Source organism: Falco rusticolus, chromosome 2, assembly GCF_015220075.1.
Source record: "Falco rusticolus isolate bFalRus1 chromosome 2, bFalRus1.pri, whole genome shotgun sequence".
Lineage (NCBI taxonomy): Eukaryota > Metazoa > Chordata > Aves > Falconiformes > Falconidae > Falco > Falco rusticolus.
In genome coordinates, this window is record NC_051188.1 from 79,277,819 (window position 1) to 79,340,831 (window position 63,013).

Genomic DNA, 63,013 nt, shown 5'->3' on the forward strand with positions numbered 1-63,013 from the left:
AACTCATTACACCAACTGCAGTAATACAAAGAGCACATGCTACTGCCTGGGATGCAGGGCATCATCTTAAACTTACTGTAGTTAACAAAGTTCAAGAATATGTCTGGAAGATGTAAAAATAGTTGTACAGGACATAGGATGCATGCTTAGTTGCCTGAGTGGTCTCCTCCAGTATCTGCATTGCTAAAAAGTAAGTTGCTGTGCCTAAATGATTGTAACTGAAGAAATAATGCAGATAAGAATCAGAACCTCAAAGAATTTGGAAATTGCAAGGTAAATCCTGAAATGCACAGGACTTCTGTATCCATTTCTTGTTTAGATTAAACACCCACTGACTTTACTTACAGTTTTGTTTGAAAAGGGGGTTCTGCATATTCTGTATTTAGCAACTGTTTTGTTCACTGCTGCAATAAAGTCACAACTCACTGTTCCTTCCTCACTCTGAACATTTAAGGACCTATAAATATGCAGTTTTATCCGATGTTTTTTCATAGTCCTGAGGATGAACTTGTATACTTAAGTCTTTCAGAGTGAGGACACCAGTCCTTTACTGCACTTTGGAGGATCATACTTTGGTCATAGAAGTCCTCAGTGGAGAGCATGACATTTGTTTTATAGCTAACTCTGGAAAGCAGCAGCTGTTTAAGACATGTGACAAACCTATGCAGCAATTTAGGATTGTAAGTGGGAGAATCCAGACGCAATTCACTTCAGATGCCTCTCTGGCATTACTTGTATTTGAATTTGGCCAGCATACACTTCTTACAGAAGGTGCCGAGTAATTTGTAAGGGCTAAAGACCTTTTTTTTGTGAGTGCTAACAGAAAAAAATTAATGAAGATATTTTTTTCAGAAAATTTAGACTGCTGAAAAAAAAATAGATCATGAAGATAAATATTTCTATTTTGAAATTTAATTTCACTGACTCAAGTCCTCTTTTTAAAATTGTATTTATTTGTTAATAGGGTTTTAAAGTCAGATGGCATCCTCTGTACAGCCTACAGCCAGGGTCTCCCTGTTGCCTCCCTGTGCTGACGGTAGATGCAAATGGTGCACCTGAGGGATACAGCCTGACTAGACATCCTGGTGTATGCAGAAGGAGCACTAAAGTACACGTTCTCCTTAGACATAGCAGAAATGTTTCCAAAACAGAATGTATTTTGGTTTTTTTTTTTTGGTTTTGTGTTTTTTTTGTTTTGTTGAAATGTTCTCTACTCATTTTCCCATTTTCTGCAGAAACATTTTTCATTGGAAGTCTGTGCAAGTCTTAATTTCCCTTTTTCTTTTCTTCTTTTCTTCTCTCTCTTTTTTTTTTTTTTTTTTCTGCTGATGCACTTGGTATTTTATTTTCCAAGCCAGAAGAACAGCTCACAAGTGTCTCAACACTACATGGAGCTCTGGCTCTGCCCTCTGCCACAGGATCTGAACCATCCTGTTGACCCCACATGTTCTCCAGGCCCCAGCTCTCCAACCTTGTGAGTGTCAACACGGTGATTGCCTAACAGTGTTTTACAGAAGTGATATTACTGATATTCTGAACATACACATATGAGAGTTTGTGGTTCCAGCTGCCTTACGTCTGGCTCTTTCATCCACATGAAATTGCCTACAACACTGAAATTGCTCTTTCTTGTGGCAATGGGAAGTTTTCTTACTGACTTCTAGCACCTTGCTGAAGAGATGAAGAATAATGTTGATATCGTGCAACTTTCAACTCCATGGTTTTAAAGTGATGTGTTAAACGTATTTAAGTGCAGGTCTGAGCACACTGCTTCAGCTCCAAGAACTGTACCTGTGATTTTCCAAACTTTAGTGTCAGGTCCTCATAAAATATCATATTGTATTTATTTCTTTTCTTTGCAGGAGCCAAGTGATATTGCACTGAAGTTATTGTCCTGTGATGTAAAGCTGCAAGCACATCTATCTTTTGTGATTTACACAATGAAAAGAAAGGGATTTTGATTTCTCAATTTTCCTGATTCATGCCCTGCCTAGTAAGGTTCTTGTTTGCCTAGCATTGCTCTGGTTTATGTGATGCTGAAATTGCGATGAAATGAGGAGCACAATGAGAACAGCTAGTGAAACAGCTTAAATTCAGGAAAAAACATCAACATCAACATTTACTTTTTCTCCTAGTTTGTTTTCAAGATACAGAATGAAAGACCTACAAAATGGTATCACCTGATGTGTGGACAGAGTTTAAATTCAAGATACATGTACCTGACATTCGAGGTATGTAAATCCGGCTCCTATCTGTCAGATGTTCAAGGTGCGAGAGGGAATCAGTGCTCAGAAGGATAAACATGGATTAAACCAGCAATTTTGAAATGCATTTTTCTCAAAGTCAGGCGGGGGGGGGGGGGGGGCAAGCTGAGCAGGCAGGCTCCCCCAGGAGAGTGCAAAGTAGGAAGAAACTGCGAAAGCCCCAAAGGAGCCTCTTTGTTTCTGTTGCCAGTAGTTATCATCCACCTGCAAAAGGTAAAAAACCAGAGCACCTTTTCCCCTAATCCAAAAGCCTACATGCAAGGACAATCAAGTTCTACCACCTTGGAAACGAAGCGATAAGGAGGGCTTATCCACTGGTGCTACAATGGCCAGGATCACTATTATTTCTGTTCTCATCCTCTGGGCAGCCACACAGCAGGGTAGCGGGAATGAAATTACAGGTAAGCGATGCAAACCTGGTCAGAGGACCATGGCTGTTATGTAGGACAGCTTAGCTTGGGTGTGGGATATCTCTTTATTTGAAATATACTGACCAAGGTGGCCACTCTCTGGAGAACTGGCAATGTCTAAGCGACCATTTAAGAATCCTCTGTTTGTTTCTTAAACAAAGAAAATCTAACCAAGCCAAAATACAACCTTTGTCCCCAACTCGTCATCCCCAGGAAAAAGCCTTGTTATTTCCTTTGTGCTGGAAATGAATGAGTAGAATTACTGCTTTGTATTCAGTAATGTGTAAAATTGTATGAAAATAGTCTTTAAAATAAACTTTTGGAGGAAATTGTGTAGTAATGTACCTGGCAAATTCCTAGAGGTGCATAAAATGAAGCTGTGGAAGGCATGTTTACCTTTCATCTATAGTATGGGCTGTAATTTGGAAAAACCTAACCCAATTGCTAGGCTGTAACTGCTAAATTAAATCCTAATTTGCTCTTAATTTCTGGTTTGATTTATTCAGATGAGAAAAGACTGTGAATTTTGGCTGCTTTTTGTTTAATTTTTTTTTACTTAAATGGTTTTCCAAGTCTGAGTTAAAATACAAAGCATATTTCCTAAAGCCTTGCAGACTTTTCTGTTATTATCAGTCAAATTCAGAACTGAGAAGCAGGTTCTACAGTTTGAGATTCAGCAGAATACCCTTTCTACTGCCACTTAAAATGGTGTTGATTTAGAAAGAATTTGGAATACCCAGAAAAATCAAGCCCTTGATCCATTTTTCTTCATGTTTTGGAGCCTTCATCTTTGAAAGCTGAGTTTGAATTTGCCCTCCAGGAACCTGTTTGAACAGATTACTTTTAAGGTTATGTCAAGGCAAGAAGAAAGGGGTTTGTCTTTGGCTCTTGCTGTTCTCCAGCAAGAAAAGATTTTGCAGATCACAGCTCACAGTGGCTTTTTCTGGCACTTGAGCAGTGAAGTTTCCAGCATTGCGGCTAAGTCTCTGGCATAAATGCTATCAAGCATTTTTTATTGCTGATTACTTGATCATGCTCTCAATTCTGATTTGGGTTTGACCTTGAGTTATAAGCAGCCTGTTCCTGTGCAGACTTTCCTTTCAGCCTTTCCCCTCAGTAGTTGTTTCTATTAATAAATTATTTGCTTTAATTGTTTCTGCTCTTGCTTAAGATGATAAATGTTATACTTTCCCTGACAGTGCTGAAAGCTGGTGGTTGCTAAGATAAAAACCTGAAGTCCTGAGATGATAGGCATAATGTAGCCCTACTAATGTCAAGTGACTGCCTTCTACTTTGCAATTGACTTCAGCTTTGTGTTGCTGGAAACAACAGCCAGCGCAATTTAATTCCATTTGATGGTGCCATAATCGCAAAGATGGGAGTAATGAGAACAGAAAGCCAATTTGCTAAAAAGCCCAAATTGATCTAAGCCACATTGCTCAGCAGGAAACTGCTGTCAGCAAATAATTGAATTCTGAGTGTCAAAGCTTGTTTTAAACTGTATGGAAGTGGTGGGTGTTGGTAGGGTAGGTGGTGCTGCACCTTTCCCTGTCACCTTCAGTCTAACCTGTTCCAGTGAGGGTATCTTTTTGTACCACCATAGCCGTATCTGCAGCTTTCTCTCTTGGCTTTGGCAGCCTCATTCTATACCTAGTATCAATGTTTAAGTATGAAATATGATTTCATATCTGCTCTGACAGCTGTAGCTTCTAATTATAAACTGTCTAATTCTACACCATTTTATTCTCAGTTTCATACCTGTATTTATGTGGCACATTGCTGTAGAGCCTGAGCCAGCTCAGCTGACACTGGAATTTTTAGCTTTCCAGTGCTACGTCCTTGCTGCAGCCTCAGCTCTGCGTGGACAACATGGATCTTCAGTGCTCTTATTTACAACCTTACTTGGCTGTTCTCTTCCACTCCCTGCTTTGCTCTATCCATGGTAATTTGTGAGCTCAAGAGAAGTGGAGGGATCACAGTAACAAGGAACGAAGCTGAACTCTTCTTCTTCCTTACCTCCCCTACCCTCTCTAACCTAATTTTATGCTATAACAGTATGATTCTTTAATACAGTAGTTTCTTTTTCTTGTTTTCATAGAACAAAACTTGTCTTTCTCCTCCTACTTACCATGATCACCAACAGATGTTTGTGCACTTTCTCCACATGAAGACTAGATTCAAAATGACTTAGGTATTCTTTCCATTCCACTTTGGGTATTCAGTCATTCAGGTCCCAAAGTAATGAAAAAAAAAAAGCTGAAACAAGATATTTTTTTTCTTCACCCCCCCCCACCACCCCCCACCCCCCCGCCTACGTGCCTAGAAGCATTTGCTGGGGTAGGTATTCTTGGAGGACTCTTAACACATGGCAATGGAATGCTTGACAGCTACCAGTTTCTTGTGAGGCACTTTTGCCTGATGTGAAGTGGTAATTGATCAAATCCACTGGATAAAAAGCAGCCCTTAATCTCAGATTTCTGCTCTGGGACTCACATTTGTTCTCATATCCCCTCTCCCAGAGGCATGTCCTAAAGTTAAACAGGGGAGGGAGGCCACCTTGCTTTCTCTGGCTCACTTCACCTTCCTTTCCCTCCTGCACAGCCACCTATGTGCAACAGCTGGCTATGGGCTTTCATGGTCCTGGTCAGACCTCCATCCTGGCCACTGGGTGCTCTCCTGGGCCAGGCAGGGCATGGGTTTCAGCCCCTCAGCTTGACACAGACTGGGTGTCGTCCTGCCCCTCATGACCATCTCCTTTCATTCTCTTCTTAAGGATGAGCAGCCCTGTGGTTTTTTAGGAAAATTAAGACCTTTCAGCTCCTGTCTAGCTTCAGGTACCAGGCAGAGAGGTGACCTGCTTGAGGCTGAGGAGGAAGCAGCAGCAGGGAGTGGAATTTCCAGATGTTCTCTTACTCTCAATGTTTTCCTGTTGACGCACTCTAAGCAGCAGCACAGGGCTCCCTGGAGCCTGCTGGGAGATCTCCTGCTCTTACACTTGCCCTCTGTAGCATTCCCCTGCATCAAACTTTGCGTTGTGCTGCAGGAGGAAGGCACAGGTGGGTTAGGCATAGCAGGGCTGGACTCTCAGGGTGCCGATGCTCTCCCTGGGTATGGTCAAACACAGGTTATTTATGCTGGGGGTGGTCAATCCCAGCCACCTCTCCTTCTTTCTGCTCTTCCAAAGTGCCCTTGTCTGCAGGGAGGTGTCTGTGCCTCTGGAAACTGCACCAAGCAAATTTTTCTTCATGGCCTTTCAAACATCTAAGTCAGGGGATGTCTTTCGGGCTGTTCTTATTTAAGGAGTGGCTAGGATTAGGGCTGGAGGAAGACATTTCGGGTGATTTGGTTGAGACAGTTTGAGGGATGTATCATGGCTTATGGTATCCCATGCTTTCTTCTGGACTCTCCTTGCACTACAAACGGATTGTCCTGTTCAAAGCTTTTTGTACCAGTCCTGTTCAAATGGTGCATATATCTTTTAAACATGATAAAAGCACATGATTCCCAAGAACCTGACAGTTCTTTTTTTCTTGAATTGTTTTTACATTTTGTATTTTCAGGCAGGAGATAATTTGTACAAATATAAATATTATATAAGTTGTACAAAACAAAGGTAAGCTGTAATTATTTTAATTGTGTGCCTGTTGTGTATACTATGTTAGCTTCAGTCTGTCTGTTGACTGGCCCTGGTCCCCTCAGAGGTCTCAGAAGTAACAATCTTGCCATACTTGCATCTCTGCAGCTAATTCGTATTTATCCTTATAAAAGTTTCTTTTGCCTTGTCTAGAGGATGATACTAGAATTTTAATTCTGTCCCATCTGCTTCCCAAATGGGACACAGGGTGACACAGCCCCTCTGGCTTCTGTAACATCTCCTTAGGAGACAGCTTGCTGTCTGTGACATGATTGTAGGTTGCTTACTGCTAATTCTTGAATTCCATCTGGTTTTGTTGCGGTTGTTTGGTTTTGGGTTTCTTTGTATTGTTTGGGTTTTTTTCCTGCTCCTGCTCAAGTATTTCAGTTTTAAGTAAAGCATGTAACAAGTTTGCTCCTCATCATGGCTGCTTTCAGAACTCCAGAAACTGACTCCCATTCCCAGACCTGCGTGAAATTATGGTTAATGAACTTATCACTGACTTTGTTTAAATTGAAGGCGATGAACCACTGCAGCTCTCAAAAGGCCTGGTCTAATACAGTCTGCTACAAATACAGACAGGCAACATAGGAGCTCCAGGAATACCTTTTGTGTCAGATACCTGAAAGTCCTTCCCAATGATGTACGAGTACCCAGTTTTAGCCTAGGGCGATGTCTGAAGGGTGCCTCATTCCAGACATCTACTGTGACACACCTGCCCATGAGTTCCTCACCCTTTGTTCCGTTTATAGTCAGCAGAGATAGATGAACACTTTGGCAGCATGAGCCTGGAGTGGACATCTGAATTACTTGGATGACTCTGCCCTGGAAGTGCCTATTCTGCTCTACTGTTAATTTCTACTAATGTATATTAATTTCCTTTATACTTACTTGAGTTAAATTACCCTTTTTCTGCTTTGTACCTGAAGGTATGGAGAGCTCTTTGAATTTTCTGCCAATCTGCGTTCTTTTCTGACTGAAGTGTTGCCCATGACAGTCACAACTAATTCTTTTTTCTGTCTGTTTTCTAAAGTGACATTCTTCCTAACATCAGCCTTCCTAGAAACCATTCATCTGTGTTGGTTCTGTCACTGCTTTCTCATAATGGTATTTTTAATGAGATACTGCAGGGAACTTATGCTCTGGGGTGACAACTTAGTGCTGATCCCTTTCTTTCCTGTTTGTTTTTTTTCCCCCCCCTTCCCTAGAAAAAGGCCTCTCTTTGCTAGGGTACCATCTGTGCAACTATAGCCTGACCAAAACTGTGTTTAAAATGGTTGCCTACCAAAAGTCCTATGAGAAAAACACTTCCTGTGGAGGATGGATACCGTGGATGGTGTGTCCCCGGACGTACTACAAGACGCAGTATCATACCGTTGAAGTCCCTGAAACCATCACTCTTACAGATTGCTGTGAAGGATACGAACAAGTTGGACTCTACTGCTCTTTAGGTAAGTTTTAGTCAGATTACCAGTTCAAATAAATGCTTCTGGTAGAAGAGGATTCACTTAAACTGAGGCATGTAAAGGCTTAATTTGGTTCTGGACAATAGGTTCCTGTTCATGGAAATCTGTGAGTCTGCAAAAATCTACAGTGAACTTGGTCCAACATGGTAAGGAGTAGACATGAAAGACTAATGATCCTTGCTCTTTGCCACCCCTAATTGAAAAGTCACTAAAGTTCCAGGTAAGCATGAAGGCAGCACCTGCTCAGTACCCCTGCAAAGGCTAATTACTCGTCACGGTTCAGGCCAATATCCATGGCCAAGTAGCCTTGCCTGATGCTGTACCTGCTCTGAGCGTACTTGCATTTACAGTAGGAGCTTTCTCCTCAAAAGTGATTCAGGATGCACTTAGGATAACAACTCCTTTGATATGGAGCAGGGTCAGTTTCCAGGATACAAACTCAATTTTGATGTTAATTTAAAAAACCTGTTGCCTCAGAGCAAGTTGGTACTAACTGCCTTCCAGGGAGGTCTGGAAACTCATGAACATTTTGGTGGATCTAATCTAACTTCTGAGTTTCAAAGACTCTGCTCCAGAAGACATAAATCATCTTTGACTCAAGAGGAAGATTTTTTCCCTCCCACATCAAGGCTACCACTTGTCAACAAGAAAACCCCTATGTTAGCAGAATTTGAGATGTAGATGGAAGGGGTTCCTTGGGTAAAAGTAACTTCTTTTTGTTTAATGGATAAAGACATGCTTTTAAGATGAATAGGCATCTTGGATTAGCTAGGCCAGCACTGGACTGTTTCAGCATCCAGAAAAGTTCTGCAGGACAAAAATTTGTCTCCTATTTTCAGTATGATACTGCATATTCTCCGTTTTCCCTTTTATAAAATTATGTTCCTGGGAATTTACATAGTGAACAACACTGTAACAGAATATTGAAAAGAAAAGGTTCTACTGCAGCCCTGGCTCTTGCTTTGGGTCATAAGACTTAAGTGACTCAGATTGTGGGAATGTCCCCGAACCTGCTCCTGCCTTGGACGATATAACATGACATGAGAGGATATGAGCCATAAGTCTTGTCATGGGATCTGCTGAGAACTGTGTGTTCATCCTAATTCTAAGTTGCTTCAGAGCATTGGAATATTAACCTCCAGATAATTTTTGCTAGGTTTTTTTCTCAAAAGTTACCAGTAGAATATTGTGTCTAGCAGGAAAATGCTTTTAACAGAAAGATGGAAACACAGAAGTGGTCATTGTGTTGCACTTGTTCTTAAAATTATTTGCTAAAGAAGAGAAATGAAAGCATAATTAGATACACATAATTCTTAATTTATTGTATCCTGCCATTGTTTGACTCTGTGGCTGTTGTGGAGTGTCAGCCAGTGCAAAACTTGACCTGCAGGTTATGGTGTGTCCAGGCAGTCTTCTCAGATGGGCAGAGGACCTGCTGTTGATCATCTGTACTTTCCAAGCATCAGTTCCACATGGGAAAATCTCCAGTAGATCTAATTATAGTTGAAAAGTTACTTCAGTAAGGTATTTTTGATAAATATGCATATGCATACATGTGTGCACATACTTATCAAATTACAAGACTGAGAAGCAATTGGAGAAAATTGCTTTTTTAATTCTGTAGTACAAGGAAATAGCTGTGTGAGCTAAACATTGAAGAGTCACTGGCTAGTTCTAGTTGTCTCTATTTGCACAAGAAACTATGAGTGATCATGATTTTCAAGGTGTTTCAGAACCTCTGAAAATCAAGACCATCTTCTTGGGTGGAAAAGAAAGGCAGCCTGGTAAGACTTTAAATATTTTTTCTCAGTATAATTCTATGCCTTTTAAAAGCATCTCTAGGGATATTTTAGGCTTGAGAGCTCTTGATGAGCTTATTTCATCTAACATTAACAAATCTGTAAATCTCTTGTAAAGCTTAGCTACAGAATTTCTACTCTGCCCTTGCCACATTGTTGATAGGCACTCCTGGCAAGTTTGCCCATGAAATACTGTGGTCACCTTGACTCTTTTTTCCTGTCAAAGTTAAATTGGGAATATTTTAAACCATAAAAGGATTTGTATGGCTTCTAGGTGATTTCTGTGTTTACATTATTCCGGTATCTTTGCTTTTCAGGGCATTAGTCATAAACTCGGTGAATGGTAATGCACTGTCTAGACACAGTCTTAAATAAATGATGAGAAGAGAAACTGGAAATGCTGAAATTACTGCACAGCACACTGTTGAACTACTGTTATTTTCTTCTTTGACGTTATCCATGCTGGCATGCTCTCCATCCTGCTAGGAGTGGAAAGGTCTCCATGACCTTTCACAGCAACCTGCTCCTGGCCACACCCTTTCTTTCTAGAAGGAAACATTTACCCCTGCCAGGGATATGGCAGGTCCTGCTTTTCTTATTTTTTTACTGTTGGGAAAAAATGTTTAGATCATTAGTCAGATTGTTCTGGGAGTTCTCACTAGTTGCCAGTCAATCACTTGAGGATAGTATTACACATGCACACACAAACAACTTTAACATTTTAAAATAAAATAAAAAAAATTAAGTATCTAAAAGTTAGGACGTGCTAGAATTAATTCTAAAGTTTGAATTAAATAAAACAACCTTTGTTTCCTCTCTTTGTGCCTATGCATGCCGAGTAGTAAACTCTTCTGATTACCTGATGCAGTGCTGCCTTGCCCGAGGACCACATTTCCCTGAGGCGCTCAGGGATGATGGAACCCCTCTAAGGAGCTCCTCAGCAGTGTGCCACCCTGGCCTCTGCGTTCCCTGTGTGGTGCAGTGCCCTGCCGCGCCTCTCTCTGAATACAGAATTATTTATCACCTCTTGAGGTGAATCCTGGGGCAATTCACAGACAGCGATTTGTCTTCCTGAAGCCTGTGGGAAGGGAAGGAGGTTCTCTGTTCTTCAGAGCTGGGCAGCCGAACTGCAGAGAAAATGAGATCAAACCATTTTGTGTGCCCACTCTAAGACACCTAGGGCGTGGTTTTAATTTTTTCTTAAATTTATTTTGATTTTGATTTTCAGAGTGCTTAGTGCTGCCTCTAACAGTTTGTGTGGTTGGAGTGTAGAGCCCCATGTCCTTGATGGTGACTGTGAGCAGCCCCCCAGTTGCTAAGCAGGTCCCAGGGCTGCTGGTCATGTTCCTGGACCTGTGAAACCCACGGCTCTGAAAGGTTGTTTTCAGTTTGTTGTGCAAAACTTCCCCAGCATCTTGCAGGGTATTTTTTTTAAGGTAAAGACAGGGTCCAATTCTCCAGGCTTGTTTCCAGCTGCTTGAAGCACTGGTAGGGTTACTTGGGTTACTTCTCCCTGTGACCGGTTAGCTGCCTGCCTTCTACCTTATTGCGTAAGATGAAACCAGAGAGATTCCTTATCTGCCATCTAACCCTGCTTGATCCCCAGCTAGGGAGCAAAAGAGTGCATCAGCATGTAATGAAGGCTGTTTCTTTTAAGCAGACATATACAAAAAATACCTTGAAACAAGAAGCCCCCAAAACTTTAATCCTGGAGTTTCTTAACTTGAGAGTGCTTGATTTGCAATGTTAAGGCCACACTCTAATCAGAGTATGCTTTGTGTGCATAACTCCCTAAGGTTTTCAGAAAACAACTGTAAAATAACACCACCCCCCCACCCCCACCCCCCATATTTATTTTAGGTGCCCAGGTAGCTCCTCCGCAGGGCTGGGACCTTTCAGAGCCTGCATGCAGATGTTTGTTTGCTGAGCCCAACCAGAGCAGTGGTGAGCAGTGGCACAGCTGCCCCTCCTTGCATGGGCTGTCACCAGAAAGCCATGGGACAGCAGCGTCACCGCATGGGGCATGTGGGCAGCATTGCAGCGTCAGCCTGGGTGGGAAGGTGCCAAGATGCCCTACGGGACCTCACCCACAAGCAGATGTCTCTGGCTGCCCTGTAGTTTGGGTCTTTTGTGTGCCCTCAGCAGCTGCAGAAATGGGATTACAGGTGTCGGAGGGTATGTCCCTGCCCATTCCTCATGGTGCCTGCTTATGGACTCCTGTCTGGGAGTTGCCCCTGTGTGAGCCCACCGAAGCTGTCTGCCTTCACACCCCCACACTGACAAATTCCAGAAGTTCACACCCATTTGGGTAAAGTGTGTGCTTCTACCCATTTCATTACTGTGGCTCTGGTGGATATCAGCTCCACTTTCACCTTACCCTCTGCCTCTGGGATTTTGTAAACCTTGATCAGCCTACTTCTCTCCACAGCAAAAAATCCCAACCTTTTTAGTAGTCTTTCCTTGCAAGTTATCTGCTCCATTCAGTTACACACCTCGTGCCTTTCTTGACCACATTAGCCCCAGGGGGAGCAGGGGTATCTACGGCCACGTCCGAGCTGTGGGTTCACCATGGGTCCCTGATGGCCCTCCACTGACTGCCGGTGTGAGCACCGACAGGGCAGAGCGTGGCCACGTCACGGTGCTGCCGGCAGGATGAACCCCTTGGAAGTGGCAGTGCCTATATTTCATTAAGTTTCTCCTGAGCATGCACAGACTGATTTTGTGCTTTGAAGGCCATGTTCCTCCATCATCCAACAGCTCCTTCCTTGCCGAATTTCAGTCCATGGCTCCTGAATATGTTCTAGTGAATGATATGGCTTTTCGTAGGGAGGGGTGTTAAATATTTGTCAGATGCGGAAACAGCACATCCTGACGCTGCTCTCCATCCTGATTAACTCCCGGCCAGGCAGTCAGGATGGACAATACCCATCTGAGCAAGCAGAGTCTAGCAGTGCTCAAAGACCCTGAAAACAGGGTAATATGATGAAAACTGCTGTTCTGCCTTTGTAATAGGTTTTGCCAGGAGCTCTTTCTATAATCTCATAGATTTGTCTCCACCTCCTGATGCCTGGGATGAATGCAGGATTTTGGTCCCTGTGTCTGTCACACCCTCTGGATGAAACCTGTCCCCTCCAGGTGGAAGGAGGGAGAGGAAGGGGGTTATGGCTGAGCTTGTGGTGTCCCTCAGCATCTATGTCCTGGGGGATCCCCCCATCCTGTGGTCACAGCAGACACAGTGGCTCTCATGGGCATGCTGGTAACTGACCTTTTGTTGCTAAGCGCTGGGTGCTGCATTTCTTCTGCTGTATGTTTATGCAAATAACAAAGGAGAAAAGCCTATACTTTATCCAGCTGACAGAGGAGTTAGCTGGCTTGCTCCCCAGTGCTGGCAGTGTTGCTCGGTAGGTGACTGTCCCCAAGGTGATTGAAGTGGAGAGTATAAATCGAATTTTCAAAGTGCATCTGGTACAATTAGGCAGAAATGTGATGTGAATCCATCTCTGTTTCTGCTGATCCGAAAATTATGACCTTTTGATTTTTGGCAAATGGCTAGCATGGCCATTGATTCAGTAGTGTTTTCTGAGATTGCATGTGACTCATTAAACCTTTTACACTGCAGTTAAACATGCCAAAAAAAGAAAGACCTAGGTGCAAAAAAGGCTGCTTTGAACCTCAAACCTGCTTGAACTGTACCTGAATCTCAGAGCTGGGGGCATTTGCATGCTTGGGTCCAGCTTACCAAGATCCACCTGGTTTGAATAGTAAGGATCACTGGTGACCTACTAATGCAGGGAAATCCCTTGGCGCTCATGTTTGTGCAGGCTCCCAGTGTGAGAGGCTGCTTAGCCTCCCTGCACAGGAGGCCAGGATGGAGCAATCATGTGAGACTGGGAATGTGTGGGAGACTCATCTAAGGGCAACTGAGGCTGTTTCACACCTTACTGTGGCTTTAGACTAGAAATCAGGAAGAGGTTTTCTAGCAGTAGGACCCATTTGGGGGAATGACCCGTAGTGCCAGCCCCAGAGACAGTAGCAGAGGTTCCTGCTGGGAAGCAGAACAGGACTACTGGGACTTTCTGGACCCAGAAGTAACTTGAGTAAGATTGCACAAGGCTGGATTTTTTTTTCTTTGCTTGTCTTCCTACTGTAAACCTTGGTCTACAACTCTAAATGAACTTTGGAGGCAGTATTGGTCCTGGGGAAGACTAAGGAGGGCAAGGGTCCTTGGTTCGCAGGCATGCAGGGGCCCACACTAGGTAGGCTGCATTAGGCAGCAGAAAAAATCCGGCTCCCTGTAAGGCAGCCAGCCATCCTTTGGGGCTGGGAGTGGGGGTAGTTTCCTAATTTGCTGCCCAGAGCTCCTGTGGGTCTAACACCAACCTGAAAGATGCTCACAGCACTGTTAAAGCATGTGCTCAGTGACTGTGTGCACACAAAGTATACACACACGTTGTATCAAATACTATAAAAATCAGTGTGGGAAAGTGCTGTCCCATGTATTCTGCATGCAAATCTTTTAAAATACACGTGCAAGTAACCTGTGTGCTGCTGAGAGATCTCAATTCAGTGCCTTCCCTGTTCTCCAGCTTGTGGGATTTGGCAGATTTTTCAGTGGAGGTGTGGACTCCTGTCATTAAATTATGCTTACTTTTCTTAATTACCTTTCAGAGACCCTTGACAAGCACACTGTGGGCCCCCAAAAAGACACAGACCATAGTCTTAAAACCACTGGTCTTAACAGTCTATTTCTTTTTGCAAATATGACTGTATGTCCAGTTGCAGAAGTGGCTGAGAATTATACATGTTGAGTTTTGTATGCCATATTTTGAGCCCAGTCCCTGGATTGTAGATTGAGCTTGGGATCTGGAGTACTAAAAATGAGATTTGTTAAGGAGTGGGCTGAAAAGCTGAGGCTCTCTGCTTGCAATAGCCTCTACTCTTCCACGGACTGGCAGAGAGGGAGACCTGGAATGTGCATGTGGCAGCAAGTTACATAGATTTAGGCTAAATCTTAATTAATCAAGACCATTTGCCTGTTTAAGAAGGTTACTTTGCTGAGGCCAAAAGTCCTCGATTCAATATTCCCTTCTGCTTCTTGGAAACCTCAGATTTACTATTATTCAGAGTCTTGGGATAATGGAAATTGTAAACCCACAGAAATGATGGTTCATGATAGATTTATAGTTTGCTATGGACCTTTCATTTGCTATGGATTTTATCATGCTGAGTGTGGTTTTCCTGCACAACAACCTGTTTCTGTTGCAACAATCATTTTTATTTTTCTCCTGGCTGGCCTTAATTGATCAGTAATGGATCAAGAGTTTGTAGGTGCAAAATGAATGGAAAAGAGAAATCTTTTAGGTTGATTGGGAAGACCAGAGCTGAGCCTTACTTAGAGTTACGTTTGAGAGCATGGATGAAAGTAATGTTCGTAGAGCTTAGAAGTATTTTCTGTTTTCCTCCGGAGAAGGGTACGTGGGGGCATTGAGCCAGGACCACTGTCTGCCCCTGGCTTGGGAAGCAGTAACCTTCTGCCTTAGCTGCGCCCTCAGGGCTGCCTGGCGTGGGCTGCTGGCCTCCCAGGGCGGCTGGCTGATGCGGAGCAAGTGCTGCCAGGCTGCAGACCGCGGGCTCGGGTCTGCTCTGCTGTCCCTCTGTGCAACCCCCTTAACTGTACCTGAGAACAGCATTGTGCCTCCACTCTCATGTGACATCTTCAATCACTATAACTAAAGGTTAACTTTGTCACAACCAAAGGTTAAATAAAACCTCCCGATTTCTAGCCCAGACATTACCTGTTTCTTTTGATCATTATATATTCTTTGGATTAGTCATAGCTGGCATCAGGCACATTTTCTGTTTTGCAGTGCTTCAGTACCTCCACATTTAGAAACTTATCTATCTATCCATCCACCCATAATTATTAATGGAAAATTATAAATTCAAAATTTCTGTAACAAGAATGTCATGAACAAGAGAAAATTCTGAGAATATTTACACTCTTAAAATGAAATAATGGTATTTTAGGCTCCTATTTTCTCCACACGAAAACCTTAGAACAGATGTGCTTCTAAAATGAGGAGGAGGTGTTTGCTAAAATTAAATAGCACAATTTTTTGGAAACTATTTTCTGTATTTTTGTTCTCAGAAATGTTTTTGTTACTTAGCACTCAATAGATCCAGTGTATTTGCCTCAAGACCTGGTATTTGTCCAATGGAGAATATGGAAACATGTGATTATCCTTGCACGTTTGATACTGAATGTCCAGGGCTTAAAAAATGCTGCAACTCATCCAAAGGAGCAGGCTGTGTGGATCCAATGCCAGAGGGTATGTTACTGATAAATTTAAGACTGCTTCTAATAGAAATATGCTTAGTTTTTCCTTCTGAGGGTGGGAATGGGCAGGAAAACTGTTACCATAGCTCTTTAGAAAACAAATATGGGAATCTGCTCTGGATCAATTCCAGGATACTCGGCTTCAGCACTTGCACCCATGAGAACTAAACGGTGCGTGAATACTGCAGGTACTTTCCTTGGCTGCTTCTCCTTCACTGGTGCTGCTGCCTGCGGCATATGGCGAATGAGGCTGTAACTGATGGCTGTACGTGGGCCCTTCATACTTGCCAAGTTAAAGCTTCAGAGTGTTCCTATAGCTCTGTCACTTTCTATAGCATCAGACCTCGGATGACTTGGCTGTTTTATTTTGTACGCTTCAGGAAGGACATTCTGGTACAATGTGACAGTGCTTGTGAAAATGGATTTTAATGAATTAATTAGAGTGGATTCCCACCTTCTGAATCACTCACGCCTTTTACACTCCATGGTATGTACAAACGCAAACGTTCCTGTGTGTTGCTTGTTGCATCCATGTTCCTGTTACTCAGTAACCACCACTTGTTTCATAGCCCTCTGTGCTGGGCATAACCTTGCCAGCCAGTCGCTCCCTCTTTGTTCTGTCAGATCATGCTTTATGGCACTAATTTATTCCTAATTACTGAATGTCAGATGATCTTCAAGCAGCTCAATTAATATTGATTTATCAGCTTCTTTAGTAAATTTTTAAGGTCTTTTCCAAGGGCAATTTAAAGACATATAGTATATATGTTTTTAAAGACAAGAAGTATAGGGCTTTTTCCTGCTTAAATGATGCTTGCTCCAGCTCTGTCTCAGTTCAGCTTTTGGCCTATGACTGGGTCCAGATTTCAAGACCTGCAAAGTGTGATGCTTTATGATAAGGAGTTTTGAATTAAACCTTTCAAGAGACAAACCTGATCTACGGCACTGGGACCTACGTGGCTGGTGGACTCGGCAACACCAGAAGTTTTGCTGTGAAAACCCAGGATTACAGCAGGCGACTGTGTCTTGGATCAAGGGCATTTTGTGGTCATTCTTGCCAGAGGAGCAGGGCTGGGGGAGACAGCAGGGTGTTGCTTTTGCTGTAGGACCAAGGCTCTGACTTGTGTATAGATTAGCAGTGGCCAAAGCAGTAGAATCACAGAATCACAGAATGGTCGGGGTTGGAAGGTACCTCTGGAGATCATTTAGTCCACCCCCTGCTAAAGCAGTTCTCCTAGAGCAGGTTGCACAGGGTTGTGTCCAGGTAGGTTCTGAATGTCTCCAGAGAAGGAGATTTCACAACCTCTCTGGGCAGCCTGTAAACAACACATTCAAGGCTGTGCAACAGCAGCGCAGCGCATCTCTCTATCCATAACACAGCAGGTGGGAAGAGTCCAAGGCAACCAAGAAAAACAGCCCTAGCAGAGGCATGAGGCACAGGAGTGTCTGCAGGAAGAATTAGGCTGCAAACTAAAGCCATGCTTGCACAGAAGGGCTTGCTCTGTCCTCTCAGTGGTCTTTAGAAATGGATTGATGAACTAGGACAGAGACCTTCCAGGCCATAAAACCAAAGCATTTCCCTAGTACATATCACCATGCCATGGAGAAAACCACGCTTGGATGTGGTCTTTGAAAGATACCTAAGAGGGCAGGTCCCTATATACCTCCATTTTTATTTCTAACTTCTCCCCAGTTTCAAGCTGGGGGTGGGCAAGTAGCACAGAAAACCCTTCTCCCATCATCAGCTAGGACTGACACGCAGGGGAACTGAAATAGTAGCAGTAGCATGGGGATGTTGCATGTGTGTAGTTCTTCCTCCTACCTGAACTCCTCATACCCTAAAAAAGCGAGAAACCCTGGTCCTGATGTTGTATAAAGGAGTAGAGGGTAATGATGTACCGAGACTTTTATATCTTGGCCTGAGTCAAGTTCTGGAAAAGTCAGACACACCAGAAATAGGAAATATAAACGGAAGCTTTGCAATAAGCTGCTGTTTAGAGGAATGTCTTCCAGGCCCTGTCTGCTCCACTGACTTGTAATGCTCAGCCCACCACCCTGTCCCTTCCCTCATTCCTGACTCACAGTTGTGATGACTTGATCAGTCCTGGGGCCTTTCTGTGACTCTTAGTCCCTTCTTCCTCAGTCTATTGCTTTTCTTCTTTTTCTTTCTATTTCCTTTGCCAGCAGTCTTTTTAGCTGCTTAAAGTGAGAAATGTTGGACAGCTTTATTACAGAAGAACTGTAATAGCATGTCTAATGTATATTCTTTCTATTGTGATTTTGTAATGTTTGTTTGGTTTGTTTATGTAATGATTAAACACTACAAACCAAAGTGACTTTTCCCATATCTTCCTGGGTTGCATACCCCTGCCTAAGCATTTTGAAACCCGACTTGCAGCTCCACACCTGCCTTAGCTTGGCAGCATTATACCATAACTCTGTGGTGAAATGTGATAGTAAGAAGAGCTCACCTTGCATAAATACAGACCTAAATGATGCCACTTTGCTATGCTTTCTGAATTGGTTCTTTCTACACTCAGATTAGGATGATAATCTTTGCATAAGATATGCCTCATTGGTATACAGCTGTGCTGAGAAAGGAACGAGATACTGAATTGTTTTTCCCCATTTCCAGATTACTGGTGCATTACAGCCCTTGAATGCCTCTGTGCACCATATCCAGAGCAACCGTGCAGAAGTATATGCTGGGACAGTGGCCTCCCAGGTTCTCATCGGACTGTACCAGCCAGCTCCGCTAGCAGAGGTTTCTTCTTCTCTGAAGGACATTGTGAAGCGCACATATGAAGTGATTGACACAGAAGTGCAAGGTTACTTGTTATAATCCTGTCACGGGGGGAAGCTTTTTTAGGGGGTTCATCCCTCTTCACTTGGGATTTCATCTATATGACTATAGAACTAATTTGCTTTCAAAAATACCGTAGCAGACCTTGTAAACTTTCCAAATATGGCCCTAACGTTTCCATTATAGATGGAGAGGGTTGTAGTAAATAATTATTTTGCAGTGAATAGTTTGGAGGGGGATACTCCCAATTCCTCAACTAAATTTTCTTTCTCCTAATATCATAGCCCATCTTCAGATGAAAAAGCAAAGGTGTCCGTATTTGTAGCACAATCATTGGTTGTATTAAACAGGCTCATAAAAAGAGTGTTTTGTTGGGAAGCAGATATACTGTTTGTATAGAAATGTGTTACTTGCATGAAACAAGTCATATTTGTAGCCTATTAGCCTAATAATTACTATATTGTATTACTACTTTATTTTAAAATATTAGTGAAATATTTAAATATATTTGGTTTAAATTATTTTAATCGACTTAGTACTGTGTAGTTATCTGAACATTTTCACTCACGAAATGCATCCATAAACACCACTGTCATTTACTTCTTATTCTGTGTTTACATTTGAAAACTCAGTCCAACTTTCAGTGAAATCACTGGGTAAATCTTGCTCCTGCTGCTGACATCTCTTAGCTTTGGATGACATCCTGCAACCGTAAGCAGGAGCTGCCACCAACTGTCCTCTTATTCCAAAGAGTTGGAGTAAAAAGCGATCGGGTTATAACTGTTTTGGGGAAGGGCAGTGCTCTGATTTCATTGCACCCAGATACATCCAGAGTTACTTCAGCAGAGTTACTGCAGATTTACACTGCATTTATCGTATCCAGAGCCTGGTCTACATACACGTTGCAAATCAAGCTTGATGCTTTTATCAATACCTGTACAAGATGTGTTTCTCTTCTTAGATGTCAATGAATGTTCCTATGCTGAATTCAATGCTTGTCCTGAGAAAAACACCTGTGTGAATCTGGAGGGTTATTACCGCTGTAACCCTCAGCGTGAACAGGCAGATGTCATCCCTCACCAGCTGAGTCGAAGAATGGAAGGTAAGAAATGCAGGTCTCACCTTGGGAAATACTGAGAAAGTTTCTGCAGGCCTTTGTGGTCCATTGCAGACATCACCTGCAAGACAAAGATTTCTGGAGCATGCAGTGCCCCTTCTCCTGCTGTTGGGAGAAGACACCACGTAAGCCAGCTGTTAGCTATTTCTGATCAAAATGCAGTTTATTTGTATCACATTTCCTTGCTGTTTCTCCTGTCTCACCCTCAGCTGTCCTCAGTCACCTGCCAAAACCTCTAGTGTCAGACCCTGACTGCTTCTCAGAGCAAAATCTTTGTCAGTACAGCTCCCCAGCCTTCTGGGAAAATACAATTAATGACACTATTTGTACACAGTGCCTCCTTCCCGTTCTGATTGCGTGACTGCAGCTAGGACTCGGTGGTTGTATAATCCCACCCTGAGCTGCTACACTGTCTCTGAGTCTTCTGCTGGAGGCAGCTGGAGTTTGGCACCAGGGGAAGTAATACTTGGTGGTACCAGTTCAGCAGAACATAGAGGCATGTACTTACAGCCCACAGCCATCAATGGGCCTGCTAATAAGCTTTAAGTTAATGAGATAAATAAGTGCTTGCACATTTAATGCTTTAGTTAGAAAACAATTTCACAATCCTTTAATCTCAAAAATTAAGATAATGTATTACTTTATGCTTTTATGATATGATAATACATTTATTTTAATTTCTATTTATATTACTTCTATTACCGCTTTTCAGCTGCAGAAAGCATGAACGGTATTATTTTGGGTTTTCTTTGTTAGGAATACTTTAACTCTTCAATAATATTATTTCTCTTCTAGGCATGGCAGCATCTACTCCAAGTTCAGCATTAGAACCCATTAACACTAGCAATAGCTCCCTGTCTAAAAGTAATTCAAGCCTCTTGTCCATAACTAACAAATCTGCAGATGCTGGATGCTGTGAGTAACCTTGGATTTGAATGAATCTTGTCTTGCTTTTAATTCAGCCACTCTTTGATCCTTTTTTCCTGGGGCTAGTTGAGTTACAAGAGGGTTTTCACAAAGGCTGGTAGTGAATCTCCACCTATGAAAATGGAAAGACAGACACTTCCCTAGCAGGACTTTCAGATCAGGAGCTGTGGTGCTGAGTGACCACTGCAGAAGCCCCACTGTTATCCCCATGGCTACTGAAGGGAGCTGGCCTTCTGGCAGTACAGGTGGCTGCACTGGGCTTCTTGAGCCACTTGTGCCTGGTGAGCCATTCAAGTGCAAATCCCATCACGGGGCTTGTGCTGGATAATCCTCCAGCATGGGCAGCATGCCGGAGAGGGCTGGTGTGGGGCCAGTACCACTCACTTGCTCTGGACCCAGCTGCATGCCCCAGACTTGTCCTGGAACAAGGTAGGGGAGGTTCTGTTACTGACCACAGGAGCTCCTCCTGGTCACACCACTGGGATGCGGGTCTCTTGCTTTCGAGTCCGTGAAGGTGCTGGGGGGGGAACATGAGTCAAGGAGGCTGGCCACAGCTACCCTACACTGGAGGCAGTCTTTGTGAATACTGTCCCTGCTACGCATTATAGCTGTCTGAGGGACCACAGTGGGAGCAGACCCCGGTAGGTTTGTCTCTGTATGGGTGACTTCAGCCCTTTCAGGCAAGATTTATCACAATCCATCTAACAACATCCTGTTCCTCTTGTGGGAGGAAATATCTTTAGAGTAGTTCTTTGCCTAGTTCAGAGAGACAGGCTGCATTTTCTTGATCCTTCATCTGCAACTTCTGATCCGAGCTGCAGCCGGGGGAATTAAACTGAAGGCCCTGTAGTGCAGGGGTGGTGTGGCTTTGGGGGTGTTTGACAGCCACCTAGCTCAGAGTCCTGGAAACAATTGTTTTCTATTGAAACAATTTAAGAAAGCAAGCTTTTCCTCAGGCTAACCCTTAGCATGAAAGAATTGAAGTTGTGGCAGCAGCATACCATGGTCTCTAGGTTAGCGTGGGGGCTGATGTTCATCCCACCTGACCCCAGCTGTCTACAGGAGAGGTGTCTAGTCTGGGCTCTCTCTCTCTAGTTGGTGGAGGCAGACTGGCTTTGCTGGAGGGCAATTAATCCTATTAATCCCATTTAGACATTTAAGGAGAGGAATCATCTCTGAAGAATCCTGCCTTTTCCCATTGGCATGACAATGATTGCACTGGATTAGAGTGGCATAAATAGGTGAAACACTTCCCACCATTTATCCTCCAGCCTCTGTAAACTGGGGGCTGTGGGTTTTTTCCAGGCATAAATCAAGGCAGCCTTTTCCTGAAGAGGTGCATTTTGATGATTGAAATGACAAGAGGCGAAGCTGCTGTCAGTGTATGCAGAGTACGCACATCCACTACTGCAAACTTGTTCCTGTTGCGTGAACCTGTAGCTCACTGGCTGATTATTAGTGTTACTAGAGATTCAACACAAATACGTACAGTAAAAAGAAATAAAAAGCATAAACACCAAATTAATTACTTTCATGGGATAGTTCATGTGTGAAGGGACCTGGTAGTGTCAAAGGGGCAGATGCTGTCCTGACATAATGTAAAGAGGAGCTTCCCCTGTTGATTGTCAAAGTGCTTATCTATAATGGATTTAGGATAGCACAATACAAGGTGAAATGTTCCTTTTTCTGTGACCATTCTTCCTGGGACTGCAATAGGTCCCTCTGCATTTACAAACCACCGAATCTTCAGCGTTACCAGCAACAGTTTTGAAATGTCCTGGCATGTCACTTCTACTCTGAACCATACTTTCCAAGTCCAAGTGTTCAAGGGTAAAGAGATTGTACAAAACCTGAAGACAGAGGAAATGAAAATGAATGTGTCTCAACTGGAAGCAGGTGTGATGTATTCAGTAGAGATCAGCTATGAAACCTGTGGAAAAACCAGCACCTCTCATCAAAATGTTAAAACAGGTAAATAGTCACTTTAAAATATATATACATTCTCTCTCTCTCCCTGCACTCCCCCATCCCCTTGCAGTTCAACGATGATCCATTCTGTCCTTGCCAAACTCCATTTCCCAACCCCTTTAGCACTTCTCTTCTCTACCCCAGCATTTACGCAACCTGGACTATCAGGCAGCAGAACTCCGGCTTTAGTTCATAAAGTAGTGCTGGACCTGACTCAAACTATTACAGATACCAGGATAAACTTTAATACTTTTTTATTTTTTTGTGCCTACCACTGCATTCTGCTGCCACCCATCTCCCATCAGGTCCCATTTTTCCTGGTTGATGGCCATGGCCAGTGAGAAATCGAGTCAGCTCGTTTGTCAAGGGTTCAGCTGAGCTAACAAGAGTGCACAGAGGAAGGCCAGATTCAGCTAATATTTGAGAGTGACCAAGATTAAAGGGAATAACAAAGGCTGTGTAAGGAAGCCAGCAGAGTACCTGCATAATGTTGTTCAATTAGCTAGTGATGCTAGCTCCCCGAGTCCCTAGTGTGTTAATCAAACATAATTTTGCTTTTCCTTTACCCTTAAATTATTTCCTAAACGCTCATGCAAATAAATAAATAAATATCTCCCCATTTTCTCAGTGAAGCAGGCAGTGAACCATCTAATACTGGCCACGGTGAGAATGCTGCTGTTTATGTTTATCCATAAGAGCCTTCGCTTTGATCAGATGAGGGATGACTCTAGGTTAGGGCAGAAGAAAATTACTCCCTTTGTAGAGGGTAAGTAGGAGGTCTAGTGGTTATGGAAACAGAGGGCTGAACTTCAGAGTATGAAGTTGAAGCCCTTGAGAAAAAGAAAAGTTTTCCAAAGATCAGTCCAAAGAGTAACAGCTTCAGATTGTTTATACAGGTTAAAGTGGTTATAAATTCCTTGGCTCTTGGATTTGGCTTATGTTCTCTGTGTGTTATCTGTCAGGGTTTACCAGGCAGAGAAGTGGCATGCACTGTTTTTTGTTATTGTTTTCAGTTTAAGAATATATTTACTATCCATGCTACCAAGATGAGGAAAAAACCAGTAATTCTAAGTGGTGGGCCAAAGTTGAGTTCACAGGCAATTCAACCCTGGGTGTAACAGAAATGCAGGAGTTACATAGGGTCAGGTCCACAGGGATATGTGTATACCCAGTTCTCGTGCAGTTGCAGTTAGGCACCTAAATATCTTTATGGACCTGATGTAAGTGTATCTCCTCTATGTATAGCAAGCTTGTAGTGGAATATTTGCTTTATTTTCTTGGTTTAATACCAAACTCTCTCGACCTTACCCCCCCTTCTCCTTCCATCATCTCAGATTTTGGTTTGGGTTCATCAATTTTGACTGAATCCTTTCTTCTTCTGCTTTGTCAGTGTGTGTTTTAATATTGTATTTTTAATATAAAAATAATATTTAAATATTGTGTCCTATAGAGGCCAAGTTATTTGGTGTTACTATGAGGATTCTCAACTACAACTTCACTGATGATTTCCATAATGCCAGCAGCTCAGCATATAAGGAATTTTCAAGACTATTGCTTACAGAGGTAATGCTAGAATATCTGTAGGTAATACATTTTTTTCCAGTTTGGAATTTATTTAATGTAATAGAGGATTTTATGCCTGGCTGAAATATCCCTTGAAAATCACACTATTTCCTGTGACCTTTCTTTATAACTAAAACAAAATTCAACTGACTAGACAGATCAAGCCCTTGGCTTTATTAGCAATTGAGCCAATGAGAGTTTTCCCTTACCGAAGAGTAAAGGAACTAAAAATGCAGGCATGCAACAGGGACTCCTTTCCCTGGATCTTTAGTTAGGCAATAAACACACACTAAATTGACTTGAGGCTTTTTAATGGATTGTTGAAATGACGCTGCTGACATTCATTTCAGTGCTGTCTCCTCAATAAATGTCTGACTGCTGTCAAAGCTCATTCTTCTTTAAGGAAGAGTGACCGTGTCAGGCTTTCTTCTGCAGCCCCATTCATTGCATGCACACATATAGCCACTGTCCATGTTCAGGTGTAAACAACCGTAAACGAAACTTGAGTTATGAAGCCTATTACCAGCTCTCAGCTTCCCAGGCAGGGGGGACATTTCAGACACAGCAATCTCTTGCAGTTTTGCTGTAGACAGCAGGGCCCGTAGAGAGCACTTGGGATCTCCATCCAAACCGACACTTTCCCAAAACAAAGGGTGATTCATAAACATATGTGAATATAAATTTGATGCGAAAAACCAGTAATGGAATTATACTTTCAAAGACAGCACGGAAGAGCGATTTGCTCATGAGAAATTGCAAGCTGAAGTTCCTGACATGGTTTTATTTCCCATAGCTTCAAATTGTTCACTGTTGTTGTGCAGGAAGATTTTTGTGAGTGAACCTTCTCTGAGACTATTGCAGACCTAATTGGCATCATGGGGTTAGGAGGGAAAAGAAGCGTTGCCCATCTGTGTGCTTCTGCCTCCTTGGGTATTTGGGAGCGCAACATACCCCTCTCACTTCTCGCTCTTTCGCGCCTCTCCACCCTGATGTGAGCTTAGACCAGTTAAACAGCTTGTTTGTAGGAATTTTTGGAGCAAACTTTGTCTGAATGGGAACAAAGCTGTGTTGATCTGTGGCTCTGCATTGCATGCTCAAAGGTGTGCTTTGAGGTGTATGTAGGAACAAAAGGCAAGGAGATGCCTTCTAGAGATGTAAGATAAAACTTCCAACTCCTGCACAGCTCAAATATTGCCAGCAGTATGACAGTTTTAATGTTGAAAGTAACACCATTTGTTCAACTGATGTGTTTACTTACTGGTTTGGTAATCAACCATGATGTAATTGTGATATTCCCTTGAAGCTGGGGCTGTCTTAAACACATTTTCGTGACGTTATCCACCCCCATTTTTCTTGTCTCTCATCCTGAGATTTCTTTATCATTGGTCTTGGCTGCAGGCTGGACTTGGACTGGTTAGTTTCAAATACTCCCTGGCAGCTAAAGCTATGCCCATACCAGTAAATGAAACATTTCCTGAACCATTCTCTGGCATGAACACCAACTGCCACAAACCAGCCTGCATCCATGCAGTTGCGTCTTCCAAAGCACGATGGTCACATACAGATTGCCTGTTGGGGCTGGCCCCTGGCCAGCGCATGGTGTCCCAACTCTGCCTGGGGACTGTCGGGGGACGGCTAGTTGGTAGTAGTCAAAATCAAGCCAGAGCCGGCTCCAGTGACAGTGGAGATGACCAAGTTCCAGTGTCTGGGAGTGCAGAGGTAAGTATATAGAAAGCTTGTGAAGAAAAGCTTGTGTGACATACAGAGCTAACGTCAAGGGTCTGATGCATGCAGACTTACCATGCCAATTCAGCTCTGATGCAGGAAAACAGGGGCAGAAGGAATTTTACTCCCCTTGAGTTGAAATGGAATTTCGTTTGTAAGACCAGTGATCAGATGGGTACCATTTTCAAGGGTACCTAGGTGCACCAAGGAGATTCACACTCCTCTGTGCCTCAGTAAGCTCTGAAAAGTAAGATTTCTGAAACACCTTGAAACTTTTTTTTTTACATTTTCTATGTTGTGCATACACACATTTTTAAAATGGTACCACCATAGTTCAGTTTTAAAAGGAGATGTTCCTGTTGGGTTCCTAATTGTTGATGTTTCTCTCCCTTCTTTCAGCTTGAAAATTCATTTCCACCCAACATTTCTGCTTTATACAAATCTGGGAAGCTGAAAGTGCAGACTGAATCACTGCAAGCTGGAAGCGTCTTTGCGAGGGTCAGAATCACTGTGCGGGACCCCGAGTTCCCAGCTGATGCCTCTACATTTGCCCCAGTGCTTTCCTACCTGCACAATGGCTCTGTGCTGTTGGTGGATCAGCAAAACACTGTAGTAGAAGGTAATTTTTATTGTTATTATTTTTTCAAACAAGAAAACAGGGTCTGTATTTTGATCACTCATGGTATCACCAGCATTCTTCATGGAAAATACTTTATAGAGAGACAACATATGTGGTTTGTTGGAGGGAAAACTGTGATGTGAGAACTCCTCCATGGGTTTTTATCCATAAGTTCAGAAGGGTCAGATGAAGGAACATTGGCTGTGCCCAGGTACCTGCAGACACTGCTTCCTTCCACTGTGTTTAAGAAGGAGCGAAGCCCGTGGTTTCCCTATTAATTTTCTTCTCTCTCCTCTTTGCGAGCAGTTGGAAGTTTGCCATATCTTTCTCACACTGAGTTGCAGATAGGATTACTGTGGAATATTTGTAGCCTTTAGATACACATGCCCGCTACACAGTTTTGTACTTCAGGGCTGTGGGGCTGTATTTGGGCCAGGGTTTAAGAAAAGAAATCTAACATCTTCACTATAGAAATCCAGCCAGAGAAATTCCCAAATGTCCTCTCAATGAACAGGACTAAAGAAGCACGCATGGAATTTATGTTAAACTAGGCATTTGTTTGATCTTCAGTAATCACCATTTTTATCTTCAAAGGGCCAAGTTCTGGCTTCAGCTTTCCCAGCTGGCAGAGCCAGAGTTCAGAAAGCTGCCAAAGCCAGAGTAGCAGAATGGGTTATTCTTCTCTCCCAGTGTATTGAGCCCTTTAGAAGCTTATTTACTGTGATCAGGGAAAACTCCCTTTGGATTTGTAGAGCATGTGGGGGTTCATCAGAACAGGACAAGAAAAAACAAGAAGAGACAAATTGCACCCGAAGCCTACAAATATCACAGTGGTAGCAGATACTGAATTGCAAGGTGCTGATGTCTGCCAAAATACTTTACAAATGCAATTGATCCTGGGACTGAAGGAGTGGGGAGGAAGAAGGCAATAGCTCTGGACTGTTACTTTAATATCAGAAGACCAGATGGCTTCCAGTAGCACCACTCTTAACAAGGAGCACAGTCAACTCCTCCACTCCTCCTTAGGGTAGAGAAAAGGGGGACATTTCTTAGTTCTGCCCAAACAAGCATTTGGTTGACATGAGTTTCCTAAAGTCAAATGTGGAAAACAAGGCGAAGGAATGAAGTACATAAAGGAAAGTTCTGTATAATGGGCTGTTTTTCTTCCTGACCCCTGAGAGCCCTGGAATGGGCCCTTTGACAGTAAACCTGCACAGATCCTCTTACACCAGTGGAGAAACGCAACCTGGATCCTCTGTGGAGCCTGGCCAACAGAAGGCTGTGTGCCTGGTTTAGTGGCAGTGGCAGAGCAAGGAATTCAACTTCAAAAAAGCAAGGATGAGAAGTCAGAAGGGATAGCACAGCTGAAAGGAGTGAGGCAATTGCATGTCTCTTCGAAGATTCAGAAATTGTTAAGCTTACTGCCATGATGAACAGAGACACTAAAATATCTGTCTGTTGTGTGAGGCATGGTAAGAAAAGACAAAGGGACATGTGCTGAGTCAGGTCCAAGATCCATCTAGCACAATATCAAGTCCTCAGTAGCAGCCAGGAGCCAGTTCCTGGAGAAGTGTAATAATACAGCAAGTGTAGATGATGCCTCTCACTAATACTCTCTTAGCCACCGTCTTCAGTTACAGAACTCCTTGAATCCAAAGTGATTTCTTTGGATTTCTCCTCCAGGGTTCTCTGTGAAGTCATGCAAACCTTTAGTATCTGCAACATCATTAGGTAAGGCATTTCACAGACTTTTACCCATTGCATGTACCTCTTACAGGTATAATGGGTAATCATAGTGAACACAAAGGTGTTTTTTTAATAATTTTTGGAATAGGACTGTTCATTGAGGGTTGTGTGTGTGGAAGGTGCTCGCCAAATGTGAAAGGTGAGAGATGCCAAGAGTGCAGAAAGAGAGCACAGAGCACACCTTGGCTGAGATGGAATGGTTATAGAGGAAAAAAGGGCAGTGTGTATGGGTGTCTATGTGCATGAGTGATGTACTAGTGCCAGTGAGCACTAAGACAACATAAATGTTTTGGCCTGATTCATGACTGAATGTGGCCATCAGAGTTGAAGAAATTTGCTTAAAAAGCCATGCTGAGTGATGAGAAAGGAAACCCTCAGAGACAATGGAGCCAGTGAATGTAAGTTATTTGGCAATTAGCATGGGAGCATCTCTCAGATGGTGTTTGAAGCCATGAAGAGTCACAATTACTTCATAGCATAGTAAGTCATTAATGAGAGCACTTTTCATTGCTGTTGCTTTAGTCAGTCCTGCATACTTCTGTATTCCCTCCAAGTGGCTTAGGCTGTAACATAATAGGCAGATGCTGGCCACAGGCACATGAAATTGTCTAATGGAAACAATCACGGATACAACCACTGTCTAATGATGAGGAAAGGAAAAAGAATTGAAATATTAGGTGGAAGAAAGTAAAAGGGGAAGGCTGTCTGCAAGCAAAAAGATGAACACATGTATGCGCATGCACACACCTGCTCCAAGCTTTCTTTTTCTAGAATGGGACTTTGCTTCGGAGAAATAATCACAGTGATTAATCTCTGCATGTTTGCAGAACAAGCACTTAGAATAATGCATTATTCAAAACAATTTTCTAGCCTCTGATCAGAATTACTTGTCCCAAGACACAGTTTCCAGGCTAGTTTTCTGCTCTCCCTCACTTACAGTCCTGAGGCAGTTAAGACGTGCACAAGGGAGTGCACACAGGGAGGGCTCATGTGGGATTCACTGAGATTATTCATGTCCAAAGCATTAACTCAGCCTTTGCATGTTTGATGGAACAGGGCGTGAATGGTAATGTAAGACTCCAGATCTAAATCCCTCAAGAACGAAGAGACTCAGCAATAAAATAGGTCTATAACTCTGTGAAAGAAGCATCTCTGACTGATTCAGAGCAACAGAAATTAAACATAAGGAACACCCTTAGAGCATATTCATGCCTTGATGAACCAGGATCTTTTTTTCTGAGACTACCAGAAAGAGGGTCACAGTGTTACAGTATTACCTTTGAAAAAAAATATTTTATACAAAAAGCTTTTGCCCTTAGCACTTCCTCTGTTAAGAACTGAAGAGTGCTTCTCGTGGGAGTTACTTGTATTTACCTTTTATTTGAAGCAGAAGATTACTTGATTTAAGTGTCTATTTAATATTCTGTCTACAAGGAGCAAGTGATAAAAGACCTGTTCATTACCTGATGTATCTGGAGGTACTGTACACAAAACTTGGTATAATGTATGCTTCTGATATAGCTATAGTACAAACTTACAGTATTTTTACACTTCAAATAATTGTTTAATTCTAAAAAAAAATATTAGAAAAAGTCTTTACCCGGAGAAAGTATTTTTCAAATTACAAGGACAAAAGTTGATTTTTATGTGAGAGACTAACAACACAGATAGTGTTCTGCACTACTCAGAGCTTGGCTGTCAGGTAAATGATGAAAAAGATAGACACATTCATAAATTCAAAAACTGAAGAAAAGACTACTTTATGATTATTTCTAGCTTAATGCAGCCAGAAGGCCATCTATCTGATTGATGTTGTGATTTTGGTCTTACAGACTGGGATGAATGTGCTTCTCCCACCGAGAATGACTGCTCTGTGTTTGCAGAGTGTGTCAATTTGATGGGCTCGTACCTGTGCAGATGCAAGACAACCATGGACACCAATCCATCTCGACCTGGAAGAAACTGTGAGGGTGAGCGAAAGACTGTCATGTAGTTTCCCTTTGCCATAAAAGGCTGGAATAAGTTGTAAATTTTTTTACCTCTGCTTTTATTACAACTTATATAGCCCACAATGTGTATATAGATGCACCTTTGCAGTCTCTGGCTGAAGGACTATATATGATCTGTCTCTGAACATAAAGGTGAAGCTTACATATATCTCCAGATGAAATCCCTCTGAGATCCTCCTTGATTAGCCTAATAACTGACTGCTGAGCAACATGAGGCATAATTTTTTCCTCTTTTGGTATGACTGTGGCTAATTTCCTCCCACTGTAATGATCCATGGCCTGTCAACCAGGAGAAGAGACCAGGGAATCAAATCTGCTTGGTTTTGTAGGCACAAACCAGATTCAACACCATAAAAATCACATATCCTACAATGTGTTAACAACATACCCAAGACCAGTTTCTGTAATGCTGTTATGCATGGCTGAGTGGTCGCAGTCCCATTTTCGGGTCAGACCCTGGTGCCTCCTCATCCAGTTTGAATTCCCATTTCAATGTGTTTGCTGCGTTGCAGGTGAGATTGTGGACACTCTCAGCGAAACGATGGCTCCTGAAATTACAAACAGCACAGAGTTTGCTCCTGAAGAAGTGAGCCCTGCAGGCCCTGCTTCCCCTGCCACCACTAAGATGGTGGCTGCTGTAGGCTCTGAGATGGGCACCACTGTGCACCTCCTTGCTGCACTACCCCTGGGTAACAAGCAAGCACCCCACAGTCATTCTCCCACCAGTGCTCCTCCAACCCCTTGGAGAAAAGACCTTGCACCACAGATGGGCTTCAGCAGGGACAACAGCACCATGGCCACGGGGGTTGCAGCCAGCAAGGAACTGGCCATGAGTGCAGAGTGGCAGGCAGCCGTAAGTCCACCGCAGCAGAGCTCTGTGGCAGAAGCTTCCTCTGGTGCACCACAGCAAACGGCCGCTCCCACAAATACATCCATAGGCACAGCCGGGCAAGAGCAACTCAGTTTGCCATTGCACACAACAGCCTGTGCTACCACCAGAAGTCACACAGATTTTGTTGTGCCTCAAGCCAGCTCTCAAGCTGGCCCTGGTACAGCTCTGCCGGCCATAGGGGATGCTGGCACTCCCCCCCGCAATGCCACTCTCAGAGCACGTGTAGAGATGGGAAGAGACAACGGCTCTTGGTCTGAGAAATACGCTGGTGCCTTGGGGTCACCAGCTTTGCCAGGGGCCTCTCCAGCTCCCAGCCTGACGCCAGGCCCCACCATGAACCACAGTGAGTATACGTTTGGCAGGGACCTGCACTCGTGGTAATTAGGCTGCGTGAGAAGCAAAGCCTCACTCAGGAAAGATGCACAGCTGGAATCGGTGGTCTGGGATGAAGGTGTCTGAAATTAGTTTTTCTATGTCAAAATTATGTTTTTGCAAGAATTGGCACTTTTCCCTAAATCAGCATGTCAAAATAATTTCTTTTTCTGGTAGTTTGACAGATTTATCAATGTTAGGTTTCTTCATCTCAAAACAGATGACGCAAATCTACACAGTGCACTGAGCGTGGCTCATTGAAGCATATGCCGCTTGTCCTTTTGCCACACGTCTGCGTTTCTCCTGCATGCTCTGGCACCAGGGTACAACAGCAGCAGCCACCTGTAGAGTTACCTCAGAGACCTGGGAAGGCAAATGACCTGCCTTCCTATTCCTTTCAGTGTAGGGTGGATTAGGCAAAGCCCTACAAATCCCCTGTGGGGCAGGAGCTGCGTGGAAACCTGGGAGCCACTTTTTCAAGAGCTGTAATTGAGAGTAACTAGGCTGACAGGGAGGGCTTAATCTGTTCGGGTTTGGGCAGATGTGTTGCAGTTAATTAGGTGATTTCTCTGTTGATTGCAGCTGAATCATATTTCAAGGTTAGAGTCAGATTTTGTCTTTTAATTATGGTTTTGTTTGGGATAGGAATGCTGCTGTGTCTGCCCATCACTAAATGTGTTTTTCCTTTAGTGTGTTAATAAGTGATACCTATTTCAGTTTTGTTTCTACTTGTCATTATTCTGCCTCTCATGCCCTCCGCGTCTTTCCGATCCCAAACCACAATCCCCTCTGCTCTTTTCTCTTCCTCTCCCCTATGATCTTCTGTTCCAGGGGGTCTCCACTCATCCAGCCCTACCTCTGGTTCTCCCTCATTCCTTTTTGCCTGCAAAACCTCTTTTTTAGCCATGTAAGGCCAGCTATGCTGCTTCTCCAGCCTCTCTTGTACCACCAGTCCTGATCACCAGTGTCACAGTGTCCACTTCTCCAGTCCTGCTAAGCTCTCTGGGCAGTCATGACGATGCCTCTGTTCAGCTTTTGTGTTCTCTCTTTTTCATGTTGTATTCTTCACTCTGCCTGGCATGAGTGATACCTGGGAACAGAGCCAGACAAATAACTGATTTGGGACCTCAGTGGCCAAAAGGAGGAAGCAAATAATTTTGGACCAAACAACACTGACCTGAACTGAAAAGCTGCATGTACTGCTTTGCTTTGTGTTCCCCCTGCCCCTTTCAATGAAGGGAAGAGTAAAAAAAAGTGCTGTGTTTATTTTTGTTTGTTTTAAATGAAAACAAAAAATGTTATTTTTGTAAAAATATCAGAATAGCTTATTTAAACTGCACCCCCCCCCCCCCCCCCGATCGTTTTCTTCCAGCTGGAAAACAAATTGAAAAATTCTACACAAACAAGTTCAGTTTATAAAAACTTGTTTTCTTCGTCTGATGAATCAAATATTCAGTCAAGTGCTTTTGCTGGGACAAGAACAAGAGGAATAAGGGAACATGAGGAAAAGCCACCATACTGGTACCTCACTAACAGGGGCAGGAAATTCAGAGAGCAAAATTCCACGTTCAGTGAAGTTTAATACATAGCTCCTCCCTGTGGCAACATCTCTGGCCTGGAGGGTCAACCTCAGCCAGCTCTTCATAGTCTGTCATGTCTTTTAAATACCAATTCTTTTTTTCCCCCCATTTAAAAACTGTTCAGAACATTTTCCCCTCTCACCATCAGATAACTGAATGTGGTTTATCTCCTAAATACCTATGTTCACATGACAGGACAAGCCATAGCAAAAAGCAAGCCCAAATCCTTTGATCTGATCAGTGGTTGTGAGAGTTCCTTTGGGATCAGAAGTATGCTAGGATAAAGGAAGCCTGCTTTGGTGGCTGGCTTTAAGCAGGCATGACTTCCTCCTCTCCCCTGCAAAGCTTTACTTGATTATTTCTTTTCCTCTAGTACTTGCCCCAGTTCAAAGGATTATTGTTCCCAGCGTGACTAGAACCGACTTTGATGTAACAAGGTCCACGGAGTTTACGCAGAGCCCTGCTTTTCAATTCTTGCTGCTTCAGAGAAAACAACTAACATGGGAGACTAAAACTCAGTATAGGAGTCTGACAGTCTCACAGCTGGAACCCGGTGCCTTATATACTGTTGAAATCAGGACGTCTGTAGGGAGGAAAGCAAGCTGGTACACCAGAAAGTAAAAACTGGTAACTTGATTCAGAAACAATTTTAAACTGAATCCTTAGCCAGATGATAGAGTTCTTGGTGAAGACTTTGGTGAAGACTACCCTATATTCATATAAAACATTGAAACTTTAGGTCTTGTTATGCGAGGAGTTAGGAAGGCAGTGTGAAGACAGTGGCCTGGCAAGGGTCATGGTATTGGGTGATAGCAGTCAGCTTGCCCGGCTGGCCACTAAAAGGATACTAGGGGTGTGAATCATATCTTGAGAAGCAATTTCTCTCCTGCTTGTGATCACTTTCGGTGCCTGTAGCAGCAATGCCAAACCCAGTGATGTTGAGAAATAACCTAAAACATTTGAAACCGCCTTAATGTGATTCAGCAAATACAGCTCCAGGAAGCACTCGCCCTGCTGGGGTTCGCTTGGCAGTGTTAGGTTAATGGCTGGACTGGATCGTAAGGGTCTTTTCCAACCTAAATGATTCTATGGTTCTGTGATTCTGTCTTGTCTTTTAATAGTTGTCTAAAATGTAGGCGTCTGATCTCAGGCAGCTGTCTAGCCTTCCTCTGAAGGTGGAGAGAGTACCTTGGTGCTGCAATGATTTGCTCTCTGGAGGGACTGGTGTCTCCATGTTGCATGTAGAGGGAGCTGGGAGAGCTATTCAGGTGACTGAACATAGCCATAGAGCAGCATTTCAGATGCCACATAGCATCCAAGACAGAGCTGGCTGATGTAAGACCTACAGCAGGTTGGTGCCCTTCTTGAGAGTCATCTGGAGGTCAGAGAGGGCAGACTAAGGTGTTGGATGGCTACGTTTAGGCATTTAGGGTTTTGGCTACATTTCAGAGGGCTGGCCTTCTGCTGTTATGAGTTGATGCATACCCTGTGTGGTGAGGCATGACAGTGACTGTCACACACTTGTTTATGGACTACAGTCCATGGGACATGCATTTAAATTGTCTTTTTCTTACTTTGCAGCTGTCCAGAAACTTAGCGGCAGAGTACGGATAACAAACATGAAATACTCTCCACGCTTTAGCAATACAAGCAGTGAGGAATACCAAACCTTTGCACAGCTCTTTGTTGACGAAGTAAGTAGCTAAGAAGGATGTGACCTGCTACCAGCCTCAATGAAACCACATATACGTTCTTTTTCCCATGAAGGCCATATGCCACATGTGTGTCCCTTGACACACCTGTAAGGTCTGAGTTCCCCTAACTTTTGGAAACTACAACATGAGCATGCGGCTGTATTTTAGAGTGAGATCAGGATTTTGGGATTCTCTGGTGCCTCTGTTTCCTCTGCTTCTCTTACCTGGTTATACTGGCTTATTGATTTCCTCCAGGGGTGTGATGAAAAGTTAATGGTTATTTTCAAAGTGCTCTGATACCCTTGCTCTGCACAGCGGTATATTGATGAACTGTATGACTGTTATTACCCTTTGTCATAGAATCTTAAGGCTGATATTTCTCATAACCATCCATGTTTTTGTAACTCAGTATCTGGAAAGGGAGTGGTTTCTTGATAAGTCACCTCTGCCCTCACTTCTAATTAGAGCACAGGATATCAAAGCACACTGTGATAATAGCTGTGCCTTCAATGCTCTCATAATTCCCAGGCATTGCCTTGACAGTATCATTTTCCAAATGTCTTAGTGATTTGATCAGAAGTTTATTCCTGCTGCTACTTACTCAAACACACCTGTGCTTGTAAAACCACTTACGCTGAGCTGCTTTATTGCCTTCCTTATCTCCCTTAACTATCTGTGTTTTTAGAGGCCTCAATAACTCTGATGATAAATCCATCGCTGACAATTGTATGAGTTTTCAAATCCTGCAGAGGTGTCCCCAAACTCTCGCTGTCTACAGAGTTATGACCTGTCAATGAAATATAGCTGTCCACCGCGGGGGCATTGACAGCAGCGTGTGTTCGGGCAGAGGTCAGGCCAGCGTCTTGTTAGAGTCAACTGCAAAGATGGCAAAGTGTAATCTGTTTAGCTGTGCATGCTGTTTTCTTGGGTATCAAATAAGTTTCCCACTGGTCATTACTGGTTCACACGTTTCTCGATGTGTTAGCGGAGCACAGCTTTCTCAGAGTTCTTTTGGCCCCAAGCCGTCACATCAGGAAAACAGTCACAAAATGAGAGTGACATGATTAGCAAAGTGAAAAGGGAGCAATTCTCCACTGACCTCACTCTCATTCAGCAATACTCTCTGCCTGAGGCTGTTTTGGAATAGCATAGTATTAAGATGGACTGAAATGAATATATTTTCTTCGTTCAGTCAGATATCTTAATCCACAACATCACAGATATGAATATATTCAGAAAATTTGTAAAATGATTGCATAAAGGAACTAAAGTAAGTTTTGTGTCAGTTTTACCTGGTTCTCAAAGTTTCAGGCAGAAAGTGATCACTTGTGGTTATGAGGAACTAACTCCTTTTTCCAGTGCACTGGTTTTGTGGATCAGCTGGTGAGATGTTTTAGCGTTGATTCCATCTATCTCTGTACCACAGTAAATAGCCTATAGTTGCACAGCTACTGTATATGGCAAAATATGTTGCGAGTGTTTTATTGCAAACATTGTGTTTCTAGATGCCAAAGAAAAGGACGTTTAGGAAAACAGAAAGATCTGCATGTTTTCTTTTCAGGTTATAAGGGCCAGAAGTTGATCCTTTAAAGTAAGTGAGGAAAGTTTCATGGGCTTTAAAAGCACTGTCAAGTTCCAGTTAAATAGGCTTTGGCAGAGATTTTTTTAAAACCTCTTTGGAGTCATCATCTGCAATTCAGAGGATTTATAAATCCTAATGTGTATAAAGTTCTTTAGTGTAGAGCTGCCCCAGCGCTTGAGTGCCACGTAGTTAAATTGGCAGTACAGCAAATGGAAATACCGTCATTTAAATAATGTGTAGATGAGAATGAGTTGAAAACTTGATGTGACAGTTTGACTGTCATTGTGCAGGCTAGTTTCACCATCCTCCTTGCAATGCAACTGGAAAACAACATAGCTAAGGGTGAAAGAGTATTTTACTCGTCTTAGGTTATGCTCAATCTGTCTTTTGCAACAGCCTAGAGGAATATCACGGCAGCTAGGGCTTGTCCTCAAGAAAATGAATCAGGAAAATAAAAGGTTTGAACTGAAAATGCATTCACTGAGGCGCATTAAATTCCTGAGTGAAAAGGGTGTTTTGAATTTGGGTGTCTTGGAGTTATCTGAGTGACAAAAAGTGTGAAACTAATAACTGACATTGCTTTATCAAGGTGACCCGCTCATCTGGAAGTGACATAGCCTGTTTGATGTAGCTTAATGTACTTAAAATGATGGCAGTTAAAGCTGTCTGAATGTGGAATAAGTGTTGATACAGAGATTAAGGCAGTTTCATTATTCCAGTGTAATTTCACTCCTTTTGTTAATTTGCGTTTATCCACAATTTGGGACATCTTGAAAGCTGCTGTGATGGTGGCTGGGCAGATGTGTGCTCCAGTACCTTCTCCCTGAAGGGGCAGCAAAGCACAGACAGTGGAGAGGATTATTTTTGAGTGAAAAAACCAGGCTTAATGCAGAGTTCTGTTCAAATTAATGTACCTTTTACTTACTTATTTCCAGTTTCCAGACTGCCAGTGTGTTCCCTGCTCTGCTGGCCATGCAGGCTCTGGTGCGGGTACCCACAATAGCTCCAATGAACTGCTGTTTACCTGGGACCTGTAGAGGAGTGGTCTGAGAAAAACCCACCAAACATACCACAGCCACTCATGGGGTTAGCCTGGCTGCCTGGGTCTGCCACTTTCTTTTTGCTCAAAAAAACATTGGCCTTTTCCACCCTGTTAAACCGGTTTTAGTGTGGCTTCCATCTGGCCCTGAAGTTGGACTTTATCTGCCTCCCGTTTTTCTTGCCTGAGCAAGGTGCATTCCCTTCCCTCGACGCTGGTGTTAATTTTTCTCATGTTCTCTCCCATTCTTGTTTCTCTTCTTCTGGCGTACTGATTTGTCCTCGTCTGGCATTGCTCATGTTTCCTTTTGTGCTACAGAAATTGTCGATACAATGATGGATCCCAAGGTAATTTATTTGTCTAGTAAGAGAACTTTATTTTTAAGGGTATTATATACTGGATGTTTCCTTCTAAAAAGGTTCAGTCTTTCTTTTCCTTTTGTTCTAGCCCCTCTGTATCAACCGTTATTTTGATAACCTAGGGTGTGGTACCTGTTGTGAAAGCCTGTAGCCTTCTGGAAAAAGGGTTTTGTAGTGTCATCTAGTGGCTAAACATAAACACCGTGAATTTCCCCTGACACTTCAGGCTCCGAGTCCTGCTTTGTGAGGAAAAATATGAACAAGGACAGAAAAAAAGCAAGCAAACAAACAAAAAACCAGACACAAATATTTCCCAAGCCTGAGGTAACAAGAACCACTGATAAAATAAAACCTTCAGGATAGATGAGAAGGGAATCCAGGTGAAATAGGGGGTGAGCTAAGAGGACATCACAGGTGTGTGTATTTGATGTCTAGAAGTTCAGACAAAAACTAAGAAGGATGAAAACATAGGGCTGACCTCCAACTTTTCACTACATGCTTGTGAAACAGCAGAAAGAGGGAGGAGAAAGGGCCCTAGAGCCCCCTGACTTGGTGAAACAGGAGATGTTTGGGCTGACAAGGACAGCCTACGATCTACCCAGGCTTCCGTAGGGAAGTTAGCTCTTCCCATCCTCCTGGCTCTGCCTGTGTGCCCCACGGGTCACTGGCAGGATTTGCTGCCTAGGACTTCCAGGTGCATGGGAGCCCTTTCCAGGTGCACATAAGGGGTTTGATTCGTGCAATGTTACTTTGCCACCAAGTGCATTCAACACACATCAGCTCTGACAACTCAGAAAAGGGTTGCAGCACGCCTGCGAAACCTAGGGTGGTCTGCAGGGCTGGATAATATGTAGCGGGCAAGTAAGTTAGGGCTGGATAACAGACAGCAGACAGGTAAGTCAGGCTTGGCATGTAGCTGTGCAAAAGCTCTGATGTCCCGGGAGAATCCAGCACAAAATGCACAAGCTCTGTGCATGGGTGCAAGAGATATGAGGCTGCTTCTCCCGTTGGTCCCCATCGCTGCCCCTTGCCTTGCCTCTTCCCCAGGGTCTCCCTAGTAGGAGTCTCTGCCTGCATCCCTAAGTGTTACATCACTGACGTAAGCCCTGCCTTAAACTCATGGTTGAAATCCAGCCCTGCTGCTCTAGATACTTCCTGCAGAAGACATGTAGAGGAAGAAGGGTTTGGAGGCGACTGCAACATAGCCCCCACCTGCCCCCTTAATTATCTGGAAATTTGAGCTAGAGAATTGAGGAATACATCATAAACACAGGGCCTAAACCAAAGTGAGGTGCTGGGAAAGAGGTGCAACTCTCCTGTGCAGGGCAGCAACATTCCAGATCTTACCTGGGCCAAGTGCTGCTTGTCTGGCCCATATGGTGTGGTTGCTCTGCTGCTCTGCGCCTTCCTCTATACTGGTATCTCCTGGGACCCTGATAGCTGCTGGAAGGCGAAGGCAAAGAGCAAGTACGCTGAGAAATCACAAAAATTTAGGTGTTTCTGTGGCTCTTTCCATCTCTCTGTGTCCTGTATTGAAGCTAGTGGCTGTTACATACAAGGAAGCTGTGTGTATCTCAGGCTTAGGATGCCTGGCAGGGATGGCATGGGATTTATTCTTCATGTGCTGCTGGGAGCTGATCTCTTACTGTGGACAGTCTCCTGTTGCACTGTTGCTGGCAATTTCTAAGTCAATTTTAATATCAGTAGCTCAGGACAGCCTGTCTTACCTGCCTGATGCAGGCTTTGAAATTATGTCCCACGCTTTCTGTTGCTGTACTATTTGTAAGTATGGAAGAATGTAAAAAGACTTCCCAGACAAACATGAAAGATATTACGAAACACAGAGGATCTGTGAGCATCTCCTGGAGAAAGGGAGAGAAGAAAATACACAGCTCTAATGGAAAAATTCAGGACATTGATGGATGGTATCACGCAGCCTGGGCTTACCCTGGCAACTGGTCTTCAGGTATGCATTTTTCCTGCATAGTGGCTAGATGTTGGGGTAAGACCTGGCATGTAAATCTGTGTGTATGTGTGTGTGTGTGCGCACCCTGCTTTCCCTTGGGACATGCGGATTGGCAGGGAGTACAGTGCAGTCTAATCGGGCCCTTTGTCTGGGTGACCAGAGGAAAAGGACGGAGGGGAGAACTTGTGGATGTTTACCAGTTTCTCTTTGTGGTGAGTTTCTCAGAAATAGGCTGTATTTCTCTGTATAATGTTTTCTCAACATAGCCTTGAAGGCTAAATTAATATTAGCCCTGTGTCTTGTCCTGGGGTTGGTCCTATGAGATGATGTCATCTGACCTGTGTCTGCTCCTCCAGTGGCTGGTGCTGGGCGTGGAGATGAAGGGGAATGGTGCTGGAAACGCAAATGCTGTTGTATGCACACCCCCCCCCGCCCCCCCCCCCCCCGCCCAGGGCTCCTGTATATGTCTAGATGTCCTACCCTATGGACTGCTCTCCTGTGGGAGGAGGAGGAGCAGATGTTCCCGTGGGTGGCTGCTCTCCAGAGGTACCCAACCCTGCCTTGAAGGGTGGAAAGGGAAAAGGTCGAACATACAGCTCCAGTCAGTTTATCCCTTCAAGAGGGGCTGGTGCCTCCATTGGAGCTGGATGGTGGAGAAGCTGAGCAGCCCAGGTGATGTAGAGCCTCACATAGGGCTGTGTTTTCCCATCCCACAGAAGCAGACCATCCTGCGCTCCAGTGTGGTAAAGGAGGCTTCTTCTGGGGCTGTTATGACTAATGCTCAGTGTGCTTTGAAAAAGGTGGCATTTGCTTTCTTAGACCGCTAGTGAAGTCCAAGGTTACTGTGTACAGACTGTGAATGTTTATTTTATTGATTTTTCAGACTAGGCTAAGTTCAGCTGTGATTTGGTGCTGCAATACACCGAGGGTGACTGTTCCTATTTAAAATAGTGCAGACCCATCCTAGCCTGGCTCTTGGACTCTTGAGGAGGACCATGAGTCAGGGCTCTGTGCCCTGATGACAGTCAGAATTTGCAGAAATAATACAATACTCCTCAAAGAAGACTTTAATGAAATATTTCTGAAATCAAATTGAAGAGTAGTTTGATGGGAGGTTGAACTGTGTGGCAGTGCTGGTGAAATGAAACACGTTTCTGTTTTCTTTACCCTGGTCCAGGCATTTTAAAAAAAGGCATTACTTGTTTGGCTCACTTGTTTGGTGAGAAACCACCTGTGAAGAAAGGCTTGAGGGTGGTCTGCTCTAAGCTGTAACCCACCTGAGCTGAGGGACCCCTCTGAGATATATATGCAGCGTGGAGTGTCAGGAGGCATTTCTACTTCCATCAGCAGCTTCTCCTCATGTTGGGTTGCCCCCACTCCCTGGAGGCATTTTGAGAGGCAGAACATGGGAGCTTCCCTGCAGTCTCCTCCCTTTCTATTGTCAGAGGCAAGGACCTGTGCCAAATGACAGATGATTCTTAGTGATGAATCTTACTTGCTTAACTTGTTTAATATTAATGGTTAAATATATACCATATTCTTCAGCTGCTGTAGAGTGGAAACATTATAAAGCAAAAAGTCAGTTTTCTGCTGCTTCCCTCCAGAATATGAAGCACGATTGCAATTAGTTGCTGGCTGAGGTTAAGCCATGACAATAATGCTCTTTTCTGGGCAGTGTACAAAACCTAAAATGTAATTGCTTCTATGTGTCTATCTGCACATGCATTTTGTTTTTATTCCAGGTACATAAATCTCTGCCCCTGGAGGCTTTGCAGCAGATGGATGCTGGTCTGATTAAAGTGTTGATAACAGGTATTACTAATGGGAGCACAGTAGTAAGCTTCAATTTACTGATTGCAGAAGATGTGGATATCTACTACATCATCACCACTTTTCGTGATGCCTTTGAACACAGCTCCTATTTCACGGTTGACAAAAGCAGTCTCTCCATAACTGGTAAGGAGCACCTTGTGCCCTACAATAGTTCTTCAGAACTAGAAAGGTGATAAAGTCTACTATTAATCTGTATTTTTTTGAGGTGGAAGTGTCTGTAAAACAGATGGATGAAAAGCCATTCTCTTTATACTGCTTCTGCTTAAGCATCAATAAACTTTTTCAGGGAACATCAAAAGATGAAATAAGAAGTGAGGTACTCCTGATCCAAAAGGACAAAACCAATTGGTCTTTTGGTCTATAGCTAGATTAATTTTATAGAGAAGTATAGAGACATTAGAAACAGTGGTAACAAACTGAGGATTTTATAAGCTAGCAAGTGGAAACAGGTCCCTGTACACAGACATAAATAGCTTTGTTTAAAATAATTTTGAAACACATTACCCTCTGCTTTGCACTGATAATTTTGCATGAGGTAGAAACTCCAACAAACAAATGAATAAACATGCAAATTCTTCTGCACTGGGAGTATGTGTTTTCCTCACACACCTGTAAATTGGGAGTTTAGGTGAAATTCCACATTTTAACAAGACCAGTACCATGGCTGATTGTGCAACTTCTTTTCCTGTATATGTATTTTATGTCAGTAAAAGAAATGTTAGTCTCCTGACTAACTGCTGTTGAATTGTGTTTCACAAGTCGATGTGTCATCTTTGAAAAACATACCAAATTCTATATCCTTAACATGATACATTTGTCTAAAGGATATTGTTATAAGCTATCGATTAGAATCTCATGCAAAATGACTTCAGAAACATGTTTATGATCTGCCCTGTACATTTTCTTTGCCTGTTAGCCTCACAGCTGTGACTTTGGAAAGTTATCCCATTAATTAGTATTAGATCATGACCTTCTTGTGGCAGCGCTTTGTAGAATGCCTGACCTCCTTAAACCTGTGCTAAAACAGTTTGCTTCAGGGGCAGGTCGCCACAGAGCAGGCAGTTAGTGCTGCTTTCTGAGTCTCACCTGTGCTGGTACATCCTTACTTGCACAGTTACAATTAGACCTTGGGAAGCGAAAGGGAATTTCCTTCTAAAAGTGAAAATTTTGGCAAGGTAAAAATTAAGAAAGCAACTTGGACCAGTGGCACATCCCTCCTGCTTCACTCATGCTAGGCATTTACTAACCATCTCCTCAGGAGTGTGAAATGGGGGAGGCAACTGAGGAAGCCCCCGGGGTTAGAAGCATCCCACCAGGCTGTTGCTCAGGTTAGGAGGATAGGAGCTCTGCAGCAGGGTGGGTATCTGCCGAGGACCATCGGTAGTACAGCTCCTGGAGGATTTTGTCAATGCCTTGCAATTAGCCCTCTAGGCTGTGCTTCCAGCATCCCACCTCTTCTAGACCCAGCAGCTGCATGACACTTACAGTAGAGTATCACACCTAAGAGGTGTAATCCCACCATAGTATTATGAAGATAAGACCGTGCTCCATTTTCAGAACCATCACATTTTCTTTCATACTCTTTCCATTTTTGCCTTTTGCTTAAATATACCTGACAGATTATGATGAGTGCAAAAGCAAAGACGATGACTGCTCCCCAGACGCATCATGCCATAACATGCTTGGATTTTACCAGTGCAACTGCAATGAAGGATTTGCTGATGTGCATCCAGAAAGGCCTGGAAGAAGCTGTGAAGGCAAATACAGTTTTATTATCTAATGGCTAACTGAATGCTTAGTGATCTGATCTTTACTGGATCATGGTCACACATGCCACAGGTCTTGAAATTTTGCCAGGGATGAATTTGGTTTGTTGTTTTCAGCTGGATCCTATTGGGAAAAATCTTGCAGCAGACTTTAAGTATTTCTGACTGTAATACTCTGTCATGAAAGTTTACTATATTAATATTTTATGCTGTCTTCATAAGATTCTTTTAACAATTCTGTTTTCTCATATTTGCCATTAAAATGAGATAGAATTGTCAAGATTGTTACTTATTTTCATTAGCAGTAGCAGAGGGGACAGCAGAGATAATAAAGAAGGTAACAGAAAGCACTAGGTATATGGTTTGACCTCGGTATGGCAGCAGGGATGATATGTTGGTATTACAAACTACTTTTTTGTATGAGTCAATTCATCTAGCTTCACTGTTTCCTTAAATCATTTGTTAGCTGACGTATGACGTCTTTAAGGTCCTAAATTCTTTTAGGCTTCTTCAGTAATTTATATTTGGTTTTGTAACCACAGTGATAAGCTACTCTCTGGCTGAAGTCACAGTGATTTGTCAACTGATACCAGCATTTCCTCAGTTTTGTTTAACCAAGATATTTAGCATTATGACAACGAGCATTTGGGAAATTTAGCTCTGAAAGAGCTCAGATTTTTCTTTTTCTTCCTCTTATATTCAAATCAACAACCTCTTAATTTGGGGCATTTTCAAAAGCTGGGAAGTTCTAGGAGTATGTGCGTGTGTGTGTGTGTGTGTGTGTATATGTTATACATATATATATATATGTACAGAGTTTATATGTTGCTTGGAAAAGAGATGCTATTTGTATATACAACCCATTGAAATTATTTCAGAGATTTTTTGTGTAATGAGACACATTCTTTGTGTTCCACTGCAAATGGAGTTTGTTATCTTGGTGCTCTCTAAGTCAGTGGTGGATGAGCACTTTGGTTTCTACCAGCAAAGAGTCATGGGGTAACCCCAGAGCCTGTGCTGGATGTTGAGTGTTCAACATACACACAGATGTTGATCTCAGCCTCTGCTTCCCCTTTCCCCCTGCTTGCTTTCTTCCTGAAACCACTAAAGATTTCTTCAAGCACATTTGTTGAACTCCCTACTCTGTCTCTCAAGACACATATGTACAATGTGGGCCTGCAAACTGTGAGGTTTGTCCTGCACTTTCCCCAAAATGGGTTTTCCAAAGCTCTCAGGGTCGCATCTTTTGGGTACTAACTGGTCACAAATAGGGCCAGGTTTTTTATCAAGCTCTGCTTCTGTTCGTACCTCACATCCCAAAGTGTGCAGTCTCCTATAGTACTAGGCAAAAACATATGAACACTTGCTGACCAACTTACAGGGGGGATCTCTCGCAATCACTGATCTTCCAAAAGCTGTGTATATGTGTTTTACTTGAGCATGCTAATTATTGCAGCTCTCAGGAAACAGAGCACTTCAGCTTTACTCACAGGCACTTTATGTATCTCTTTGGCTTCTTCTTTAAGAAAGCCACAGCTTTGGCAGTAAGTAGAGTAGGTTAAAAAAACAAAAGAAGCTAGTTTCCTGCCAGTAACTGTGATTTCCTCCTAAAAGTTTGCTTTTACCTTATGATATCAATCTGAACCTGTAAATTACAACAGTACCTTTATTTTTGGCACTCTTCAGCATTTCCTATCAGCCAGAAGGCAACAATGATGGAAAAGAAACCTGTATACAGCACAGTTTTACCTGCAACATCTTTGCAAACTTCAGCTCATGTTTCTTCCGCTGCTTTATTGGACTTTTCTGCTACTGAACACAAAGGAAGAGCTCTTGAGGACACCACATTCTCCAGCGTGGTGCTGCCTTCTTTCACCATGGATCCCGTGTCAACTCCTGATGTTTCTCCTCAAGCATCTCCTCTCCCCCTTGTTAAACCTGCCCAGGAGTTTTCCATTAAAGATGCAGTGAGAGTGTTTTGTGAAATTGAGAAGATTGTCCTTGCTGTCCAGAAAAGGTTTTTACAGCAGGAGTCTATCCCAGAAACTTCCCTGTACCTGGGGGAGCCTCGCTGCAATGTGAGCATCAGCAATGGCACTCACGTTGTGCTGCAGGCAGGCTGGAGTGACTGTGGCACTGAAGTTGAGACTGTAAGTCCCCTGAGCCAGTGAATGTGGAGAAGCCCTGGGAAAATTTTTCTGTGAGGGGGTGGGGTGATGAGGAGAGGGGCAATGGCAGATCCTTAGCTAGGTATACCATCCTATTAGTTGCTGAAATGTTGGATAAGGAATTTCTTCAGAGAAAGAAACTCCCTCCTTATGATGGAAAGTTACCTCTGTTTGGGACAAGGGTCAAGCAAGAAAGAGAAGGGGAATCTTTGAGGTCAGGCAGCAAAACTCAAGGGCCTCTCCAAACTGAAAGTCACTTCCCATGCCTCTCTGGGTTCCCTTTGCAGCTGTCAGAAGCTTCTCTTTTCTTAAAAGCAATTTTATCATCGTATTGGACAATACTCCAATTGCTACCAGTAGTGGGGACATAGAGTGATGGTTATGTCTTTGGATCCCAAACCAAAAGTTATGTTCAGGCCACACCAAAGCACAGGAATTCCCTTATGGAGCAATGATCATAACAGACTAAGGAAGAGGAGGAAGGCTGGTGGATTTTCATTACCTCATAGTACAGCAACTAAGATGCTAGAGGTTTAATCTGTTTGATTTTTGCAGCCAGGAGGATGTTCACAAGTTGCACTTTCCTCTTCCTGTCTTGCAGAACATGACTAATACTGTAGTGAAAACCATCCTTCGGAATGATGTTTCTGCTCAGAGAGTAATTCACCACTTAAAAATTGCCAGTCCCATTCACTGTGTGTTTCAAAATGATCTCCTGGCTTCCTCTGGATACTCTGCGGAAGGGTAACAACCCTCTCTCCTTTGAAATGCTGTTGTGTGGCTGAGCAATGCTGCATTGGAAAAATCCCCAGGGACCTTAGCTATATCCAGTGACATTACTTGTTATGATAAGTAGTCTGCCATCCTGTGAGTCTTGTGCTCAAGTGACCCCTGCTATGTGCTTCTCTTCGACTCCATTTGTCAATAGATCCAACAGCCAACAAGCTTGGCCATTGCCTGACTACACCATAGGTGAAAATAAACCTTTGGGAGCTACTGGTGCAGGTTCAGGAGTCAGAATTTCTGACCTCTCTTTGCCTTCCTGGGCAATCACATGTAGCAATAGCAGTATTTTCCTGCTTTTGGAACATAAAAATGATGTATCTTTTCAAGTGATGCAGGCATGCAGACTGCTATGTGGGTTCTGAGGATGGCAATTTTTAACCCCCACAAATCCTTATTTAATTAAGTTGGGAAAAAAGGAAGATATGTAATCTAAATACTTTTTTATGGAAGGCCCCATCTTCAAGTAAGATGGAATCAAATCCACTGTTCACAGAAAATCGAGCCCACACTCACAGAGAGAAAAGGTGGCAGCACCACCTTTGCTCTAATGGTGAATGTTCTCCCTTCATACAAGTGCACATCCTCTCCTTTGTGTAGCACCATGCTTAAGCTATCATCACCAAATCCACTTTCTGTTCAGACATCATATTTTCCTTTCTATCCCCTCCTGCAAAGTCTTTGTCAGGCCCTCTCTGACCTCTGTAATTTTCTCATGTTCCTCACTTACTGTTCAATTTCAGCCCTTCTCATTTTTTTTCTTTTCTCTTCTGCACTAAGCTCTTAGTCTCCTTATTTTGAACTTTAAGACAGCTCATAGTCTTCTCCTTCTATTCCACTCAAATATTTCTTTCTGCTTTATCTGTATTGCTAAGACATTCCACCCTTTGGATTTTCCCACTTGCTTTCCATGGTCCCCACCTTTCCAACTGAAAACTCGATGCATTTTCACCCTTTCCTCTTGAATGGTGTTCTAACATTTTTGACTGCAGATAACTCTTCACTACTTAAATGCACAAGAGATGAAGAAATGGGCACTGATTTATGACTTACAGAAACACACAGTCAAATTTGTGGTCTTTAAAGGAGGTTAATTGATGTTTCAGGCTTTACACCATCTTTGAGGATTTGCATGGATCTGGACACTTCAGAACAGAAATGCAGTTGTTTATTGGAAACTCTCCAATACCCCAAAATTTCAGCATCTCTGCCAGTGACAACGTACTGATTGAAGTGGGGATCCAGAGAGCAGACAGCAAGCTCAAGGTGGTCCTCACTGACTGCTGGGCAACTCCAACTAATAACTCAGTGGATCCCCTCTCGTTTGTTTTTATTAGCAACAGGTACAGCAATGCCACTTGCAATAACATGTGCTATGTCTTAGCTCTTCCAGTGGTGCTAACTACTAATGTGTTGTATTTTAAATGCCTTTTATGTGTGTTCTTATCATTTATATACATGGTTCCTTACCATTTAGACTGGTCATGCCTGCTTTGAATGAGTAAGGTAGGTATGAAAAGAAAATATTTTCAAAGGGTAATGTGGTAGTTGTTCCAGTTTGGTTGTCTTCCTGATAGTGGTTTTGGCAATCAGTAGCGAAAGAGCATTTGAAAAGTGTGTGCTTTATTTCTCTGTGGTTCAGCTTTACCAAGAGCTTATGTACCTCTCCTCAGTGAAGACATAGGTTAGTTGATTCCTATGTGTCATGTCTCACACACAATATTAACACAGCCTCTGGTAAAAGAGGAGGCTTGTTCCTGTCTGGATCCTTAACATCACCCTGATGTCATGTTCTTTGGGCTCACCTACCACCTTAAAATACAGCATACTCCTTTCACTCAGTAACAAAATCTATTCTTTTTAATATGATGATGTTCTTTCAACTTGAGTGTGGTGAAGTCAACTTTAAATCCTTACTGTCGCTCTTTCCCTTCTTTTCAAACTCTACAGCCTCTTTCTATTCAGTTACTATAAGAATAAAGCAGCAAATAGCCCCTTATCACCCCTGCAGTGCTGGAGAGCTGCTTCACGGAGGGTCTGGCTGTGACTTGCTAAAGGAGCCTTACAATCTGAGTTACATGCTATAACCTTCTATAGCCCTGGCTGTTATGTATGTTTTTTCTCTTCCTTTTCAGCTGTTCTGTCCCAAATACGTATACCACACTGCTAGAGAATGGGAATTCAAGCAAAGCACAGTTTAAGATGAAAATTTTTTCCTTTGTCAACAATTCTGTGGTTTACTTACACTGCAAAATTCGTATTTGTATGGACAGCCCAGGAAGCACCTGCAGGACAGTAAGTGATTTTCTCCAATATTCTATTTTTCTCCGACGTGCCATATGCACTCCTGCTATGGAATTGAAGGAGTAATGTTTCCAAACAGGGTTTAAAATAGCGCTTGAAGTTTTCTTTCATTCTCTGCTGAAAGCAGAGAGTATCAGGGAAGAACTGCAACCATATGGAAGTGTCTGCTTTTCTTCCCGTTCCTCATCCTTGTATTTAAAAGCATGTAGCTTGCGTGTAAGATGCGGAAATCAAAGTTGGGGAACATAAGAACTGAATCTTTCACCTCTGCACAGGGATGTCTAGAAGGCAATGAACAGAAGTCACAATGAGATAGGCTGTTCAGAAATATGACAGCTCAGATGGACATGTCACAAAAAAGCAAGCACCTATATTGGCAGTGTCAGCAGGAAAGTCTGAGTAAATTGATTTGGGATGTTTTTCTGTGCTTTTTTTTTTCCCCTCTAGAGATTTGCTTCTCCGGGTGAGAGTCTAGGTGGCAAGAAAGGAAGCTTTGTGGCATTAAGTTTCTAGGGCTGTGACTAATAGAATTTATGATTTTTTAAAGCTGTATTGCTTTTTGAAGCAATAAACCAAGCAATGTTCTGATAACAACTTCAGATTCTAATTTTCTGTGTTCCAAAGCATTGCTTTGTTTCTTTTTACTTCTAAGTAAGTGATGCACACTGCTTCATATGAAAGTGCATTGCTACCATAGAAATAAGAAGAAAATAGGTTTTGCTGTTGAGGGTTTGTTTGGTTTTTTTTTTCTTTGTAGCAGACACACAGGAATTCTCCTGTCCCTCTGCCAGCCTTCCTGGCTCTTTTTCTACCAAGGATGTTTTCATTAGCAGTTTGGTGTTCCTCCATTGTTTAACACTTTCCTCTAGCTCTAAATAACTCAGTTTAACCCCATTATAAAGCAAATGATCTTTTCCTAAAGGATTAAAAATGGCTAGCAGAAGAAACTTGTTTCCTTTCTCAAAGTACAAAGCTTCCTCCAGATTAAAAAAAAAAGTTGGGGCAGGAAACACAACTGACAGATGGAAAGATGGCTCCAGTTTCCACAGCTGAATTTGTGTGTTAAAAATCAGTGCTTCAGTGGAGGTGGTGCCCTCCATGAGTTCCCCGTGTGTCCCGCACAGCTGAGGAAGGACACTGTGGTGTGTGCAAGGCAGGGGAATAAGAAGGATGGGCGGGACAGGGACCGAGTGGGCTGATATGGCTGCTACAAGGAGTCAAACAGTTGCTTTGCTAGGAGCCAGTGGGTTTATTTTTAGAGCAGGCTTTAGCTGTACGGGTTGAAGGTTAGTAACACCGTTAATTAAATGTCTGGCTTTGATCTAACTACAGGGGTCGGTGATGGGATAATTCTGCTAGCCCAGGATGAGGTTTGGTTGAGATTGACAACTTCAGTAAACAAAGCACAGAAAAGTTAATCTGTGGGGCTCTCTTCTTTCATATATTCTATACCATTAATTTCTGTATTATTCATTTATATGAGGTATATTGTTCTTTCTCCTGTGCAAAACGTACTCCCTATGAAAAGTTAGTGAATTCTGTATCTCAAATCGAGATTAAAATGCTATGCAGAGAAGACAATTACTAGGCACATCTACACAGGATGACAATGGCTTTTATGAATAAGGGAGGGGGAGCTGCAGGAAGTAGAAATATCAAAGAAAACTGGAGGAAGAACAGGTTATATTTGCAAATAACATGAGGTGGCTGGGAAAGTGTCCAGGTCTGGGATCTGATCTTCTGATCTGACTTCCTTCAGGGCAGATTTGCTTCATCTGTTGGCCCACAAATTTGAGACTTACATGTTGTATTATTTCTTTTTACTCAGTCTTTTTATTCCTTGTTTTCTGGTGGAAAAAAGCAAGGTGCTCTGAAGTTTAGAGCAGAAAAAATAGGCTGGGGAGCATGTAGTAAGAAATGAGTAAGAAACATGACTTTGAACGGGGAGAAGAGTGATGTGCTACTGCCATGCATACGTTTAGTGGGACATGGCTGCTCCATGGCCACATGGAACCAAAAAATCATTGACATCAGGGAGCAGCTACGTAACCATAATCTCTAATGGGTCTGCCTAGTTGGGAAAGCTATTTGAGGGTAGGCCAAAGTCATAGCTGCATGGGTATTTTTCTGGGGGCTGACCCAGCTAAAGACACTTGCTGACAGTGGTTTATAAAGATTTTTCAGCGTACCCAGGCTGGTAACGCTGGTGAGACATTCTTGTGTAGACAAGCTGGTAAGACAGCTTTGCACTACCCTGCTTTCTTTTGCTTGATTGTAGTATGGTACTGCAGTTTCTCTGTTTTTATGTGCACTTCCAGGAGAGCCACAGTATCATTTGAATAATCTTAACAGGCTATGGATTGCAACTTAAAACAAAAAGGCAGCAAACACACTGAAAGGTGCTACAGAGGAAGTATGCAGAAGAGGAGTGTGCTGTGTATTCTGCAAGTGCTGCTCACACAAAGCTAAAGCAGCTAACCCCCAGCATTTCACAGGGCAGGGCTTTCAAACTAGTAGTTCCCAGATGAGTAGTTTACATGTCACTGAAAAGTTGTGCATTGCTCCAAAATGGCACACAGCTTGGCAGGGGCTGAAAGTTGCCACTGCTTTTGCTGGTGCTGCCTGCCATGGGCAGCGTAAGCACCCAAACAATAATGTTTACAAAACCCTGGCTTATAGAAATCATCAGAATTTTATTCTCCCATGAGAGTTCTCTAAAACAGAAAGTTAATAAAAAGAAAGATTGTCTGTGTGAAACGTCTGTTCACAGCAGTATTTTTCAGTATAACTAATTACAGATTTTATGCTGATGTTTCCCCAATACCATTATTTTTGAACTTCCATTTGGTGCTCATTTCAGTTTAACAAAACAAAACCAAACCCCCAATGAGTGAGAACAGCACTGGGCTTTCACATACTTATGAGAAGACTTTGTAGTTTTAATTAGTAAACGATATTACTTGTTGAAGTTTGAATTGATTTTACAGAGATGCCATGCAGCTCGATTCCTGAAGACTGGTGAAACCATTGCTACACACAGAACATCCTGGGGACCCCTGTGTAAATCAGCTGGTGAGTTGTGAATAGACGCTTACAAAAAGGGGACACAGATTCTGTCAAGATTCTTCTTCAGTGGCAAAGGAACCTCAAGGTTTTCCCGCCCCTCTACATATTTTTCTGAAGAGCAGGCGTTCTTCCTGAAGCCATGTGACAGTGTGGGAAAGCATGTGCCCTCCTCATTGAAGTTACTGTCAGACTGTCAAGGGAATGTAGAAAGGAAGAGGATAAAGTAGCTATTTGCACAGGGTAGCAAGTACAACAGCCACAAAATCAAACAATTATTACAATTGTAAAGTGCGAAAGCAGCTTGAATCTTTTAGATTGCAATTAGTTTAACAAGTGTTTACGCTGTTGTTAGACTGCAATTATATTGAGCTCTGAAGTGCAAAATCAGAGGAGATAAGAGAATGTCTTGTTGTGTTTCCTTATTGACTTCATTACTACCATGAGGGAAAGTGACAGAGCACAGCTGATACAAAGCACCTTGGTTAATCTGGTGGAGTGGTACAGTACAGGTTAACAGAGAGTGAACATGAGCACTGTGTGCAAGCAAGGTCTAATTTGTTATGCATCTGCCTCTCCTGCATTTATTTTGAGTAATGCTTTCAAGGGCGCCTGTGAGCTTTTAACATTTTCAGTCACCTGGCCTCCTCTAGTCATTTGTATTCATATCTTATTAGCATAAAACACTCACTGAGAGTATTTGTACACATCGATATCAGATTAACATGTAGCTATTGTGAACAGACAGAAATCACCCCCTTGCCTCCTGCTAGTTGCCTGTTCTGCCAGTCACTTAACGCTTTTATGACTGTGGAGATCAGTTAATGCTGGACTGTTAGTGGGTCCCAGGTATATTTTTCTCCTGAGTTGTGATGTGATAAAAACTGGCTTTGGCTTAGCATTTTGTATTTTAATTCCATTATATGCAAGTATAATTCTGTTAGAATAAGCCTCCAGTTCATTTCTGAATTAGTTCTTTCTTAAAAACTTTTTAAAGTTTTGTTTAAATTTGTTTAAATAAAACAAAGTTTAAATTGTTTTAAAAACAATTACTGCAGCTTTCTTTGTACAGCACTTAGATCAAGTAGATCTCACTCTCATTTTCACTGGATACTCCAGTGTATTTCTAATATTGAAAAATGGTCATTACACAAAAGGAACTCTGGTGAGGGCAGCTTTATTTGGGCTGACATACCCTGATTCCTAGGCAAAAGTGGTACTACTAGATGTTGTCTCTTATTTCCAATTTATGTACTCATATCACATTTTAAGTGTGAGGCTAGACCTAGACAGTGCTATACATCTCTTGTGTTCAAGGAGGCAACATGAATTATGATGTCAGGTAAGCTGCTGCAGTGAAACATGAAAAAAGCTTGAACTGGTCCACCTATACTGCTTGGCCACATGCTATAGCAAAGACCACTGGTAACATCCTCAGAAAGGCCCGTTCTGTCTGCATCTGGCTACAGGCTGCCATTTCCATTGTGATTCTTCTTTTTGATTCCTTTGTTTCATACTGAAATTCAGAAATAAGCCTAAATATATTATGGAAAACTGCTTTGGCCTGTCTTGGAATGATGCCCTGGATACTGCATAGCTTGGACACCACTATCACATACCTCTGTGGCTGGCAGCAGTGATCTTTGGCCAAAGGTCTTGTTTCTACAGGCATGTATGTGTTAGTGTTTGTCTTCTGTGCACCTCAGGTGCTGCACAAGTGCTTGGCTAAATAAGTGCTTTCCTGAAAATGTATGCAGACAAATAGATGTTTTTGTACGTGCATCAAGCATTTACAAGAGTGAATTAGAAGTCTGCAAGAGTACGTGTACAAACATGAATAGAGGCATAATGTTAATGGGAGAGAGAATTCTGCTTGCAGATTTGGACAAATACATGGAAGTGACTACATGTGAACCATCTGAACATGTTCTGTCATTGGTGAGTGGAGCCTAGGGACATAGCTGGCAACAAGGGACTTGACTCTTGCCCACACATAGGCATTTAGTGCTCGTGACCCATGGTGCCCATTCTTTCCTTCCCCTCAGTGTCTGAGTGCTATTCCAAAAGACTATAGGTGTCCTGCAGGTCCCATGCCATGTCGGCCAGACTTGTGCAGACACTGTAGGAACCTTTGGCTTCTCAGGTGGCACTGGATGCCTACACTCAGGCTGCAAAGTTGAGCCCATGATGACCACTTCAGTGTGATTCACTTACCTGCCTCCACTGACTGTCCCAGCCAGATCTCTGCTGACTAGAATGGGAGCTTAGAGACCCAGCACACACAAAGAATCATTCCCCAAATATTTTGTGTTTAAAGAAGTGTTACATATGAGATAAAAGCAAATCAAGTTGTTTGTATTAATTGTAGGTGAATGGGGACAGGATAAAGATGGGAGAATGCTTCACCTCTAGGGTTATTCTGGAAGTAAGGCAACATTTCAAAAAGTCACCAGTGCTGATGCTTTAATTCTTATTTTTGCAGAAAATTGTAGTGTCAAATTCCAAAGACATATTACATTCATGTTTGCAGGGACTATACACTTGTATGCAAAAAGAGGACTTGGACCATGGCTCACAGACCTTACATGAGAATCACCCTCTCCAAAAGGCTGATGCATTTCTGTATCACAGATTTGTGCTTCAACATGCGTGTTGGCTAATTTGTAAGAAAGGCTTGTTTCTTACCCCAGGAAAAGATTCAGTAATTTCAAGACTTTTTTCTTTCACCCCTTGTTCTTTTTAGCATCTGATCTGGAGAGAGAGAAGGAGTCTGGGATGGGAGTTGGATACATCATCCTCATTGCCTTTGCTGTGTTTGGTTTTGTGCTGGGAGTTGTGAGCCTTCTCATTTTCCAGTACCAGCGAAAGACGAGAAGATACAACTTCAGAATCAAGTCAGACAACTTTAGCTACCAAGTGTTCTATGATTAGTGATTTCCAGGTTACCAGATGTAAGTAGTGAATTATGATCAGTTACTTTTTTTAGTTGTTTATTTCTTCCTGGAATGGTTAAATACTTGCAGATGAGCATCCTCTGTTTAAGAGTATTTGAACATCCTGCCGTGTTTGCTGTGGGTGAAGGTTATAGAAGTAGCAATGAAATTCCTACTTTTGCCTGTTCTCAAATGCTGCAGACTACAGAGGAGGAAGACAGTTTTCATATTCCTTCATGGCTTTGGTCTCAGTCAAAGTAAATGACACACCACTTTAGAAGGACACTAGTAACCATTTCTAGAAAAAAAGTATCCCTTTTGGTTTTGGATCATGGATTAGTATAATAAAAGACAGAAACTTTATCGTTATCTTTATAAATCTGCTTCATAAGCTGATTTGCTTCAAATGTTATCCCCTTCTGCCAAACTTGGGTTGAATTCTTTTTTTTTTTTTTTTTTTTGAGGGGGTGTTTTTCAAGGTAATAGTGGTATGTTAGACGTAAAGAGCTTGAGATATTGATAATGGATAGGCAGTGCTTACAAGTACCTGCAGAGAGCCTGAAAAGAGAGCTCGGAAGAGTGTTAACCACTACCACATGTTCTGCCTCTGCAACTTGGGAATTTAACACTTTTCCAGAATACCGTAGGATTCAGCACTTTTTCTGTAAAATGAGTGTGTTCTAGCAGCTCACCACCATTTGTATGTTTGTCCCTTTAAGAGGAAGAGAGAGAGAGAGCATGTAACATTGATTCACAGCTCAAGGATGTTTACTGCGGATCCAATTCTGTTCCAGGGAACCAGCTTATTTGACATTGTTAGCAGAGTTAATAACTCTTTCCTGGTGGAGGCCTTGTACATGACAATGCAGCTGCCACAGTAAATTCACCAGACTCACCATGATGGAATTTGCAGATAATTTAGTTTCACTAAGTACAATAATGCTTAATATATATCACAGCGAAGGGACAGGGAACACTATATCCCAGCTATCTGCTTTTAAAGTCTTGAATAGTCACTCTTAGCTCTACTTCCTCTAGTCTTACATTTCAGAGATGTGATGGGTTGACCCTGGCTGGGCGCCAGGTGCCCACCAAAGCCATGCTATTGCTCCCTCCTCAGCTGGGCAGGGGGGAGAAAATATAACAAAAGGCTCATGGGTCAAGATACAGATGGGCTCTCTCAGATCACTCAGCAATTACAGTCAAGGCAAACCCGACTCAGCTTAGGGAAATTATTACCATTCAAATCAGAGTAGGATAATGAAAAATAAAACTGAAACTTAAAAACACCTCCCCACACCCCTCCCTTCTTCCCAGGCTTAACTTCACTCCCAATTTCTCTACCTATCCCCCTGCAGCGCAGGGGGCTGGGGAATGGGGGTTGTGGTCAGTTCATCACACGTTGTCTCTGCTGCTCCTTCCTCCTCAGGGGGAGGACTCCTCACACTCTTCCCCTGCTCCAGCATGAAGTCCCTTCCACAAGAGACAGTTCTCCATGAACTTCTCCATCATGAGTCCTTCCCATGGGCTACAGTTCTTCATGAACTGCTCTGGCATGGGTTCCCTGTGGGGTCATGAGTCCTGCCAGCAAACCTGCTCTAGTATGGGCTCCTCAGCCACAGGTCCACAGGTCCTGCCAGAAGCCCGATCCAGCGTCGGCTTCTCGCAGGGTTGTGGCTTCCTTCAGGCATCCACCTGCTCTGGCATGGAGTCCTCCATGGGCTGCATGGATATCTGCTCCACCGTGGACCTTCATAGGCTTCAGGGGGACAGCCTGCCTCACCATGGTCTTCCCCATGGGCTGCAGGGGAATCCCTGCTCTGGTGTATGGGACACCTCCTCCCGCTCCTTTACTGATCTTGGTGTCTGTGGAGTTGTTACTTTCACATACCTCTCTTCAGCTGCAATTTTGTTGCACAGGTTTTTTTCTCCCTTAGATATGTTATCAGAGAGGTGCTACCACTGTTGCTTATGGGTTTGGCCTTGGCCAGCAGTGGGTCCATCTTGGAGCCAGCTGCCATTGGCTCCATTGGACACAGGGGAAGCTTCTAGCAACTTCTCACAGAAGCCACTCTTATCAGTGGTCATGAGTGATTGCAATATTTGATGGTAATGGGAATTCTGGAGTTGTGCAATGAGGTTGTAGCATAAGGGATACTGTCAGGTTCATAACGCTTATATGCCATGTTGGAGCCTCAGCTATTGGCTCCTTTTAGATGCTAGAACTACTCAGCTCTTCTTTCCTATGTATTTACTTTCTTTGGAAGGTAACCAATCATCTTTATCAATTGTGATTAGTTCTTTTTTTATTTTTTCTAGTTGGATCGTATTTCATCACATGGAGAACTGAAGCTTGTCTTCACTCAGCATTTGGCTTTTATTACTGTTCACAATGGTGGCCTTGACTAGTTGCAACACCGACTGTTCCACTCTTCCACATTAATGTCACATATAAAAGGCTTCTATCCCCCCCCCCCCTTTTTTTTTTGCAATCATTGGGCTCATCCCTAGTGTCCTAAGAACTATTTGTGACCACAGCTCCTGGTTGAAGTGAATGTTGGCATTTTTTTCCCATTGATTAAATAGAGAGGAATAAAGAAAGACTTCATGGTTCTCTAATCAAGTTTCAGGATCTGGCTGTCCTGTACCATGTTGCTCTGTGCCCATCGTAGCATCATTTGTGTCATTACTATTGACAAGTTGCATGTTTCTATAAATCTTGCAGGAAGTAAATCAGCAGACCCTTAGAAAGATTTACTTTTCAGTTTGTAATTAATTATTTACTTAAGGTGAGGTTGAAACTTTGGTCTGCCGTAACACTGAAGACCTAATTGTGCAACGCCTTAGGTACACAGAAGCAGAAGAACAAGTATTGGATTTGCCACCATATAAAGAAAAGGCACCGTGAATCTGGGGCTTAACCTACTCAGAATGTTCTTCAGCATGAGTTTTGGGATTTGATTGTAAACTCTTTAATCTACAAGGACTCAGTCAAAAAACAAAAAAAAGAAAAAGGAAAAAATAAACTATTTTTGCTACTGGCAGCCCATGATTTCCAGATAAGTCAATTGGTACCTCTGTATTCTGTTTAATTAGACCACAATGATTGTGCAGTCAAGCCACAAAGCGTGATGCCTACCTAGCTGAGAGCATTCCATTTGCAACATAATATTATAAATTTGAGCTGAATTTTGCCTGGCTGCAAGACCCTACCATTAGTGCAGCAGCAAAGGTTTATTTTACATGCTCCATGGGATACAACAACAGCCTGCTCAGCTGGATAAACTAGAACAAAAATATTTTCCATACAGTAAACATCACCTGCAGGACTCTTTCCCAGGGCACTCTTCACTCTGCTGCCCCAAACCTCCACTTCAGTAAACGTGTGAGAAGATGGAGAGTGAAGAAGTGTGGTAACTTGTCCCCTCACCCCTTGGTTCTGATTGCTGCATGCACTTCTCCTACACAGTGACAGAGTCTGCTGTATCTAGGTCACTTATAATTCAGTAATTTACAGTGAATAAGGTTAACTCCTCTTTAAGCTCAATGGACACCATTACAAATAACTCAGTGGAAACTGGTCATTAAATAGAACTTGCAAATGCTCTTAGTATCCATAGCATTTAGGTACTATTTTTTTTTGTACAGAATAACATTGGAAAGCTTTTTTTCTAACCTCCTAGTCCAATTTCTGCTAGGTAATAAGATCACTGGGTAAAGGACTTCTACATTTTGCAAAAGGTCATACTGATCGATCTTAGAGGTTATGTATACACCTTTTAAATGCATCAATAAATTTTGGAATGATCATTTGCATTCTGCTTTTGAGTCAAATGGATCTTTAAGGAGTAAAAATCCTTGTCTTTTGCTTGCTGAAATATCAGTTGCCAGATCCTGACATAAAAATGATCCATTTGGTTGCAATTCATTAGTGAAACTACAAATTATCTTTGCAATCTTAGAGTCTGATGAACATAACCACTAGCTTTTTATTATGTAGGAGTTTTTTAACTTTTGCTCCATTTACTCTCAAATATATCTAATGTGTTTGCCTTCTCCACACAGTGAAAGGTTAAGTTATTTTACTATAAATATTTTTCTAGTTTTTAGTACTTACAGTCTGAACTGCTTGAAAGTGACAGACTAGAGATCTGCCTATTGGTTTCAGTGGAGCTATGCCATTTACAAAGGCTGAGCACTAGTCTTCAGGAAGAAATGTAAAACAGTAGCTTGTATTTGATACTTTGCATGCTTGGCAGAAACTGCTATTGTGACTATCTGAGGCTGTTTATTGGAGTTCTGATGTCTTAATAAAAGCACTCTTATAACTTATTGTTGACTTTTGTCCTGTTATATTTTCCTTTTATGATTTAGTCACAGGTATTGACATGTGCATTGTGTGGATGTGACAGCTTCTGAAGAACTGTTAAAGTATCAGTATAATGTTCAAACACCACTCAAAACACATGACCTTATCCAAACACCAATGGACTGCACTTAGCAACAATTATGTACCTACATTTACTAAGAATCTCTTTCTTCAACATTACAAAGGGCAAATAAATTTTTAGTTTCATGCTTTGAAGCAAGGACAACCAAAAGAATATTCAACATTCCCAGTCCAATAGTAGTATTGCAGCAATGTGGTGATCCAATCTGAAACTCATGGCACACCAGCCTCCCTGGGCATTTGATTTGTACAGTTCTGACAGCTGCTCCAAAAGCAGTGTATTCAGAGATTACCCTCAAGGAAGCTTACCCTGGGGGCATTACTGGACTTGTCTGGATCCAAGTGTGAAAAGTAAGGAAGAGCACTAGCACTTGCTCCAAATGCTTCCTTTCTCATCCCTGTGCAAAAGTGTTGCACAGCTGCCACCCATTTTTTTTTTTTGTCATTTTTTTCTGTGCTATGTTTCGGTGGCTAGCAGTCACTATTTTCTCAGCGCTGTCTCCCTTTGTGTCCCTTTTCATGCTGAGACACAGAAGTTTGTTCGGTTGAGGCATCAAAGAATCACACAATTTTTGGGGTTGGAAAGGATCTTTAAAGGTCTTTTAGTCCAACTTCCCTACCATGGCCAGGGAAATCTTTCACTAGATCAGGTTGCTCAAGACCCCACCCAACCTGACCTTAAACACTTCCAATGATGAGGTATCCACAGCTTCTCTGGGCAACCTGTTCCAGCGGTTCACCAGCCTCATCATAAAAAATTTCTTTCTTATATTCAATATAAATCAATCCTCCTTCACTTTAAAAACATTTTACCTTGTCCTGTCACTACAGACCTTCATAAAAAGTCTCCATCTTTCTTATAAGCCCTCTTTATATTGAAAGGCTACAATAAAGTCTCCCTGGAGTGTTCTTCAGGCTGAACAACCCCTTCTGTCTCACCATTTCTTCATAGGAGAGATGTTCCAGCCCACTGACCATTTTTGTGGCCTTCCTGTGGACCTGCTCTAACAGGACTATGTCTTTCTTGTACTGGGGATGCCAGACCTGAATGCAGCACTGCAGACAGGTTTTCATGACAATCGAGTAGAGGGAGAGAATCATCTCCCTTGACCTGCTGGCCACATTTCTCTTTATGCAACCCAGGATACAACTGGCTTTCTAGGCTGCAAGTGCATTGCCAGCTCATATCCAATTTTTCATCCACCAGTATCCCCAAGTCATTCTCTGCAGGGCTGCTCTCAATCCATTCATACCCCAGTCTGTATTGATACTGGGGATTGTCTTGACCCAGGTGTAGAAACTTGCACTTGGTCTTGTTGCACTTCATGATGTTCACATGGGCCCACTCCTCAAGCCTGTCAAGGTTCCTCTGGGTGGCACCTCTTCCCTCTACTGAATTAGCAACACCACTCAGCTTGGTGTCACTGCAAACTTGCTGAGAGTGCCCTCAATCCCACTATGTCATTGATGAAAATACAAATAGTATGGGTCCCAGTATGGACCCCTGAGAGACACCACTCATTACCGGTTTCCACTCAGACACTGAGACATTGATTGTAACTCATTGGACACAGCCATCCAGCCAATTCCTTATCCAACAGTCCATCTGACAAACCCATATCTCACCAATTTAACTGCAAAAATATTGGGGAGGGCTGTATCAAAGGCCTTCTAGAAGTCTGGGTAAATGACATCTGTAGCTCTTCCCTTGTCCATTGATGCAGTCACTCCATCATAGAAGGGCACTAGATCAGCCAGGCATGATTTGCCCTTAGTGAAGCCATGTTGGCTGTCTCTAATTACCTCAATGTCTTCCCTATGTTTTAACATGTCTTCCAGGAGGATCTGTTCCATGATCTTACTAGGCACAGAAGTGAGGCTGACTTTTTGGTAGTTCCTAGGGTCCTCTTTTTTCTTTCTTCAGTCACCAGGGACTTCGACCTGGTTGCCATGACTTTTCAAATATGATGAAGAGTGTCTTGGCAACTACATCAGCCAGTTTCCTCAGGACCCTGGAATGCATCTTGTTGTGTCCCGGGGACTTATGTATATTCAGGTTCCTCAGGTGGTCTCAAACCTGATCTTCACTTTCAATGGGAGAGACTTCATTCCCCCAGTCCCTGCTTTGAGGTTTCAGGGGCTTGAGTGATATGGGAAGAGAGATTACTATTAAAAATTGGGCCAAAATATTTGAGTATCTCAACTTTCTCCATGATGGTTGTCACTAGTTCTCCTGTCTCATTTATCAGTGGACAGGGAGGGGGGATGACATTTTCTTTAATCTTCCTTTTCTGACCAATGGACCTGCTGAAGTCCTTGTTACTATTCTTTGCATCCCTTGCCAAATTTGGCTCCAGCTGTGCCTTAGCTTTCTTGATCCCATCCTTAGACATCTGAGCAGCATCCCTATATTATTTCTAGGATACACATCCCTGGTTCCACTACCTGTGCATTTCCTTCTTATACTTTAGTGTGATGAGGAGGTCCTTACTCAGCCATACTGGTCTCCAGGCTTCCTTTCCTGATTTCTTTCACATGGGAATTGAGAGGTATTGTGCTCTAGGAAATATGTCCTTAAGGAGCAGCCAGCTCTGTTCAGCTCCTTTATCCCTGAGGGCAGTTGCCCAGGGGGTCTCATCCACTAATTCCTTAAACAACTGAAAGTTTGCTCTCCTACAATTCAGTGTCCTGACACTACTCTTCACCTACCCCATATACCTCAAGACTGAGTTCCACCAGGGCATGATCACTATAGCCCAGGTTGCTGACAGAATTGACATCTATATTTAGTTCATCCATGCTGGCCAGCAGCAGGTCTAGTAATGCTTCTTCTCTGGTTGGGCTGCCTACCACCTGGATTAAGAAATTATCTTTTTGCACTCCCAGAGTCTCCTGGATTGTTTACATCTTTCTGTGCTGCCTTTCCAGCAGATGTCAGGGTGGTTGAAGTCTCCCAGCAGGACCAAAGCCTGCAAGTATGAAGCTTTGTCAACAGATTTCCCTTGAATGAGCAGCCTGTAGTAAATACCAGCTACAAAGTTTCCTTTGTTGGCCTGGCCTGTAATTTTTACCCATAAACTCTCGATCTGATCATTGCTGTTTTTCAAAGGTAGCTCTGTGCAGTCAATCAATTTTTTTACAGAGGGCAACCTCCTCATGCGTCCTTCCTTGCCAGTCCCTTATGAACATTTTATAGCCATCGATTGCAGTGCTCCAGTCATGTGATTTGTTCCACCATGTCAGCTTCCAAATCCTCCTGTTTGTTACCCATGCTGTGTGCTTTGGAAAAGAGGCACAGAAGGTGGGCTATTGACCATGTCACCTTTTTAGAGGAATATACCCTAATTTCTTTGAGGCATTTCACAGGTGTTTCCTGTGAAGGGGGAAACATATGAGGTGCAGTAGGATCCCTCTGTCTCTACCATTTCACCCCATCTGCTGCTCAGACAAGTTTTGATGGCTTTGGAGGGCTCATTTTAGACTGCTGTGGTCAGTTCCCCATATCAGTGATCAGGCAATCTCACCTAACAAGTAGTTCTGAGACCAAGGAGAAATCTTGTACAGGAGCAGCATCGACCATCTCCTGTTTCCAGTCTGGTGTTGCCCACCTTTTGTTCTGTTAATGAAGCACTGGCTCTAGATAATTATTTGAGACAATGGATGAAAAATATGTAGAAATGAAGATTTAGTTTTGACCTCTTACACTGTTTCCTAAGAAGCACTTCAGAGCAGTGATATGCGTGCCTAATGTCCCTATTGTTCACTGAGAACACAACACTGCTGATACCTGATGCAAAACACTCATCATTATTCCTTTCCTATTATGATGCTGCCAAACTCTG

General features: G+C 42.8%; 1 protein-coding gene across 1 annotated transcript; it reads left to right on the plus strand.

Annotated features, from left to right (window-relative positions):
• Positions 1-1,316: 1,316 nt before the first annotated feature.
• Positions 1,317-59,053, plus strand: UMODL1 (uromodulin like 1). Its single transcript, XM_037377974.1, has 23 exons — positions 1,317-1,474; positions 1,863-2,231; positions 7,517-7,759; positions 15,741-15,902; positions 16,291-16,397; positions 18,546-18,738; positions 19,675-19,815; positions 20,626-20,745; positions 22,474-22,728; positions 24,176-24,288; positions 26,413-26,632; positions 30,211-30,348; positions 30,900-31,622; positions 34,813-34,925; positions 41,614-41,827; positions 43,324-43,461; positions 45,157-45,620; positions 46,240-46,382; positions 47,528-47,764; positions 48,557-48,716; positions 51,713-51,797; positions 54,532-54,739; positions 57,041-59,053. The coding sequence occupies exons 2-22, from the start codon at positions 2,171-2,173 to the stop codon at positions 54,717-54,719; spliced, it is 4,218 nt and encodes a 1,405-aa protein (XP_037233871.1). The 5' UTR covers positions 1,317-1,474; positions 1,863-2,170; the 3' UTR covers positions 54,720-54,739; positions 57,041-59,053.
• The last annotated feature ends 3,960 nt before the right edge of the window (positions 59,054-63,013 follow it).

Coding starts and splice junctions, on each gene's coding strand:
- UMODL1 (XM_037377974.1), top strand. CDS start 2,171: ATGGTATCACCTGATGTGTGGACAGAGTTTAAATTCAAGATACATGTA. Junction 24,289..26,412: donor CAAGACTATTGCTTACAGAG/GTAATGCTAGAA, acceptor CCCTTCTTTCAG/CTTGAAAATTCATTTCCACC. Junction 47,765..48,556: donor TTTGTTTTTATTAGCAACAG/GTACAGCAATGC, acceptor CTTCCTTTTCAG/CTGTTCTGTCCCAAATACGT.